This window comes from Elaeis guineensis, chromosome 7, assembly GCF_000442705.2.
Source record: "Elaeis guineensis isolate ETL-2024a chromosome 7, EG11, whole genome shotgun sequence".
Lineage (NCBI taxonomy): Eukaryota > Viridiplantae > Streptophyta > Magnoliopsida > Arecales > Arecaceae > Elaeis > Elaeis guineensis.
In genome coordinates this window covers 28,218,804-28,280,048 of record NC_025999.2, presented here as the reverse complement: position 1 = coordinate 28,280,048, position 61,245 = coordinate 28,218,804, and the positions used below count along the sequence as shown (strand labels likewise).

General features: G+C 35.5%; 1 long non-coding RNA gene and 1 other non-coding gene across 3 annotated transcripts; one reads left to right on the top strand and one right to left on the bottom strand.

The window, feature by feature from the left end:
• Positions 1-22,526: 22,526 nt before the first annotated feature.
• Positions 22,527-33,359, bottom strand: LOC140859159 (uncharacterized). Of its 2 annotated transcripts, none has more exons than XR_012142634.1 (4): positions 33,221-33,359; positions 31,914-32,029; positions 31,636-31,725; positions 22,527-23,155 (listed from the first exon to the last, which is right to left on the bottom strand). It is a non-coding gene; the product is annotated as an uncharacterized lncRNA (long non-coding RNA). The 2 variants fall into 2 exon arrangements; XR_012142633.1 differs by having other exon boundaries at positions 31,914-33,143; positions 33,221-33,337.
• Positions 32,523-52,886, top strand: LOC105036003 (uncharacterized). Its single transcript, XR_012142632.1, has 4 exons — positions 32,523-32,774; positions 32,865-33,076; positions 33,255-33,522; positions 52,413-52,886. It is a non-coding gene; the product is annotated as an uncharacterized protein (transcript).
• The last annotated feature ends 8,359 nt before the right edge of the window (positions 52,887-61,245 follow it).

The following is a 61,245-nucleotide window of genomic DNA, read 5'->3' as shown; positions in this document are numbered from 1 at the left end:
CTCCTTAGACAACCATACTTTGACTGAGGTCAACATGGGAATGTCATTCCCAATTAGGAGGATGTCATCTACGTACAATACGAGGAAGACAACCGCGCTCCCACTGACCTTTTTGAACACACATGGTTCCTCCTCGTTCTTGATGAAATCAAATATTTTGATCACATCATTGAAACGAGTATTCCAACTCCGAGATGCTTGCTTAAGTCCATAAATGGACCTTTGCAGCTTGCAGATCCTGTGATCATCATCACTGGATGTGAAACCAAGTGGCTGTTCCATATAGATATCTTCCTCAAGATGTCCATTTAAGAATATCGTTTTCATATCCATCTGTCATATTTCATAATCAAAATAGGCTGCAACAGCAAGCAATGTGCGGATGGATTTTAGCATGGCTACGGGCGAGAAGGTATCCTGATAGTCAATGCCTTCACGCTGACTATAACCTTTTGCTACAAGCCTAGCTTTGAATATCTCCACATTCCCATTTGCACCTATCTTTCTCTTAAAGATCTATTTACACCCAATAGGTATAATACCTTCAGATGGATCTACCAAGGTCCAGACTTGGTTTGAGTGCATCGAGTCAATTTTTGATCTCATTGCCTCTAACCAATTCTCGGAGTCGATATCTGATATCGCCTCATCATAGGTCTTGGGATCATCACCATGAACCTCATTTCTCATGAGCAACATTTCCTCTACTTCCTCTTGTATGGTACCTAAGTACCTTTCAGGAGGATGAAAAATCCTAGTCGATCTACGAGATGGAAGAAGTTGTGTTGGGACTGGTTCTGATTGATTTGGTTCCTCAGGTTCTTTAGCTCGTTGCTCTTGGGAGACATTCTCCTTGAGCTTAATTATTCTTCCGATGCCACCATCTTGAATAAACTATTTTCAAAAAAAATAGCATTCAACTCACAATCACATTGTAGTCTTTCGGAATATAGAAATAGTATCCTAATGACTCTTTAGGATATCCTATGAACCGAGCTCTAAAAGACCTGAACTCTAACTTGTCCGCCTGCTGTCTCTTGACATGAGCCGGACAACCCCAAATTCTGAGATGATTCGACTTGGCTTCTTACCATGCCATATCTCATATGGTGTGGTAGGAACGGTTTTAGAGGGAACCCTATTCAATACATAAATTGCTGTCATGAGACAATATCCCCAAAAAAATTTAGAGAGGTCCGTGAAGCTCATCATGGAACGGACCATATCTAATAGGGTCTGATTTCTCCATTCTGAAACTCTGTTGAGTTGAGACATTCCAGGTGGAGTCCATTGAGAGACTATGCCATTGTCCTTAAGATGTCTAGAAACTTTCGACTAAGGTATTCACCTCCTCGATCTAATCGAAGAACCTTAATGGGCTTTCCTGTTGGTTTTTCTACCTTATGTCTAAATTCTTTGAACCTTTCAAAAGCTTCAGACTTGTGTTTCATTAGAAATACATACCCGTACCTAGACATATCATCAGTAAAGGTAATGAAGTAGATATAGTTGCCTCTAGCCGGCACATCAAATGGGCCGCACACATCCGTATGTACTAGGGCAAGTAGGTCTGTGGCCCTTTCCCCATGTCCCACAAAAAGAAGCTTGGTCATTTTGCCTTGAAGGCATGATTCATAAACTAGATATGACTCGGAAGTCAACGGACTCAATAGCCCAAATTTCTCTAATTTGTTAACCCTATCTTCTGTTATATGACCTAGCCTTAGGTGCCACAGATATCTATCATTTAGACTATCTCTAGGCCTTTTAATTCCTATGGTATTCACATTTTGATCGATATTAAATACAGATACATCAATATATAGCTGATAGAGACCGTTAATAAGAAAATCATCTGCAACTTTATTATTTTCATAAAAAATATTATAATGGTCCTTATGAAAGCTAATCACATAGCCTTCTTATGCTAAACATGAAACAGAAATCAAATTCCTGCTTGCTGCAGGCACATAATAACAATCTCTAAGAAATAAATCTAATCCTAACGGTAATCGCAGAGGGTAGGTTTCCACGACCACAACAGCAACTCTTGCTCTGTTCTCGATACGTAGGATCATCTCCCCATCCCTCAGCCTCCTGCTCTCCTCAAGACCCTGCATAGAAGTGCACAAATGAGCACTAGAACCAGAGTCAAGCACCCAACTAGATGCAGAAGAAACCATAAGTTTAGATTCTAAAATGAGCATACCTCCTGAAGAATCATCATTCTTGTTCTTCAGGGTGGCCAGGTACTGAGAACAGTTCCACATCCAATGGCCGTCTGATTGGCAGTGAAAATATTTTTCCTTATCAGCAGCCTTCTTCTTCGGTTCTGTCTTCTTCTTCTTGCCATCCACCTTCTGTTTCTTCACAGACTTCTTTTTCTTTCCAAAAAATTTTCTCTTGGAAAAAGTCTGCTCCATAGTAAGAACTGAGCTTTTTGAACCTTTCATTGAAAGCTCAGCCGTAACCAGTATGTTCATTAACTCGGTCAAGGTACACTGCATCTTATGCATATGAAAGTTCATGATGAACTGACCATATGCATCAGACAAGGACTGAAGGATCACATCAATCTAAAAATTCTCATCTAAGATGATACCGAGCTTCTCAAGCTCCTCAAGATCCTTGATCATTGTCAAATAATGATCTTGGACTGACTGTCCATCATGCATCTTGAACTTAAAAGGTCTTTGACAGACTTGATACTTGGCCGCGCGACTCTGTTCACCAAACAACTCTTGCAGATGAGCCAACATTTGGCGGGTAGTCAAAATATTCTCATATTGGCACTGCAAGTCATCAAACATTGCACCCAACATGTAGTATCTTGCTTTGTTATAATCATCCGTCTACTTTTTCAGAGACGCTCTCTATTCAGCAGTCGGACGTGCTGGCATGGCAGGTGGGTCCTGGTCCAAGACATGAGTTAATTTTTTGAAACTCAGAATAATTTTGTAGTTCCTCAACCAGTCCTTGAAATTGGGTCCAGTCAATCTGTGGGTGTCTAGTATTTTGGTCAAGGGGTTTGAGGCAGACATATTTCCTGTAGAGAGTTAAAAATTTCTAGTTAGATTTTGTAATCAGACTTAACCAATTTGTTTAGGAGTTTCATTTTTAAATAAATTAGGCTTTCACTATTTTCTCAAATCCCTACACTCCCTTGGTAGAGATGTGAAAATTTTCATGATCAGTGATTTCTAGTAGGTGGTGCGGTCTCACCGACTGGCTCATCACCTCACCTAACAGTTATTGATGATGGGTCAATCGATGAGTGGACAACTCTTGTCCAATGATTCTCTAATCATGGTGCACCCAAAACTTGATCTCTAATTCATGAAGCTCACCGTGTCCGTGATATTGCTCTAATCCTTAGTTAAGTCAAACCCACCATTTGTACGAACTAGATTTCTGATTGGATCCTTCACCGTATCCAAAATATTGAGCCCAACCCATCCTCTAATCTGTAGCATCCAATGCCTAATGGACATGGTTGCGTCTTCCTGGTGCAACTGAGCCACTGTAATCAGTCGAGAACAATCAACCCCGGGAAGGGCCCGCACATCCACAATGGTGGAAGATCTAGACTTAATATTTTTTTAGGAAGATTTGATTTAGGTCTCATTAAACTTGACTTGACATAGTCATAACAATTGTGACTAACCTAGTGGCATGGGTTAGCTCGAATTATTAGCCACCTCAAATCAGAACTGGGTCGACATATATGGCCAGGTAAGTGAGATCGATAGGAGGGATATGCCATTAACTCGATAAGAACATATTCGAGTCGAGTAGCTTCCAATTAAAAATCAGTCGGTCGCATCTGCCCAACTTATCTTAGACACCAAATTATCAAACCAGAACTAATTGGGTTAGCCTACAATCCAGGCTCTAACCACTGAGCCAAATTAGGTCTTAACTTGATCGGGTCACATCTAAATGTGATTCAACCTTGATCCAGACTTAATCCTATTAGACTGATCAATTATTAGCTTTCATGATCCCACCTAATCAACTCTTGATTCAGTTTAATCAACTGCTAGATCTAATTGAGCTATCCAAGTCCGAACCTAATTTTATGAAAATATCTTAGATCTAAAATTCTCAATTTTAGACCTAACTTAATTTCATAAGCTTAATTCATTAATTAAGTTTGGATTCATAAATAAAGCATGTAAAATAAATCCTAGGATTTCAGGATCTAGGGTTTTGCAGAAAAATAAGTTTTGATTTCTGATTAAGGATGAACGTGCGGTACCCCTACACGTCATATGAACACCCTATTGAATGGGAAGAGAGGGTCTTAAAATTTTACTTTATTCTTATGACCGGACAGTCATAAGGAACACCTTAATTAGAAATATAAATTTAACTACAAAACTAGTTAGATCTAAATTAACATATCATATATACAATTTAAGATCTAACTAATACATACTTTACATACATCTCATATATCAAAAATTAATCTAATTAATATGCTTTTAGATCTGATACATTACAAGTAATATCTGAAAAATAAGATTTAAATTGAATTATTCAAAATTAAATCTATTCTAGACAAGTTACTAGAACAATTCTACAACTAGCCTAGGCATGCAACAGATCAATTTTATGGAATAATTAAAATTTTATTTTTTATTTTTGATCTGATTATAATAATTATAATATCAAAAAAATAGAGAATAAATTAGATTTAATTTATATTTTAATCTCATTAAAATATAAAACTTAAAGACTATTCATGGATTCAACTAATCTTAGTCTAGTTATGCATCTTATGCATGTTAGATTTTCTTAGATTTAATTTTAAATATTTTAATTTTAGATTATATCATATCTGATGTGAAATCTAAAATATTTAATATTATATAAATTAAAATTAAAATCAGATCTAAATTAGATCTGAAATAGAGCCAACAACCTGACTCTGATACCACTTGAAGGAGGAAAACCGCTTTTTCTCGTAGGATCTTCCAGATTTTACCAAATCTGGCGGAATAAATTTAAAATTTTTTTATCCTATATATATTTTAGATCTAAATCTTTAGATCTAATCTTATTATCCGATATTTAAAATCTAAAATTAAATCTAAAACTATGATGAAAGAAGAAATACCTCAAGGGTAATCTGATTACCCTGTAGATGATCTCTGCACAGTCCGAGGTTCTGATGTAGCCACACAAGTGCCTGGCCTCTACCAGTATCCACTCAGGTAGGATGAAGAATGTCTTCTCCTTGTGAATCTATACTCCAAAAATCAGATCTTTATCTGATTTGAAAGTACTTCAGAACTCCTTCTGAAGTTGGAGCAGCAGCCTGTCGAAGATGTCCTGCAGCCTTCTGTTCCAGGCATCACCACGCCTTGGATCTTTGCCAGATGGATGTCCAACTCTTTGGACATGAAGAGGAGAGGAAGGAGAGTACAGAGGATATGGAGAAGAGGAGAGAGGGCAGTAGCTATTGGGTTTTTTGCATAAAATAATTTCTTCCACGAAACCCTAGGTGTAGCAAGATTTATATAGACCCTGTATGCTGCACTGTGCCACATCATTCAACCAATCAGAAAATTCTAATAAATTCTGAAAAAATTATGATTGATGGAGTGATATCATCTAATCACATCAGATAAGAATCCCACTCTCTCTCCTAAGTTGGCACCAACATTGGATAGCTTAATCAAGGTGGCGCCAAAGAGTCCATGTTTATCAGGACTTTTTGGTTCTTATCCATTTGGGACACCCACTTAAATCCAATTGGGCTCATGCCATAATCTGATTATGGCACCCAATTCAATTGGATTTTGGCATGTGGACACTCTATAAAAATTTTTCAATGAGCTCTCTTCAGTTTAAGACCCATATGTCAACATTTGACAGATGTCCTAAAATGAAATTGGCAGGTGATAGGAATTAGCAGGTGTTGTCTTAAATTCATCTCATAAATTAAGACAAATATTTTTTGAGTTGGACAAGCTTCATTTAGACTGAGAGAAACCTTTCTAAGATTCTCTGGATGAGTTAAATCATATTTGGCTCAGTAGAGATAGAAAAGATTACACGAGGAGAAAGTTAGGCTCAATCATGTGCTAGCACGATTTTTTTGAACCTAATTGGATCTTATCCAAATCAATTGGGTTAGTCCAATTGATGATATCCAGATCCTAACCCTTATTTGTGTAATCCAGTTAGGTTCAATTCTGTATGGTAATGAGATATGTCGTGATCTCATCATCGACATCATCGAAACTGCTTTCGATGGATCAGAACTCTTCTGATTCAGACAATTAGAATGATCGATCATCAATATCATTCTAATTGCTCCCAAAATCAACCAGTGACACCTAACAGTATATGGTAGCAATCCATCAGAACTGAAGATGAACCTCTCGGTGCAACTACCTGTGTGATTGAGTTTCTCTATCATGAGTTCCGACTGAATTAGGGTTAAGGTGAACTCGTCAATCCCAACATCAGTCATATGAGTTAATCGATCGATCTGAGTCCGACGTGAAATCCCAATGGAAAACTCTTTTTCCATTATTTCACTCTGTCATGGCCATGGGCTTAAGGACTCGATCTTTCGATTATCATAGGACTACTCCTCTCATCTACCGAGGTTGGTAGATCCCATCTTGGTGCGACCTAGTTCCTACAATGAATATGCTACAGCCAACATACACCTCAGGGTTTCAAATGGCTAGAAGATCGAGTTATGGTGTGTCAAACTATAACACACTCAAGGTGAACTGTCGATGCACCTTAGGTCAAAGAACTAGACACACAACTGCAGCATCGAGCTAGTCATTGATGAGAAGGTAGACTTCCTTATGACTGCTCGAAGTGGTCACACTCAGTACTCTCATTCTCAATGAATATCTGTACCCTCGCTCCGATATCTCCATACCGTAGACTCAAGACACATCTACCCTAAGAAAGCGATCGTACACCAACCTTCTTGATCGATCACCATCTTCGTGATGATCCTATGGTCAGGAGCTGTTTATGAGTTAGTTATGTAAATTTATGTCTTAAATTTTTAACTCTTGAAAATATGAATTTACATTCCTACTAACTCAAAGGATGTATCATAGACACAATATACACAATGTGATAGAAGAATAACCCTTTTATTCATTTATAGTCAAAATTATAAATTTGCCCTTAGATCTGTACAGGAATGTGTCAGCCATTCTGGCATCTAGGACACACATCTAACAGCTCATAGCTGCACACGTGCCCGGTCTCTACGGGAAGTCCACTCGAAGCTCCAATCTGATCAATCTTCTCGGGAGTGCTAGCTTACGTGAAGACCTTCTTCTTGACTGATCTAGATCTTTTTTTCAAATCTCTAGAATCTTTCTAAAAATTGAAGATGAACTTCTGGAGGAGATGAAGAGGTGGAAGAAGGATGAAGAAGAAACTAATTTTTCTCTAATTTATTCTCTCTTCCCAAACCCTTAGGATCAAAAACTTAGAATTCAACTTTTGCGCTAACCCAAAGAGAGAGGACTCTCCTCCTCTTTTTCATGCCATGAACCAATGCCCCAAGCCCCTTTACATGAAGAACTCTTCTTCTAGTATCTTACACACATAAAAAAACCACAAAAATCCTTTTTATAAGCATATAAGGAGGTGGGGTGAAGAGTCCAAGAGATCATAGACTCTTGATGTGTTGTCATCCCTACTCAAACATTTATGCCAAAATATATCAAAAAAATATAGGATGCCCCTTCTCATATTTTTTTATGATAAATCAATTTTCCAACTAATTTTTCATAAAAAATTTTCTCAAAATATTTCACATATAAGGAGAAAAAAATAAGTTGGCGGCAAGGTCTTAGAGATAATGTCAAACATTATCTATATGGTATCCTATTTCACATCAGATTTGAACATACCATTTAAAACCTGATCCAATCCAAATTTGGACATAAAATAGAGAAGGAAAAAACTCTTTAGTGTAAAAAAATCTCATATAAAAACTATTTGTGTGTAAGGATATATGGCATCAAAGTGGGAGGCATATGGGAGAAGAGTCCTATTCCAATAAGGACTCTTAATTTTCTAATTTGAATCTAAACCAAATCACATCTGATTTAGTCCAAATAAAATATATAAAACTCAATCTAATTAGGTTCATAAATTTTTAATCAAATTTTAATCAAATTAAAAATTGATTGAATGAAAGTCTTGATCAAATCAGGGATAATTATCTCTTAGCGATTAGATCATCTCATAATCTAATCAGGTCAAACCTAATTGAATCCAATTCAATTAGATTTTATTTAATCCTCTTTTCTCAATCAAATTAAATTAATTAGTAATCTAATTATTAATTAATCTTTTATTAATTCACTAATATAGTGAATTAATTTATTACAACTTTTGCATAAGATTAACCATCAATCGAATTGATGATTAAGTCCTTGAACGATTCTCAATCATTGATCAGTCTTATGATCAGTTAGAAACTTCTTTTGAGTATGACCCCATAGGTTCGAACCTAAGCTAGTAGCATAGAAATAACTTTCTGAATCAATCGATGTAGCCATCTAGCAATAGTGACCTGACGTCCGGATAAGTCAAATGAAGGCGAAGCAACATTCAAGAACCTATTGGCATATGATAATTATATAATTCATCCCTTTGACCCTAATACTCAAGGATGACCTAGGATTTAACTGTCAATCCTAGATAAGTCATCCATATTATATTTTAATCTTTTTCAAATCTATCGCATGGATTATCCGAGCTCAGATTTTGCTAAATTAAAATATATTGATACAATAACTCCTACTAATTCAGAGGGGTCAATCCCATCTTGACTCACGCACCGACTTAACAAATACTTGACTGCATCTAGAAACTTTTTGTTACTAAATTAAAAATTCAGTTAGTCCGACATCAAAGTACAGTGAGTTGCTTGCAAGTTACCGTGGTGAACTTAGGTCGAAGGGGCACTCATACCCATACCCTTCGCAAGCTATCTGTGACAGCAGAGTGCTCTGCAGTTGGTCACGTTGAGTGACGATGTACTCCTATATCTCACTTGCATACCATACCAGTGTTTTCATACCATTTGGTTACGAGGACAACCAACGCATATGGCACACAATGACCTACACTTGATATCACTATCGTCCTAATAATAGCGTATTGTTTGGTCGCGAACCAATTTAAGGATTACGCAATAAATCTTTCTTTATCGATCAAAATAATCCTAAAGACTTCATCACAATATAGGAGTTCATTAGAAGATGTAACCTTATGATGAATAAGATCAAATAACTTTTATTATTTATCAATTCATATACAATTAGCACAATCATCAAATGATTGGCTTTAGGATATATTTTCCAACAACTCCCACTTAGACTCAAGCCAATCAGTATAGTATCATATAACGATCTTCGATTTATCATCTCAGAATTCTTAGATACTGAGACTTTAGTAAATGGGTTGGTCACATTTTTCTTTCCATCAATCTTCTAAAATTTGACGTCACCTTAATAGACTTTCTGAATAAGCTGATAGCGATATAAAATGCCTGATAAGCTAATGGGACTTCAGCTTCTTGGCATGAGCTATAGCTCCAGTGCTGTACAATACAGTAGGACCATCATCGGAGAGTGCCACTCCTAGCTTGTCAGTGAATCTGTACAATCACATAGCTTCCTTGCAAGAATCGAATGCTGCAGTGTATTCTGTCTCACAATTTGAATTTAGCTATATTGCTCTGCTTGGAATCTTTCCAGTAGATTGCTCCATTATTTAGGGTAAGGATGTATTCTGATATGTTCTTGCTATTATTATATCCAACTAAAAATTAAAGTCATATTCTATAAGTTTTAAGTCAGATTCTCCATAACCGAACCACAGATCTTTAGTATTTCTCAAATACTTAAGGACGACCTTTCAGTGATTCTCATCCGGATCTTACAGGTATCCACTCACTACCCTAGTGAGTATACCATATCTAGTCTCACACATAGTGTATATGATAGAACAAATTCTACTCATAAATATTCTATGTACGTTGGATTGAAAAAACTCAAGCAGTCTCTTAGATCTATCTCTATAGATTTTTATCCCTAAAATGAAAGATGCTTTTTCCAAATCCTTTATAGAGAACTATGATAATAATAAAACTTTTATTCCTTGTAATGTAAGAAATCTAATTCCTGATTAAGAGAATTTCATTCACATACCAAACAAGAAATACACTCACAGAACTATTAACCTATTTATATTTGCAGGATTTTTTTTCGTTCTCAATGAAGCCATGCATTTTGATTACTTATTAAAATACATGTTCCAACTTCAAAATATTTAGCATTGCCACAGGAGAAAATATCTCATTATGATCCATACCATAATATTGATGATATCCTTAGATAACCAAATGAGCTTTGTAGGTCTCCACCTTCTCGTCTGCACTACTCTGATCCTATTGGAGATCTACTTACACTCTATGGATTTTATCCCTTCAAGTAGATAAATAAGTATCTATACACCATTGACCTTCATGGACTTTATTTCAGACTCTATGGCTCCAAGCCGTTAATTAGAGTCGGACCTCTATATGACATTCATGTAGGCAATCAGATCCTTATTGTTCTCATCGAGATCAACAAGATCACGTCCAGAAATTAGAAATCGAAGTATCTATCTGATGGACGTGGTACTCTACCAAATCTCCTTAATGGTACTTTTACAATAGATTCCAGATTTAATCTAATCAAATTCGATTCTATGGGTTTACTAGATTGTATCAGTTCTTCTACTTATCGAACTTTATAAGTTTTACATTAAAGACATCAGTACCTTCATCATGATACTCTTTTTTTGAAAGGAATGCCAAATAATTCTTATTCTTTAGCATGATAGAAGTTATATCCGCTAGATTCTTTTTTGGTTACTCTTCAAAATAATACATATAGGATCAGGATCCAAGCTAATTGGTCTGCAATTGTTTGACATAAATCAAACCTTCTCAAACCCTAAGATAAGAGAATATCGGCTTACGCCTAGTCCATATCTCATATTGAGTCCTTGCTACTGATTAGTTCGGAATCCAGTTTAGAATATGACAAGTAGTCTCAAGAACACAACCTTAAGAGGAGACTGACAAACTTGTAAACCTCATTATAAATCGAACTATGTCTAACAAAGTCAATTCCAATAAGAGAGAATCTTATTCTTTTCTAAATATATCAAAAACTCATCAAAAAAATATTCTCCTCCTTGGTCTGACCAAAAAATTTTAATGCTCTTCTTAGTTTATTTCTCTATCTTATTATGAAATTATTTAAATATTTTAAATAATCTAAATTTATGATAAATATGTTCGTAGATTCAATACATCAGTATGTATTAGATTCAAAACATCATTGGCTTGTTCACCTTTTCTAGCAAAAGATGATTCGATCATCTTACTAGAGAGATAGGATTGATAGGTTGACAATGATTTACAATCATTGACTTCGAAAATTATCTCCTATTGATCCTATTCTTATTTATATGATCGAGTCTAAATTGCCAAAGGTAGGCTTCCATGACATTATCTACTCTAAGGAGTCTGTTTGTTGTGTACAGTACACTAACAGGCTATGTAAATGTCATTTCTTAATTGTCCATATGATTTTGACATCATTTATAATGATATCATAAAATTATTAGATAATAGTGACAATCACTAAAATGACATTGTTAGAATTGAAAATAAGCTCAACGATTCTTAAAATCAGGATTGGAACATGACTTCCATCTCCAACGTTCAGAAACCTCTTATTGTTTCCAATCTTTCGACTAACCTGAAGTCCTTACAATAATTTACGTAGACTTTCAACATCCAATACCAAGATAGTAGTGTCACAAATAGAGAAATCACAAGGTGTTATCATATAAGTACCTTGTCCAGCAATCCTTTGCTGATTTCTCTTTCTTAGCCTATTCGGATCAAGGGATGCTGCCAGACTAGGTTAACATTAGACTCTTTTGTCAATTCGAACTCATCAATCCAAGCATGACTCTCTTACACCTTTTTTTTTATCAAAAAATTGTTGCCCCACTAAAAACACATCTTGAGAGGTGCGAAAGAACTCCTTCAACATTTGAAAATTTTTCTCCCACTGAGCATCATCGAATTTATAACTAAATTCATATTCTTCGCTACTCGCAATAACACCACATGATGATTTGATCATTTGGCCACTTCTGATAAGTGCTTTTGATCACATCATGTGTGTTGGACATGAAAACTTTAGGTGCTGGATCCATAATCATATTTATGATCTATTCGTGCTCTAAAACTATTTACAACTTTCGATACCATCTATCGAAGTTGGATCCTACAAATAAGTCACTATCAAACAATGAATGGAGCAATGAATATATAGCCATAACTGAAAGGAAAAACTCAAAACCTTTATGTTTATGATTTAATTAAGCCTAAAGACTTGAACTTTAGTCTAAAGGTTCTCCCACTATTTTAGTTGAATTAGTGGCTTCTACCTCCAATCCGAAGAATTACTCTAATTTTTTATCGGGTACTAGAATTCATATAGACTGCACACGAGCCCGACTTTGGCTGGCTCACCTATATACATCTATGGGTAGGTTCTTAATCAATTATTTCACCAAATAATTTTTAGTAATTGATTTAGCCCTAGGTAATTTTTTAGTTGACTTTGATCTTCTCTGCAAGTCCTGATTCGGTCCAACCATTAATATGATCATACTTATAAATCTAACTATCAAATAATCATGTCTGACTTTGACCGGCTAACCTAATCACTTAACAGAGAGACTCGACTAAGTCATCATATTATGAATGATAATTTCAATAGCAGATGAATATCAAGCCTTTGGACCGCTAATGATCATCATACTAATGGACCTATTATCACCCAACTTAATGGGAGACTATGATCTAGTTATCCCTATTACTAGCTCATTTTAGAGATCTAATAATTTATAAAATTTAATTTATGAGTTAAGAGAAGAGAAGAGATCAACCAGCAAACCATAATCCTCCCACTGATTTCATCAAGTCATTGAATTAGATTAAGGTTATGCTGATTGAAATAGCATGTAGATCAATCACACTGATCAACCTTAGTGACATGGATCAACTCGAATCACTTAGTAATATAATCAAGACATAATCTATCAAATTGATCAGATAAGTAAGATCAATGGGAGGATCTATCAAGCTTACCTTAGACACCATCAAAATGGCCAGATAAGCCGCATCCAATTAAAAACTATCGATCGGAATGCCGAATATACTTTAGACATCAATTGGTTAATTAATTTCGATTTGACTAACCTAATGATTCGGATTCAACCACTAAGCCATAATCATGGTCCATTTGGTCTAATCAAAGTCATAAACTTGACCATCTACAACTATTGTATTGGTTCTAAAGAAATCCTGATTTAATCTAATTCAACATTTGGTTAGATTTAATCAATTTCTCTAATTAGTCCATTAACTCTTTGATTCTAACCTTAGGTCTAACTCAATTAAGAAGATCTGATTTAAGCTAACCCATGCCCCTATATTTTATGTAATGCATTAGATCTTAAATCACAATTCTAGATCTAATCGATCCTTTACTTAATTCTCAATTAAGTTCAGCATCAACATGGATTTAAGTTATGGTTTGAAATAATTTCAACCTTTTTATTTTATAAATAATTTATAATAAATTTTATACAAAAATTTTTTATTCTGAAATTGGATCGACTCAATCAACATTGAGCTGGCTACACAAGAGGACTGGATCGACTCAATTCAAAACTGGGTCGACTCAGTGATTGTACAAGTATATTTTAGATTTAAAAAATCTTACATAATTCTAAAATAAAATCAATCATAAACATCTTTTAGATCATATCTAAAATTTTTTTATGATTTAAAATTTTATTTTCTCATGATTAAAATAATTTTAATCATATAAATTAGATGTCTTATATTTCATACAACTTTGTATCACATACAACAAATCTAGATTTTCAAAATCTAAAGTTTTGTAGAAAAGTAAGTTCTTCCTTTCGTGTTCTTCTTCATAGAATCTAATCACATGAAACTCCTACATGCCATAAAAGAACCCCATCGAATGGGAAGAAAGGGCCTTTAAACTCTTCCTGCTCCTATGACCGGACGGTCTGATAATCAATCCAATCCAAGTACTTACTAATCAGATCATCTAATCTAATCACATATCATATATGCATGAATTTAAATCTAATCTAAATTATATCAGATCTGATTATTACTTTAGATCATATCTAAATCAGATCATAAACATCACATGCATAACATAAAATTAGATTTTATCAATGATCAGCACAAACTAGGACAACTTTTTCACTGTAAGGGTAAATCCTATAGCAGGACAATCTTATATCCATTTGTGTGATCAACCATTAATTAAATTTAGATCAAAATATCATATATTAGATCTAAAGAAAATTAAAAATCAGATTTAATACACACATAAATTATGTTATAGCAAACTGAGACTCTGATACCAATATTAAAGAATGTAGGTGATTTCATGCATATATTTTAAAATTTTTTTGAATAAATTATAATAAAAAATAATTAAATTAATCAAATTAATCTAATATACATATGATCTAATTATCAAATCAATCTACTCTAGGATCTATGACATGATATATTGCATATAAAATCTAAAAAATACTGAAGATAAAATCAGCATGCATGCATGTGAGCAGTAGATCACATCTACTTCTAATCTGAGTTCAAAACTTGATACCTTTACACGGATCGATGATCACCACTGTTGAGAGATATAGTGAAGGAGATCCTTGCTAGTTGCTTGCAGCCACACACACGTCCGACTTCTATGAAAAGTCTATTCGAAGCCCTGATCTAATCGGTCTTCTCGGGAGTGCTAGCTCATGTGAAGATCTTCTTCTTGGCTGATCTGGATCCTTTCATCAAATCTCTAAAATCTTTATAGAGATTGAAGATGGACTTCTGGAGGAGATGAAGAGGTGAAAGAAAGATAAAGAAGAAACTATTTTTTTTTCTAATTTATTCTCTCTTCCCAAACCCTTAGGATCAAAAACCTAGAATTCAACTTTTGCGCTAACCCAAAGAGAGAGGACTCTCCTCCTCTTTTTCACATCATAAACCAATTCCCCAAGTCCCTTCACATGAAGAACTCTTTTTTTGGAATCTTACATGCACAAAATCTCCTTTTATAGGCGTGTAAGGAGGTGGGGTGAAGGGTTTGACCCGATTAGGTTATGAGATGACCTAATCGCTAAGAGAGAATTGTCCGGGCTCAGATTTTGCAAATTGAAATATATTGATAACTCCTACTAATTCGGAGGGGTCAATTCCATCTTGACTCATGCACTGACTTAACAAGTACTTGACTGCCTAGAAATATTTCGTTACTGAATTAGAAACTCAGTTAATCCAGCACTAAAATACAGTGAGTTGCTTGCAAGTCACCATGATGATCTCAGATCGAAGGGACACTAATACCCATACCCTTCGCGAGCTACTTTTGACAACAAAGTACTCTGTAGTTGATCATATTTAGTGATGATGTACTTCTACATCTCATCTGCATGCCATATCAGTATCTCTACATCATTTGGTTATGAGAACAACCAACGCATATAGCACACAACGACCTACATTTAATATCGCTATCATCATAGTAATAACATATCGTTTGATCACAAATCAATTTAAGGATTACGTAATAAATCCTTCTTTATCGATCAAAGTAATCCTAAGAACTTTATCACAACATAGGAGTTTATTAAAAGATATAACCTTATGATGAATAAGGTCAAATAACTTTTATTATTTATCAATTTATATACAATTAACACTATCGTCAAATGATTGACTTTAGGATATATTTTTCAACACATAAGAAACTGATTTTCCTATCCATACCTTCTTAGGAATATCACCGTCAAAGGCATATGAAGAAGAGAAATTAATCAAATCAACCGCAGTCCTCATAGCTTCACCCTACAAAGAGCTAGGTAACTTCAAATAAGAAAGCATGCACCGAACTTTTTCAATAATGGTATAGTTCATCCTCTCTGCCATCCTATTCTGTTGAGATATCTTTATGATAGTTTTCTTTAATCTAATATCATGTTGTCTACAATATCTCTCAAATTGACCTTGGTATTCACCACCATTGTTTGCTCGGATGCATCTCAATTTTTTTTCTTTCTCCCTTTCAACACTAGTATGAAATTCTTTAAAGATGTTGAACACCCGATGTTTAGATCTCAAAGCAAAAGCCCACAAGATCAAAAATGGTCATCAATAAAAGTATAGTGCACCACCAAGTATTTTTGTGGTCATGGAGCATACATCAGTATGAATTAAATCTAACACATGCGATTTCTTATATGAAGAGAGCTTATGAAATGAAATCTTATGCTACTTGCTATGTAAATGATGAGTGTAAGGTCTCAAATATGTATCTTTTAAAGGAAGCAAATTATGTCTGGATAAAGCATCAAGTCCCTTCTCACTCAGATGGTCAAGTCATCGATGCCACAAGTCTGTGGAGGTCTCCTCAATTGTATTTACCTTCTACTGCACACCTTAGCTTATAATCTGAAAAAGCCAGCTTCTTGTCTTTTGCTACCACCAAAAAATTTTTGATGAGCTTCCATTTTTCTTCACCAAAGTAAATAGAGTAGCCCTCATCATCTAGGACACAGATAGAAATCAAGTACAATCAGATATCAAGAACATGCCCCATATTTCTCAACAGCAGTCTACATCTGGTGTTGGTCTTTAAGCAAACATCTCCCATGCCAACAATCTAAGCTATCACATCATTTTCCATCCTGACCGGCCCAAAATCACCTTTGGAGTAGGACAAGAAGAAGTCTCTCTGAGATGTAATATGGTATAAGGAAGCTGAATCAATTATCCAACTAGGTTCCTGGCATGTGAGACTAATATACTCGTCATCATAGGCAATCATAACCTCATCATCAAATACAACTATAGCTGTACTTTATGTCTCTTCTTTCTTTCTTTCCACCACTCTTATCCTGATCCCTCTTATACTTTTTGCACTCTCTCTAAAAATATCCTAGCTTGTTACAATAGTAGCAAGTGACACCCTTCTTGGACTTTGATTGACCTCTGAATTTTTTCTTATCTTTCCTATCATGAGACTCACTATCCTTTTTACTGTAGGAGGGTCTATTTTTGCTTCTCCCCCTCTGCTCGATAACTAGTGCCTTAGAACCTGTATCTATCAAATCCTACTCTTTTCATCGTTTGCTTCATTCAATATACTATCCTTCACCATAGTCAAGATAAGTTTGTCACTGATAGTGAAATTACTTAGCATCACCACCAATGTCGCTCAACTATCTGATAAGAAACTCAGTAAGATTAATGCCTATACCTCATTATCAAGAAGTAGTTTCATTGTAGCCAACTAATTTAAGATCTCCTAAAAATTATTCAAATGTTTTGAAGTATTTGGCCATCCTTATATTTTAGGTTCACAGTGTTAGAATATCGGTAGGGTTGCATACATAAATTTCAAAATTTTTTTGAAGAGCAGCAAAATTGAACTGAGTTAAATCCTTTAACCCCACATGTAATAGATCTCATCTATTCCTATCCGAGCTCAAAAATAAAGATATTTATATAATCTAAAAATTAAAATAAAGATGAGATCGAATCTCAAAATCTTTGTGCGGGATAAAATACACCGCTACCAATGATCTTAGATCCGAAGTTTCTTGAGCCGTACACATGTCCAGCTTCTACAGATATCCACTGGGATCAATCTTGAATTTTTCTTCTCATGATAGATCATTCTTCTCTAAGTAAGATCTTAGCCTCTTTGAACTTTTGATCACACGTCGATCTCTGACTGCGGTGCCAACACTTGAACTGCAGCACCAACATTTGAACTGTAGCCTTTCTCTCTTTTGCTTGATGTAGAAGAAAAACATTCTTCCCTTTGGGCGTGTGGGAGGATGGGATGCCCAACACTTGGGCATTGGAAAGAGAGAAAGCAAGGGTGGTGTGGAGAAGGAGAGGAGGAAGTTTTGAATCTCAAAATTCAATTCTTTCAAACCCTAGGAGACTATCTCCTTAAATAGACCTTTCTTGATTCCAAATCATTATCTAATCAGGCTAAAAAAGTTAGATCTTATCTCATAAGGTCTCTTACCTTTTAATCTGATATTCTTTCTAAGAAAATCAGACCTAATTGGAAAGGCCCTTACTTCAAAAGTCAAGTGGATGTGGTGCCCTCATCTTATAAAGCAAGATGAGAGGGCACCACATAAATTATTAGGCAGGTAGTTGGGGCGCCAACACTTGGCGCCCCCTTAGGGTTTTCATGCACAAGAAAGGGGGCATGGCCCCTCTCTCTCTCCTTTCATGCCTAAGCAAGAGAGGAAGTGGGCCCCTCTGTCTATCTCACTCTCTATCCAAGGGCAAGCGCCATCTCTTCTTTCCAATAATTTTCACATCACATTAGAAAATAACAAAGAAGAAAATAAGAGATTATTTAGCCAACTCATTGACTTATACAATTTTTTTGGGCCCATAAATAGGTGCCCTACTAAACTCAAATTAAAATAGATTTAGATTAGATTCAAGGCTATGAACTTGATCCAATCGAAGTCCAGAGAAAAATTAGATTTAACCATGTGCTAGAATGATTCTCTTAAATCCAATAAGATTTCATTAAATCCTAACTCAATTAGAACTTCACAAGTCCAATTGGTAAATTCAAGATTAAATCCCTTAATGTGTGACTCCATAGGTTCCATTCTATCTGGTAGTGAGATATATTGTGATCTCCATCATAATATTATCGAAACTCTTTTCGATGAATTGAAACAATTTCAGCTCTACCCTTCGAGGGTCATCGATTATCCAAATGACACTCGATGAGTCCCACAATCCACCAGTGACACCTAGCAGTATATAGTGGCAATCTAGTAGAATAAAAGTGTAAACCCCTAGATGCAGTTATCGTATGATTCAGTCTTATTATGAGTCCCGACTTGATGAAGGTTATAGAGAACTTGTCAGACCCCATCGTTAGTCATATGCTAAATTGGCTTAACTTGAGTTCACTTGTGAATCTCGTAAAAAATTTTTTTCAGTATTCACACTTACTTTAGCCAAAGACTTTCTGAACTCAGTCTCGCAAATTGCTTAGAACTTCTCCTTTTCTACCAAGATTAAAAGATTCCTTCTAGGTGCATCCTACTCTTAATAGTGAACCTAAACCTACTGTAGCCAACATACACAGTAAGGGCCTGAATGGCTAGGGATAAAGAAAATATGCAGTCAAACTTAGTAGTCTCGCTGCGAGTAGCCGATGACACCGTAGGTCAAAAGACCACTCACACCACTGCAGCATCGAGTCAACCACTGATGAGTGAGTAGACATCCAAATAATTTTTCGTGTTGGTCATGCTCAGTGTAAGTTATTCTCTAACAACCACCCACACTCTCACTTCAGTGTCCCTACACTGTAAATCCAAGACTCATCTGCCTACAAGGAAGGTGAACTATACATCGATCTCAAATAGATTAATCACTATTCTCCATGACGATCTTTTGATCGAGAGCATTTAGAAACTAATCACTAAATAATGTATGTCTCAAATTCTCAATACTTTGAGAATATACAAAAATCATCTTTATTAATTTCTAAGATAAATCATGGACACATAAATATAATTAAAATATAAAATTTTTTATTAATAATAAAAATATTACAAGTATAAAATTAAGTCCTAAAATTATAAAATATGTTAGCCAATAATTAGCTTCTAGGGCACATATCTAACACACAGATCTTCTGATCAGGTAGGCTTTATTCTATGTATTCTTTCACTGATACAGATCTTTCAGTTTATTTCAAACTTTTTAAGCATCTATCTCTATAGCAATATCATGGATTACACTCACATCAATCTACTATCTAATCGTAGTCGTAGCTTTTCTGTTCAACTTTTTTCACTCATTAGCTTTTACATCATCCAGTATTTTTTCTGCAATTCAATCGGTTCAAACAAATCTCGACAATACAATAAATCCTTCATCATCATCCTCCACAAGGAATAATTTGATGAAGTTAATTTAACCATATCAGATTTATCCTACATTTTAATTAGTACAAACTACACCGACTGTCTAACCATAGCTCTGAGATCAGTTATTGGGATGAAAGGACCACAAATAGAATTATACCCAGGATAAATTTTTTTTCCTTTATACAAATTAAAACAAGCAATAACTCAACAATATCAAATCCAGTGAATATAAATAAAATCAAACATAAGGACATCAGATTTGTGTTGTGAATTTTTTACTATATAAAATAATAGAATTGCTGTAGATCTTCTCTAAATCAACTAAAGACTATACAAATATATCTTCAAGACCAAATCTTGATTTTCACAACAAAAATATTCACCATCAATAGGATGGATTTCAATAATAAATAAGGATAGATCTCACCAAATGCGTGGATGCTTTAAACAATTTGTGGAGAAGGATTTTCAAAGATTAAAACCATTCAACTTATGGCTCTCGATGTCAAGAATAATATACTAAAATTTTATCAAAATCGGGATAAAATCAACCATCCGATCGTCCAACAAAGTAGTTTCAAAATCTTTTATTTTCTCCCCTTGCCACAGCCTTTATTTTTCGTGCATGCTTTTGATTTTGGCTTTTCCATGCTCCATGGTTTTCATGCGTTGCGGCACAAGCTCTATACTCCTTTGTTGCCCATTAAATAGGACATTAATAGAGTTCTTTTTGGACTCTTCTTCCCACCCCTTTTTTTTATTTTAATAGGATTCTAATCCCACATGAGGGATTTCCAATAGTATCCAGCACTAACCACACCCCTGGTGGCGATCATGATCAGAGACAACCCCTTGCTGGTAACAGCAGTGGTGAGGGCCTCTTGACAATCCAAGCATGGCCACATCTAGCAATGGTGGCTAGATCGACAGAAAAATAGAAGGATAAAGGAACAGGAGAAAGCCATATCCATCATAAAATCCGGCCACCAACAGCACCAATTAGACCGTCAATGGTGGTCTTTGGGGTTAGAAAGGAAAAGAAGAAGAGTTGACGTTAGTATCTCAATTCCAGTGAAAAATTGATGGTGACATGGCAAAGTTTTCTGACTGATTAAAAAAAAAATCAAACACGAGATTGGCGGCAATTAATCAGCATTTCAAGAATGAGAACCACAGAGGAAAGAGGGAAGGGCTTTTATAGATTGATTAAGTCCAATATGCCTCAAACTCTCCTTTCCTCTCCAAAATCGGAGAGGAAGCTTACTTCCATCTAGAGTCCTCCTCTTCTACCTCATGTGCCTAGCATACGAGGTTCCATATTTTTTTTAAACCCTTTTCTACCCTTGCTTTGAGATTTGTGTAGGGCAAAAGTTCTTGGCCAGGTCATTACAAAATTACTGAAATGTTGTCAAGAAAAAGAACTTTAGAGAAAGCTGCTATGCTTTGGCCGAATAATAGGTTCATTGCAATTTTATCATCTGTTTTACAGTCAGCAACCAAATTTATAAGGATTCCAGGTTGTGCCAAAGACCTGTGACTTTATGGTCAATTATCGAATAAGTTAAACTTTTATACACGAAAAGGCATGCCATTCATGTGAAAAGGTACTGTTTGTACCATAATTGATACATGCTCACATGGTTTCCTTCCCTCCTCCCTGGTCCATTTTTTTTCTGGTTTCAGATGCATCATGCATGCTTTGGCATTTTATAGGGGAGAAAAGAGTTGTCTGATTAACCATATAGAATAAAAGTTTTCCTCAAAGAAATCCTTGAGAATTCCTTCTAAGAGAGCCCAATGGTCCCAATAATGTTAAGGTCCTATTTTTCTTTTCTTTTCTTTTCTTTTTTTTGTCATCTGCCTTTGGACTTACCATGACAAGCAATGCAAACAAAAATTCTGACAATTGATGTTATTTGTTCGGCACCGACAGGCAGGAATAAGGCAACAAGGACACTTGAGAGTTGAGACAGTCCAACATCGTTGCGTTTGGGAGTTGGAATTTGATCATTTCGATCTTGAGAACCCATACACAAAGATGAGGATTCAGTTCACTTTGGTATGGTGCCAAGGATATGACAGTGCCAGTGACACAGTCATGCTATATCAGCCAAATCCTTTCACTTGGTTCAACATCACAAGCTTCCAATGCTGTCCATGCCATTTGCAGGCAGCATGAGCAAGCAATGCTATTCTGAAGGTGATTTTTTTCAGAGATCAGGTGACTGATAACCCAAATTAGCTTTCTTATCATTGTTCCTTTTACATCAATTGTGGCCCTTACAGTGAATTACAAATTTTCCTTTAAAATTAACCGGATTTATTGTTCCATTGAACCATGATAACAATCAAATGCACTGCATACTTGATGAGCTTTACAAGGTTAAGTGGAATTTCGGATTGAACATGAAAACATCTTAAGATCAAGCCATATAAATATGAATAATTCATGTGGCAATCTGACATTGCTGCCATGTAATTCAAAATTCGCCTATAAAATACCTACACAGTGATCACAAAATGAATAAAGCTCGACCACACCCACAAAGGTGCTTTACCAACGCCATAATAGCAGCCTCTCAAAGACTAGTACAGTTTATGGACAAACTTTAGGCAACAAAACCGGTCTTGTTCAAGTGACTGAATGGTAGCACTATCTGACATTATGATCTTCATGGCACTAAATTCAACAATTTTGGCAATACTGTAACTTTTGTCTGAAACTAGGCAGACCATGCTGGTCCACAGCCATGAATAATATTCATCAACTGACCATTGAAAGCACTCTGATTAAGACCCATGAACCTACATGGACCTTAAACAAATGTGACCATACACTGTAAAAGACCTGTTAGGATGGTAATGGTGTATGATATGAGCCAAATTGGTCTCATTCGTGTCCCTGTTCATAGCAGCTACAGTAGGAGAATCAATTATTGTGATGCTTACCTCTTCAAGGATGAAGGCGACCAAAAGAGTTCTAGGGTTGTGTGAATCTGGATTGCCCACTCAAATTGACCATTAGGAAGAGGTTTTACAAGAAAACCTATTGTTATAGCCCAAACCAAGCCCACTAAAGCCCATTAAACAAAAAAAAAAAAAAAAAAAAGAAAACAGAGCAGGAAGACTCCCGATCGGAGTCTTCCTCTTCTCCGATCAAGAATCGGAGTCCTAGGGCCATTGAAAGACCCTAGGACGAGCTCTATAAGAACCCTTCCCCTCTCCTCTATGGGTAGACCCTTCCGTCGTCGTCGATTGCCGGAGATTTTTCTCCGATTTTCCCGTTTGAAGCCGTGACTCCTCGACCCGTGTTCGCCGCGATTTCTCGCCGGTGGTGGTCACCGGAGGTTGTGGTAAGGTCTCCCTCCTCTCCCTCTCTTCTCTCCCTTCTTTCCCGTGCCTGTGTGCACAATGGCCGGCGACGGGTGTCGCCGGATTTAGTTGGAGAAAGAAACCCCCCTGTAAGCCGCCTCTTTCCTCGGATTTTCCGGCGCCGACGGTCACGCCGACCGCCGGCCCTGGTCTCTCCGAACCCGGGAGAGTCGGCCGTTGCCGCCGGCCACCTCCGGCCATAAGATGGCCGTGATCGGCCGATCAAGGCACGGGGACCTCTAGGTCCCCTGTTTCGGCCCAATGAAAGCCCGGGAAGAAAAGAAGAAGAAGAAGAAGGAAAAGAAAAAGAAAAAGAAAAGAAAAAAAAAGAAAAGAAAAAAAAGAAAAAAAAAAGAAAAGAAAAAGAAGAAAAAGAAAAGAAAAAGAAAAAGAAAAAGAAAAAAAAAAGAAAGAAGAAAAATAAAATAATAATAATATAATAATAATAAATAGGATTTTCTCTTCTCTCTCTTCCATGAAGAAAAAGAAAAAAAAAAAAGAGAGAGAAAGAAAGAAAAGAAGAAAGAGAAAAATAAAATTAATTAATAAATAATGAGATAAATAATAAAATATGAGAAAGAGAGTTTCTCTCTCTTCCCTCTCTCTCTTCAGCTTGAATTAGTATTTTTCTCTCTCTAGAATTGGATTTTCTCTCTCTACTTTCTCTCTCTAGAATTTTCTCTCTAGATTATCTCTCCTAAGATTTTTAGAATTTTGAGAAGAATGATGATGAATTTAAATGATCCTCGTGATGGATTTTTGATCCGTGATCGTCGGACGGTACACCGACATCCACTTTGATCAGATCAAGTATTTTTAGATTTTATTTCTCATGATCTTATTTAATTATCCACATGATAATTTTAACATGATTTGATATGATCAATCAGAATTTGTTGAATCATATTGTCTGAAGAATTCAAGATGGATTTTCTCTCTCTAGAATTTTCTCTCTCTAGAATTTTCTCTCTCTAAAATATTCTCTCTCTTGATTGATTCTCTCTCTAAAAAAGGTTAGTGAATGAAGAAATTTCTTTTAATAAGTCTGATCTGATTCTAATGAAGAACCTTGATCCATGATTGTCAGACAACGTATTGGCACCCACTCTAATCAGACCATGAATCTTTAGATTTGATCATCCATGATTTCCGATCTAGCCATGACTTGATTTGATCACATTGATTTCACCAATCGAGATATTGGACCCATCGTAATGTTGGATTGTGTCACCTGATCAATTCGAATTGTACCTCATGAATTCTCTCTCCTCTGATTTTCTCTCTCCACTTGATTTTATGAAATCGATGAAGAAACCTTGGTCCTATCACTTCGAATCCGATTTGATCTGATAGTCAAACTTTGGATCATTTAGGTCCTAATTAGATTTTGATTAGATGAAATTAGATGATCGGACCCAATCTAAACTGTTGAAATATAGAATTCGTATTCTTTCTAATTATTCAAATTGATTCTGTATAGGATTGTGGATGTTTGATCATGGGATATCGCGATATGATCTACGAACAGAATTTTTGGAAGAAAATTTATAGAATTTTATGGATTTATTGGAATGCGTTCGAGGTAAGTAATGTTTCACCTTTTCTAGATTCATCGGCAAATTATAGTGTATTCTTCTGATATGATTTGTGAAACGATGCATGAATTGGATGAATGGTATTTTTGTTATGAAAGTATCTTATTTGAAATGTTATGATGAAGCATGATTGAATATATTGATTTCATGATGCATTATATTGATTGATTTCGATACTACATGATTATATGTTTTATTATCGAAATTAGAATATGAAACATGATTTATGAAGAATTATGACATAAGAAACAATAAGAATTGACAACCTGACTATGTTGAGGACCCCGCCAACGGGGGCATATACGTTGGTAATTGACTGTCCTGAGGATTTGTGTCGCCAGTAAGACCAGCGACATGTCGCCAGATAGACCAGCGACAAAACCGCCAGTTAGACCAGCGGTTCCAAAGGACTTGGCTGCCAGATGATTCGCAGCCCACCGCAAGCAGATACGCGGTATTATGACCCTGCCACAGGGATAATGTGGTCATAGCTCATGGTTGACGAAAAGAAATCGAAGAACAAAAGAAATTGAAATCCCGAAAGAAACTTGAAATTTCGAAAAAAAAATGAATTTGACATGAATTATATTGCATAATTGAAATTGATTTCGAATTGATGAACTCTATATGCTTATTTTCTATAAATGATTATTTACTTATATGCCTGATGAAATCTGTTGAGAAGTGATCGTTGCTTACTGGGCTGTCTAGCTCATTTCCTCTTATTTTACTGTTTTTACAGATGTTGAGGAATTAAGATGATACAAGATATGAATAGAAGAGTGATCAGAAGCAGAATCTTCGTACTTTTATTTTAGGTTGGAAGGCTTATTGAATTTGATGCAAAGCCTTTGAATTATTGTTGAATTTATTAAGATATTAAAGAAAAAATTTAGATCGTTATATTTTGGATTTAAATTATTGACTAATTATTCCGCTGTTGTTTTAGGATAGTATGATAAGATGCCTTGCATGCTTATGGGAAGAGTTTTCTATGAGTATGCGGCGGTTGCCATGACCCTCGATTCACAATCTCGGGTCGGGGGCGTGACAATTAATATGGTATCAGAGCATAAGTGGATGAATTATGAAACATAGAATCAGATATAGAATGGGTGTAAGTGGATAGACACCAGGGACATTATAGTGTAGATTTTTGATGATTGTAGTTGGAGAAATATTTATAAATTTTGATTAAATATTGAGATTATGTATGAAAGGATCACAATAGATTATAACATATAGAATTTGAAATATGATGGATGATCTATTGATCATGATATGATTAGTTAGATCTTGATCGAAAGTAATCACAAAAGGATTGATATAAAATTGTATTGTGCATTATGGTTATTAAATTGATCATTGATTATTCAAGTGAATCGTAAGTTCAAATTTGATGTGAGAATAATACTATGATATTACTTCTAGTTGAGAAGTTGACTATTATTAGCAAGATAAAGACTTGACGATAAAATGTTATTCCAGAATGGGCTAAGAAAGTTTTTTTTTATGATGCTTGATTGGAATATTTATCGAAATTGAATTTGATATGTGGATTATATATAAAGTGGCATATTGAGATGAATGTATATTTGAGGATATTGCAAAGAAACCTATTTCTTATTGATGAAATCGATTATGAGGTTGTAGAATATTCATCATACTGGAAGCTTTAATCATCATCCTTAGATCTAAATAATGGATTTTATTATGTCTATTGGAGACTACATGATGTGTATGAAATTTTAATTTAAAGACTTCGTATCTAAGTTGATCAAGAGATTTTCTGATATTATTGTTGAGGTTGTTAATGAAAAATTGATATCTTCAGATTAAGATAAAAGATCTGATTTATATTTATCTCAGATTAAGAGATCCATGTGAATTTACAATTTAAAAAATTGGGATTTAGGAATTGATATGGAGTTCCTTTGCTTTTGTTAATGAGGTCCCTAATTGAATCTACTATTAAATGGAGATTTGATTTTTTTTTAAGCTTGTATGATTGTTATGAAAGGATATTTAATAGATATTGAAGATCCCGATGATAGAAATTTTAGAAAAAAAAATAATGATTTGAAATCCATATATATATTCTGATTATGTCCAAATTTGGTGGAGCATCGAAGGATTTTCTCGTTGATTTGACTTATAAAGATTTTTGGTTTGAAAATTTATCGAATTGAATTGATATGAGAATTAAGATTTGATTCATATTGATTATAGTAAATCTATATGATGGTTTAAATATGATATTGGACTCAAGGGTTAATCAAGATTATTGTACATCAGTAAAGATATGAATGAGAATCGAAAGTTAATCTTTGATTTCAATTGAAATTTAAAATTTTAGGATAAAGAAATAATTTGATCTAACTTTTTTTTGGTGAACCTAAGAAATTTTGATTGTTAGATCAGAGTGCGCAGTGGAAGCATGGTAATCTGAACTACTTTGAGTAAGTCAGGAATGTTGATTCTCTGAGTCAAAGAATTATAATAAATGATATAGTTTGATATAAAAAAAAAAAAAAATTTAGATATCCTAATGTGATTTTTAAAAGTAGTGCTTCCACCTACTATGCTACAAAAATAATTAGCATCCTAATTCTAGGATGAGTGGACCTTTGATTTTTGATTTTAGATTTAGAATATTTAGAGATAAATTTTCTCTATTCTAGAATTAAATTTTATAATTCTTTATTTATTAAGAAGAATTTGAGATTGTTTATCGAATGATGATTTTGATCTTAGATTAGTATACTCAAATAATTATCTCCAGGGTATAATGAAATTTGAAGTTAGAACTCTTTTGATTATTATTATTTCTCAGACTGAATGAAAAAGATTGAGGTTATCTGTTGATATTGACGATTGTTCTACAAAAGATAGAATGGAGTTATTCATAATTTGATAATGAATCGATTAATTAAGAGTTGTTAATGTTTAGATAAAGAAAATTGATATACTTACTTAGAATAGAGACATTGATTTTGATTATAAGAAAAATATAGTTTTGATTTAGATCAATTTTTGAGTTATTGATTCTTATTATGGAATGACTTAATGATAAAATTTGCTTCAAGAATTAGAATATTTAAGAGTTTGAGGGTTTGAGTAAGAGAACTTCAATGACTAGAAAATAGTGATATTGATTTCAATCAACAATGGTGATATTGATCTTTATGAAATGACTTAATGATGAATGAAGTTCTTATGCAAGAATAGAGACATTGATCTTTTTCTATTCACAAGAGATAGATTTGATTTTAATTTGAGTCATGAGATATTGAATATTAATTTTTACAGGAAATGAGATCATAATTTTGAAATCTTGAAATATTGAAAATCTTTGAGATGTTGATCTTGATGAATAAGAAAATGAATAGTTCCGTATCAAATTGATATTAATGTATTGACTTTTTCCTTATGAAATGATTTAAGAATGAATTTGTATTAAGAATTAGAATTTTGAAATATTTGAGGATGAGATTCAAGTAAGAAACTATGAAGACTCAAGCAAAAATATCCCCAGCTCTTCGAGACTACAGGTATGAAAATTTCGAGGACGAAATTTCTTTTTAGGAGTGAAGAATGTTATAGCCCAAACCAAGCCCACTAAAGCCCATTAAACAAAAAAAAAAAAAAAAACAAAACAGAGCAGGAAGACTCCCGATCGGAGTCTTCCTCTTCTCCGATCAAGAATCGGAGTCCTAGGGCCATTGAAAGACCCTAGGACGAGCTCTATAAGAACCCTTCCCCTCTCCTCTATGGGTAGACCCTTCCGTCGTCGTCGATTGCCGGAGATTTTTCTCCGATTTTCCCGTTTGAAGCCGTGACTCCTCGACCCGTGTTCGCCGCGATTTCTCGCCGGTGGTGGTCACCGGAGGTTGTGGTAAGGTCTCCCTCCTCTCCCTCTCTTCTCTCCCTTCTTTCCCGTGCCTGTGTGCACGATGGCCGGCGACGGGTGTCGCCGGATTTAGTTGGAGAAAGAAACCCCCCTGTAAGCCGCCTCTTTCCTCTGATTTTCCGGCGCCGATGGTCACGCCGACCGCCGGCCCTGGTCTCTCCGAACCCGGGAGAGTCGGCCGTTGCCGCCGGCCACCTCCGGCCATAAGATGGCCGTGATCGGCCGATCAAGGCACGGGGACCTCTAGGTCCCCTGTTTCGGCCCAATGAAAGCCCGGGAAGAAAAGAAGAAGAAGAAGAAGGAAAAGAAAAAGAAAAAGAAAAGAAAAAAAAAGAAAAGAAAAAAAGAAAAAAAAAGAAAAGAAAAGAAGAAAAAGAAAAGAAAAAGAAAAGGAAAAAGAAAAAAAAAAGAAAGAAGAAAAATAAAATAATAATAATATAATAATAATAAATAGGATTTTCTCTTCTCTCTCTTCCATGAAGAAAAAGAAAAAAAAAAAAAGAGAGAAAGAAAGAAAAGAAGAAAGAAAAAAATAAAATTAATTAATAAATAATGAGATAAATAATAAAATATGAGAAAGAGAGTTTCTCTCTCTTCCCTCTCTCTCTTCAGCTTGAATTAGTATTTTTCTCTCTCTAAAATTGAATTTTCTCTCTCTACTTTCTCTCTCTAGAATTCTCTCTCTAGATTATCTCTCCTAAGATTTTTAGAATTTTGAGAAGAATGATGATGAATTTAAATGATCCTCGTGATGGATTTTTGATCCGTGATCGTCGGACGGTACACCGACATCCACTTTGATCAGATCAAGTATTTTTAGATTTTATTTCTCATGATCTTATTTAATTATCCACATGATAATTTTAACATGATTTGATATGATCAATCAAAATTTGTTGAATCATATTGTCTGAAGAATTCAAGATGGATTTTCTCTCTCTAGAATTTTCTCTCTCTAGAATTTTCTCTCTCCAAAATATTCTCTCTCTTGATTGATTCTCTCTCTAAAAAAGGTTAGTGAATGAAGAAATTTCTTTTAATAAGTCTGATCTGATTCTAATGAAGAACCTTGATCCATGATTGTCAGACAACGTACTGGCACCCACTCTAATCAGACCATGAATCTTTAGATTTGATCATCCATGATTTCCGATCTAGTCATGACTTGATTTGATCACATTGATTTCACCAATCGAGATATTGGACCCATCGTAATGTTGGATTGTGTCACCTGATCAATTCGAATTGTACCTCATGAATTCTCTCTCCTCTGATTTTCTCTCTCCACTTGATTTTATGAAATCGATGAAGAAACCTTGGTCCTATCACTTCGAATCCGATTTGATCTGATAGTCAAACTTTGGATCGTTTAGGTCCTAATTAGATTTTGATTAGATGAAATTAGATGATCGGACCCAATCTAAACCGTTGAAATATAGAATTCGTATTCTTTCTAATTATTCAAATTGATTCTGTATAGGATTGTGGATGTTTGATCATGGGATATCGCGATATGATCTACGAACAGAATTTTTGGAAGAAAATTTATAGAATTTTATGGATTTATTGGAATGCGTTCGAGGTAAGTAATGTTTCACCTTTTCTAGATTCATCGGCAAATTATAGTGTATTCTTCTGATATGATTTGTGAAACGATGCATGAATTGGATGAATGGTATTTTTGTTATGAAAATATCTTATTTGAAATGTTATGATGAAGCATGATTGAATATATTGATTTCATGATGCATTATATTGATTGATTTCGATACTACATGATTATATGTTTTATTATCGAAATTAGAATATGAAACATGATTTATGAAGAATTATGATATAAGAAACAATAAGAATTGACAACCTGACTATGTTGAGGACCCCGCCAACGGGGGCATATACGTTGGCAATTGACTGTCCTGAGGATTTGTATCGCCAGTAAGACCAGCGACATGTCGCCAGATAGACCAGCGACAAAACCGTCAGTTAGACCAGCGGTTCCAAAGGACTTGGCTGCCAGATGATTCGCAGCCCACCGCAAGCAGATACGCGGTATTATGATCCTGCCACAGGGATAATATGGTCATAGCTCATGGTTGACGAAAAGAAATCGAAGAACAAAAGAAATTGAAATCCCGAAAGAAACTTGAAATTTCGAAAAAGAAATGAATTTGACATGAATTATATTGCATAATTGAAATTGATTTCGAATTGATGAACTCTATATGCTTATTTTTTATAAATGATTATTTACTTATATGCCTGATGAAATCTGTTGAGAAGTGATCGTTGCTTACTGGGCTGTCTAGCTCATTTCCTCTTATTTTACTGTTTTTACAGATGTTGAGGAATTAAGATGATACAAGATATGAATAGAAGAGTGATCAGAAGCAGAATCTTCGTACTTTTATTTTAGGTTGGAAGGCTTATTGAATTTGATGCAAAGCCTTTGAATTATTGTTGAATTTATTAAGATATTAAAGAAAAAATTTAGATCGTTATATTTTGGATTTAAATTATTGACTAATTATTCCGCTGTTGTTTTAGGATAGTATGATAAGATGCCTTGCATGCTTATGGGAAGAGTTTTCTATGAGTATGCGGCGGTTGCCATGACCCTCGATTCACAATCTCGGATCGGAGGCGTGACACCTATGGTACCTGCTGCTTGTATAATTGAAAGCTGCAGGGCTGTCAAACCTTCCCGGGAGCATATCAATAACAATGCACCTACATGATATCCTAACATACAAAATAGATACAAATCAAAGGTTCCTAACAAAATAAATTAAGAAATATAAAAACAAAAAGAAAAAAGCCACAAACAGGCTAAGATCAAGCAGACCCAGGAAGACTATTCCCCAAGTTTCATCCAGGAGTCTCCTAGAGTTTCTTAAATTGAGACGAGAGAACTTGTAGAAATTGGGTACCTTATCTGGTAAAGGACAAGATTCCTCGCGGCCCATTATGCAGCCACAGAATTCCCTTTCTGATTCATTTTAATTCATGATGTTATTTATCCACCGCCTCCACACAATAAAGGATTCTAGCAAAATAAAATTAGTCATAATAATTATTAGTGCATTAGCAATTTTCTTACTTTCATGAAAAATGTTACTGAAGATAACTTGTAGCAGAAGAGTAAATCAAAGAATGAGAATTGACCAATTGTAGAAAATTCTGCCGAGTCTATGATGGACACATCATCAATTCATAAGAGTTGGTAATCCCAGCAAACAGAAAGTATATTCCAGAAGAGGTAGTTTTGTTTCAGTAAGCTCTATCCATCCATCCACTCCACTTTAACCTACCTTTTGGGGAAAACTGATCTAATCCTACCACCGGAGTCGAAGCTCTTTAAAGAGTCCTCACATGAACTCTCTCTACTCCTGTCTCTGGATAGCATAGAAGAAACCCAGGTCTTGAGGCTCTTTCATAGCTTATGTTGTTCTTAGACTAAACTTGCCACTGTCATGTTAACATAGTATGGCCTAGAATGCATGAGCTCTGATGTTTGAATCTTCAGCGCCGTAACAGGGATGCTTACCGCAGCAGCAGCAGTTTTGCTAGTAGTTCTGCTTGGATGGGCTTACCAGGCTATCCAACCTCCCCCTCCAAGAATTTGTGGCACACCAAATGGTCCTCCTGTCACCTCCCCAAGGATTAAGCTCAGAGATGGAAGGTACCTGGCCTACAAAGAAGCAGGAACCCCCAAGGAGAAGGCCAAGTACAAGGTCATCGTTGTCCATGGCTTTAATTCTGCCAAAGACTCCGAGTTTCCAGCATCTCAAGTAAAACAAACACAAAATTATAATAGTAATCTATATTTATATATGATGGATAAGACTAGATTTTATTGGTGTTATGGCTTGTGGTTTCAGGAGCTTGTGGATGAACTAGGAGTCTACTTCCTATCATTTGACCGAGCAGGGTATGGAGAGAGTGATCCAAACCCAAAGCGCACGGTTAAAAGCGAAGCTATGGACATTCAAGAGCTTGCTGATAAGTTAGAGCTCGGATCAAAGTTCTACCTGATAGGACGTTCCATGGGTGGTTATCCTGCCTGGAGTTGCCTCAATTACATACCACACAGGTAACCTATCTATCAACGTTCTACTCTCAGCTCTGTTCCTTCAGTGATGCCATCATGTTTTCCGAAGCTATTTGAGAAGCAAGTATTGTTTATCCAGTTCAGCCTGATAGAATATTTTAAAACTTTGCCTGAAAATGAACTTACTAGTTGTGGCTCCAAATTTGCTGAATTCTAGCAGGTTGGCAGGAGTAGCACTAGTTGCGCCGGCCGTCAACTACTGGTGGCCTTCTTTTCCTGCCAATCTATCAAGAATGGCCTACAAGAAGTTGTTAGTACAGGATCAGAGAACGTTCTGGATTGCACACCATTTTCCTTCCCTTCTGTATGGGTGGATGACCCAGAAGTTGCTCCCAGCTTCAGCAGCTATTCAGGGACATCCTGATTTACTTACCCCACAAGATATGGAAATCTTGCAGAAGATGAAAGCACATGCTGAGTCACTCGAGGTAAGTTCCTTCCTCAGAGGTACCCTTTAGATTATTTTATATCACCTATTTGTCTAGGTTGTTTATGCCCCTTCTCGTTTTCACATCTGTTTAGACAAGTTACTAAAAAAATATAAAGAAAGAAAGAAAGAGAGGGGAAGAAAAAAAAGATTAGCCAATGACATCCCTTAAGGAATTACTGCTAATCAAGCTGCAGCCCTACAAGACATAACACTTAAGACTAGTTATCACTATATCTATATCCAAACTTGTCCTTCATGGTCTGATGTCAAAAAGGATTTGGTAACTAAACAGAACCAGATATCTGAAAGGAAAAAGGTTAAACATGATCAGAATTAGATATACAGGCTGGTTATTTAGCTAGTATTAGGTTGCAGGCAACCCCATTTCTGACTTCTGCAGTTTACCTAATGACATGAGGTGTCAATCTTACCAGCTCGGATACAGTAAAGCATGTTCACATACTTTTCCATGGAAGTGGATATTGATGTTTGGAAAATCAACTAAAACAAGTCAGAAGAATTAAGATGTAGCAGTGGTTCTCAGTAGTGCTCAAGGTGAAACTTCCAAGCATACATGATAGAATCACAATTTTTATGAAACACATCTAAATAGGACCTCATCTACCAAGACTAAACTTAGTATCTAAAGGGTCCAGAAATATGTTGCATGGCTGCTTTGAAGTGCTCAATTATCAACCAGGGCTTCATTAAAAATTTGGAAGAAAGAAGACAGAACAACAACTAAGAAGTTACGGTTTTAATCTACAAAGATGGGGTTAAGAATATAAACTAGCATTGCAGTTTAAACTAGAGGGAAAAGGGGGTCATGACAGGAAGTAAAAAAGTAAATAAGAAATGAAGTTAGTATTTGCTTGTTGACAAGGGAAAAATGGTGGGTACCGTCCATAGTGTGACTGTGGTGCATCACACAGTATAGATTGAAGGAGGTTTTGGGGCAAAAGGGGCTTGAATTTGAATGCAGAGATTCAGAAGAACAGTAAGGCCTAATAAGACTAGATGAAACTAATGGGAAGATATTTGCAGAAGATTTCAATTTCCCATGATAGGAAAGAATGGCAGAGAAGGATATACACATTTCTGGTATATGGAACAGGACATCTCATCAAGGAGTCTAGTTTCAATAATAAACCAACATATATTTGTACAGCTTCCACAAGATCTATCAAACTAAGCAAGATGTAAAATAATGATATGATGATATTTATTAAGTATAGAAACTGAAACGGTAGATAATACGTACTTGAAATGAACATGAGAACAAGATGAGATAAAATTAGGGAATGATGCACAAAGCATGCATCTTGTATTAATTTCAAGTTTTCAACGTTGCTAGCTTCTTTGATGAAGAGATGCCCCCACATAATGGACTCCTTCCATCACCATTATTCACTTATACAATGGAAAAATGACCATTATTTGCTGTTATAACTAGAAATAACAAGCTGTAACAGGAAAATGACAACATTCTTTGCTTAGATCACTATTTACAAGAAATAAAAAAGCATTATTTTCATCAAAGAAAATTATTTTGTTCTGATGAATAGTTATGGTATTAAATTACAGTCATCAAAACAATTAGAACAGAAAGCCTCCAAAACTATTATGTCGGCCATTATTATAAGTATAGCTATTATTACCATGCTTTCAAATACGTGCATCAACACCTTACCTGTACGGTAACATAGCATGGCCACCAATAACATAACTCTTGATGCCAGCATAGCAGAAAATGAAGAGACCAAACGGTGTTGGTACGGTACCAATAGCAGGGTTTAAATGTATCAGTTTGGCTTGTATGGACCTGTTCTATAAGTCCTAGTTTGAAACCTCAAAAAGTCATAACATACTCAAACACTGAATTGGAAAAATTTGTAGTCAAAGCCATTTCTAACCATTAGAAAGATAATACTGAGAAGAAAAAATTGAAACATATAAATGTACAAATGTATGTAAGCATATGTATGTACATTTCTGTGTACTTATGCATGTACTTATAGGATATCTCCTGAGGGGAACTTGTATTATCAAGAGGCGATGATATGTCTGGAGCAAACTGTAATGTAGGACATAATCAAGTTGCAACCATTGGAAAATAATGTTTGGTGGATACGATGTTGAGGCCATAAAGTCAAAAGTCCCTATAAAATAAAGTTCATAGTCTGATTGCAGAGAGAAGAAGCAAATCCTTCCATCTGCTCAACCCAAGCCTCTCACAAAAAAATAATAACAAAATTAAAAACTCAAAGTAATGTTTTGGATTTTTTTTTTCTTTCATTAACTGAATACTAAAATCAATTACAGCCTCCTATTTATATTAGTGAGGTCCGAGTCCGAAATCCTAGTCATAGTCTGCTTCTAGTTAAAAAGAGATTAGAACTTTTGTAAGATAGTAAATAACTAGTGGAGAAATCACATGGATATCAAAATTAACCTAGGGCTAGATCTTGACTTCTCCATCAACCTTGCCTACCATTGCAATGCCTAATTCCTCAGCCATTCAAAGATGTGCTAGTCAAAATCTTAATTGAAAAGGAAAGTTTAGTATTTTACTTTGACCGGCCTCTTTCAAGGCCCAAATGAATGTCATATCCCCATGTTGGTAGAAAGCAGCAAACCTCTTGGAGGTGGTATCACCCTTGTAGGTCTTAAAAAGATATCCAATTTCAAAAATAAGAAAAAGCACAAAAATCAGACGCCAAATCGGGATGTTATGGCCTTTGAAAGTTATCTGCATAGTCAAGTTAGAGATGTGGTGAATCTTGCTCCTATAACCCATCAGACCTATCTGAAGTGGCCAAATCACTCCATGGCAGGTGGAGATCCTCTTGGATTAGTTCAACCCATCTACCAAATTTAAACATTTTCAACAAAAACTGAAACTTTATCTCTAATATTTGAATGAATGATTTCACAAACAGGGGAGTAAAAGGTGATTGAATAATGGAATAAAATCTATGGAAAGCCCACACTAAAGGGTATTAGAATACATGAAAGATAAAGAAATATCCTTTATGTAGCAAACGATGAGTATGTGAAGATCAGCAACAAGATAAATCCTGCTGATTTGACTTTGTCTATGCTAAATAAGTAATAAAGATTCAATCTTGGTGCAAGGATATCACTATGCTAGCAAGTTTAGAATCAGAATAATAATAACCATTATAACAATTATTAGAAATATAGGTGGTTCTAAATTTCTAGCACTTAGAGGTTGATCCTTGCACAATATAGCAGCCAAAACTGATGATCTCATAAACTTATCCGAAGATATTGACCTCCAAGTTCACATATAGAAAGTAAAAAGTCCATTTCTGTACTCGAAGAAGTGACAAGTTGCTACAAATGCAAATATATGCCTACAATAAGATTTTCCTACTATACAACCATCCAAGCAAAGTGATATAGTCTGAAAGGGTTTATGCCTGCATACTTTATGCCTGTGGAAATAGGTGTCATGACAAACCTATGGGCAGCACAAATGAAACATCTACTGTGCAAAGTGATAAAAGTTCTCATGCTGCAATTACCTTAGAAGACATTAATGGAATGTCAATCAAGAAAAAAAGAAGATCAAGAAAGTTCAAACCGAAGGAAATCATAAAATACAAATCCTTGGACCCACATGAGGAGGTAGAAAGAGGTTTTGACTTTAAAGAAAGCTCACAACATGATCCAAGGTTTGGCACAAAAAATTGTATTACGTATCAGGCTCGTCTTCTATACTTTTCTATTAGAAAGTATCCAATTTTATAAGAAATTTAAGAATAAAACACCTTATTTGTGTCAAGTTGATCCAATCAGGGAGAAGAAAAATTTTCTTCAACTAGCTTAACTCGAATCTCACAAAAAAAGATGGAAGAAGATGGAGAATTTTCGAAAGTAAGGCTCAAGTTCCTTTTTTTATCCTCTATCCCATAACCTGAGGTTCATAGTCCCTATTTATAATAGTGAGGTTAATCCTTACACAATTCAGGTTGAATTTCTCTTCTTATCTTCTAGAAAGATATCCATCCTTGAACAATTTGGGTTGTACTCCTCTTCCTAACTTAAATAGAACTAAGTCTCTAAAAAAAATGATAAATATAAAAATCATAAAAAAATATTAGAAATTTATAGAAGATATACAGATCTTGAGTTCTACATTAACTTTGCCTTGTATCGCTTTACCTAATTCTTTATAGATTGGAAAATAACTCTTAGTTAAAGTCAAACTGAAAAGAAAAGTTTCAGTTTGACTAGTCCATTTCAAGGTCCAAATAATGAAATTTTGATCTGATTTAGACCTTTTAAGGATTATCTCAAGTTGTAGATCTCAAAAAGATATCTAATTTTATAACAAAGATCATCTCAGTCAGACATCGTATTTGCAAGTTATGACCTAAAGTTCAGCACATGACTTAGCTTCTTAATGTAGTGAATTTTGCTCTCGAACCGTATCCAGCCCTTACTCATCATAGCCAAAGTGGTCCACACCGAGTCCAAGGATCCTCCTAGATCAAGGCTCCTACTATTTAGGAGATTTAGCGAAATCTCGAACCGTATCCAGCCCTTACTCATCATAGCCAAAGTGGTCCACACCGAGTCCAAGGATCCTCCTAGATCAAGGCTCCTACTATTTAGGAGATTTAGCTTTCGCTAAATCAAGATTAAAGTTGGAAAAATTTTTATTTTCCTGTCTCATGGTTGAACCACCCGGCTTTACCCGAAGATGATTTCTAACCTTGGTCTTCTTTGATCTCAAGCCTCAGCAAACCACTTGGTCTGCTCCCATTTCTGGACTTTATGGTAGGGATGTTTCTCGTCATTCTTTCTCTTCTCGACGATCACTACAGCAACCTCTTCTTTATCTCGATCTCAGTTGATTAATCAGTTGAACTAAAAAACGAGAGCTTGGCCTCTCATTAGTAATATCGGCTTCTCATACCATCATCATGAACTTGCTATAAGCATTAACAAATTGCTTTATTTAGGCAATAATCACAAGGTCTAGTTTCCTTGTGTTTTGGAGGCATTGATCAAAAACTCCTTCCCATCTTTTATAAGATGATACTTCCTCTATGATTTGTAGAAGACATCATCTCGATCCTAAAAATATAAGCTCCTTAGGATAACCTGGCAAACATCCAAAGAAACTCCTTCATAAGTTACCTCATCAATATATCTTTTAGGAATAACAAATTTGAAGGTGCACGATTTGGTGATTTTCAATTCGATATCTTTCTAGATCCAATTAAGAAGGTACGGATGCAAATGAGCTTTGGTTTGTAACCATAGCTTCTCAATCAGATTTTTGGAGATAAGGTTTTTCTAGCTTTTAGGATCTAGAATAGCCTCGATGATGCTCTGTTTCATTTGAATCTTCAAGTGGAAGAGTTTCTCACATGCATTATTCGCCATACCACCCCATACTACTCAGTGTGAGGCGTATCGTACCGTACCGGTACCATGCCGATATGCCATACTATCCCATACCGACACTACTGTATCGTACCATGTACCGACACTACCATATCGTATCATGTACCAATACTATAATGGGATTTTACTGATATAGGGTTGTTGGGTTCCAATGGCGCAGTGGAAGGATTAGGTGTTTAAAATTTTCATTAAAAACATCCGATGCACTGAAAATCCTAATGCCCAGAAACTCTTGACTATATCAATAAAAGTACAATAAAATAAATTTGGATCAGAAGAATACCTGTAACACTAATCCAATTTTCACGAGGCATCCAAGTGTCCGTCCTCCAATGGTGATCCACACGAAAATTGAACCAAAGACAGCGCTCTTTCTTCACCTTACTTTAAGAGTTCTAGCCCCTAGAACTCAACCAGCCATCAATCGATCAGATCTTCCTCCAGACCTGAGTCTGAATCTTTCTAAACCATCCACTGGACTTGACCACCTTTTTCTAGATTTCTTAAATCCTTAGACCTATTAAGATTAGGCTTGCCTTAAAAGAACAAGCGTTGTCCTAAAACCTAAAGTTGTAAGAGAGGAAGAGAGGGAGTGGATAGGGGATGTAAGAATTGAATGATCACCCTATCTGCTGTCTCCTATTTATAGTACCAGATGGGGTGCTAACAGAGAAGGCATCTCTTATCTGGAAAGATATATCAAATCCTCGTATCACTTATCTATGAGTCTTTAAATGGAAGGACTCTTCAGGGGGTGATACGTCAATTCCTGTCTTCTCACGCACGCATGCGCAGAATGAGATGCTTTTTGCATCTCTTCACACATTATATTAGCATGACATTTTGCCACAAACCTTTGTTCAAATAGAAAGGCCATCACCAAATGGCACGTTATTTGGATAAGAGTTCATATGTGAGAAGGATTCTTCACCAAAGAGACGTGCGAGCACCTTCTCCATGTCGCGCACGCGCATGCCCAGAAAAGGGTGTGAAAAGTAACCTTTCTTAATCTAATAATTTTTCAAATTTTTACCATGTGATCAGCACTTAAAACTGATCCTTATCACAAAAATTATCAGGTAAAAAGTCGCTTAAGACTCCCTAAACAGAAAGAGTCTTCACATCCCTTCGCGCACATAGCAATGTTTCAAGCAATTCTTTCATGCACAATCTGGTGCATTTTTCATACTTCAAAAGGTGTGCTAGGTGGCTCATCATCTGATCTACTTGTCATAAAAAATAAAGGCCCAAAATAGAAGGATTCTCAGTCCTTCTCCATGCCACAAATAAAGTGTGCATACATTCTGCATATTAGCACCAAGAGTCTTTCTAAAGTTGGACTCTTAGTTATTTGGCATGTACACCAGATATGATGCCTCTTTTTGGCTGCTTCCAGGTGGCTTGACCTGACCCAAATGCTCACCAAATTAGGCTAGCAAATGACCAAGGCATGAGAATAAATTGATCTCTAAAAGAGCTAGGGATTCCACACGTACTAGCATGCTTACCGGAACCCCGATTGGATCCAAAATTTCAATCAACCTTTTTAAAAAAAGATCCTTGGCCAATTTTCATATGTGTGTGACCTATTGGATTCCACATCTAGCTAGTAGTAGATCCGAATACAAGTTGATCTAATTTGATTAGAATTTAATCTAACCGATTTAAGTCCAATCGAGCTAACCCAATTTTAGTAATTAGAATTCTTTCTAATTAGTGTTCGAATTAAACTTTTTAATTCGATCAAAAACTTACAAGTCAAGATTGATATCTAGCAACATATCATGACTACCCAGAAGATGTGAAAATTTAATAAAAATATCAAATATACCCTTCAATGGCAAATTACCGTGCAATACAATCCTTCGATCATCCCAGCACCCTGAATATGTTCATAAGTATGGAATCATGTCAAACTCAAATACATATTCATATCGATTCTCAATTAATCAATGATGACTCCAATAAAAAAGCATTATAAACTCTTTCTAATTTTCTTCCTACTTTTGGTCAAAAGAATTTTTCTGAGTCATCTACGAATGAGAATACACAGGATGCGATCTCCTCTTACTAAGAGCAATCGATCCCATGTTGACCTACTCACAACCTTCGTACACACTCTTACCATATCCAGAACACCCCGTACATATCTTAAAGCCATGCTTGAGTATGAACCAAAATATGGATTCATGTGCACAAGATTTCACGGTGATCTCAGGTCTAAGGATCACTTGCACAACTCCCACTTAGAGAACCATCTTTGACATGCAAGTAAGGCTTCCATAAGATGTTCCCTTTCATCGAGTCAATTCAGTAGACTCATTTCTCAAATGAGCACCCATATCCTTGTTTTAGTATCTACACAAGTGGCTAGTGAGATCTGCCACCCTCTTCATCGAGCATACATAGGATGTGTCAGTCTATCCGGATCAGTGATTTCTGACTCAATGTTCCTACGATCAGAAATATTTTAGATTAGGATTTTAGGATGTTAGGTCTCACTAGCATGATCCATTCATGTCTCCTAAAATCATTGTCCTAATCTTTGAGTTTCATCATAATCTTAGTCATAATAAGAAGCAGCTAATATGATGAATCAATACCTCATTTTATTATCAAATAATAAATGTCATTACATAAGTTGAAAAATTACAAAGAAAAGTTTCATCGCAACACACTTGCGATTGGCTTATTAGGCACTCTTCTTTCAATCTTCCACCTGCACTAAAGCCAATTGCCTTTGTATCTCAATCCCATACAATCTAGATGGCGATCAAATAGCTGTTGTGGTATGGCCTTAGTGAATGGGTCTGCTATATTGTTCTTTGTATCTACTCGTTCAAGGACAACATCTTGTCTTTCTACAATTTCTCGAATGAGATGGAAGCGTCGAGGATGTGTTTGGATCTTTGATGAGACTTAAGTTCCTTAACTTGAATAACGGTCCAGTGTTATCACAATAGAGTGGCACCGGTTCTTCAATCTCAGCAACTACTCCTAAATTCATGATGAACTTCTTCATCCAGACAGCTTCCTTAGCGGCTTCACTAGCAGCGATGTACTCTACCTCAGTAGTTGAGTCAGCTACTGTCTGCTGCTTGGAACTCTTCCAACTCACTGTCCCACCATTTAGGATAAACACGTACCCTGATATTGACTTACTATCATCTAGATCAGATTGAAAATTAGAATCTGTATATCCTTCAAGTTTTAACTCTGATCCTCTTTCATATATAAAAAAAAAACATCTTTAGTCCTTCTTAGGTACTTCAGAATATTTTTCGCAGCTTTTGAATGATCCTCCCCTGGATCAGTCTGAAATCTGCGAGCTACATCCAAAGCATAAGCTACATCAGGCCTGGTACATAGCATGGCATACATAATTGATCCCGCAGCCGAAGCATAAAGGATTTCACTCATCCTCTTTCTCTCTTCTGGTATCTTAGGACACATTTTCTTAGAGAGACATATACCATGACTTGCAGGCAGGTAATCTCTCTTACTAGCCTTCATATTAAACCTCTTTAATATGAGATCTATGTACTGTGACTGGGATAAGCCTAACATCCTTTTAGATCTATCTCTATAGATCTTTATACCCAGTATATAGGATGCTTCACCCAAATCTTTTATGAAAAACTTATTCGATAGCCAAGTCTTGACCGATTGCATTATTGAAATATCATTCCCAATGAGCAGTATGTCATCGACATATAAAACCAAGAAGAGAACAGCATTTCCACTTGTCTTCTTATACACACATGGTTCATCTTTATTTTTGATAAAGCCAAACTTTTTGACTGTCATATCAAATCGGATGTTCCAGCTCCTCAAAGCCTCCTTTAATCCATAGATGGATTTTTTTAGCTTACATACTTCATTTGCCCTCCCATTTGAGACAAATCTCTCTGGCTGAGTCATATAGACTTCTTCCTCTAGATTACTATTGAGGAATGCAGTCTTGACATCCATCTTCTAAATCTCATAATCGTCGTATGCTGCTATAGTAAGCAAAATCTTGATGGACTTAAGCATAGCCACTGGTGAGAAGGTTTCATCATAGTCAATTTCTTGTTTTTATCTGAAACCCTTCGCCACCAACCTAGCTTTGTAGGTTTCTACTTGGCCATCTACTCCGATCTTCTTTTTGAAGACCCACTTGCACCCTATTGGGGTCACACCCTCAGGTGCATCAACTAAGGTCCACACTTGGTTGGTGTACATCGAGTCCATCTCAGATTTCATGGCTTCCAGCCATCTGTCTGAATCTTTACTCATGACAGCTTCCGAATAGGTCAGTGGATCATCATCTTGAATGATATTGATCGAATTGTCGTTCTCAATGACAAAAGCATATTTCAGAAGTGCTTGACACACTATCTGATCTTCGGAGAGGTGTGTATTGTGGATGTACCTCATCTTTAGGTACTTCTGATTGAGGATCTTCTTGTGGTCCAATCACTGTTATTTCTGGATCAGTTTGTAGATCATGAACTTCAGTAAGTTCAATATTCCTCCCACTGCCTCGGATGAATTCATTCTCCAAGAAAGTGACGTGCGTACTAACAAATACTTTTTGATCAGTAGGATGGTAGAAATAGTATCCATTAGTTTCTTTAGGATATCCTACAAACCTACACTTGTCTGATCTAGCACTAAGCTTATGTCCAAAAATATTTTTGACATAAGCTAGACAGCCCCAAATCTTAAGATGTTTAAGATTAGGCTTCCTTCCCTTCCATATCTCATATGGTGTTCTTGCAACAGACTTTGAAGGTACTCTGTTTAATATGTATGCGGCAGTCTCTAGGACATATCCCCATAAAGATATTGGGAGATCAGTGAAGTACATAGACCGCACCATATCCATTAAAGTGCGATTTCGCCTTTCTGCTACACCATTTAATTGAGGTGTATAAGGAGGGGTCCATTTAGAGAGAATACCTTTACTTTTAAGATGATCAAAAAATTCACTAGATAAGTATTCTCCTCCTTGATTAAATCGAAGAACCTTGATATCTTTTTCAGTTTGTTTCTCAACCATACATTGATACTTCTTGAACTTATCAAAGGCTTCGGATTTATGTTTCATAAGATACACATATCCGAACCTTGATAAATCATCTGTAAAGGTAATAAAATAGGAGTATCCACCTCTAGCCTGAGTTGTCATTGGTCCACATACATCCGTATGTACTAGGGCTAATAACTCACTTGCTCTCTCTCCATGTTCAAAAAATGAAGTCTTGGTCATCTTACTCATGAGACAAGATTCACAAGTTTCAAATGATTCATAATCATACGGATCAAAGAATTCTTCTTTGTGTAACTTGTTTATCCTTGACTCACTAATATAACCAAGACGACAATGTCAGAGATATGTGATATTCACATCTTCTCTCTTTCTTTTCATATTTCTTTCAATATGAAAAATATTTTCATTGAGTACAAGAATTAAAAAATTGTTATCAATATAACCACTGCTATAAAATTTATTAGAAAAGAAAATGGAGCATCCATTTCTCATTAGCCTTATTTCATAATCTTGTTTTAATAACAAAGGTATAGAAATAATATTTCTAATGATCTTTGGCATGTAATAACAATCTTTCAATACTAAAGTTTTGCCTGAAGGTAAATCAAGCATACAGGTTCCCACAGCCTCTGCGCTAATGGACTCTCCACTTGCACCATAAAGCTCGAGGTAACCTTTTTTCAGACCTTTGATATTCTGTAGTCACTGTAATGAATTACAAATATGCGATCCACAGGCGATATCTAATATCCAAGTATCAGAGTCTGAGCTACTTAATGAAAAATAAGTTTGTATCATATACACACCTTTTGGTGCTATACTTGCATCCTGCTTCAAACTTACAAGATTATTCTTGTAATTATACTCTCAATGTCCAAACTTGCCACAAAATAAACAGCTAATATCTATATGGACATCTTTTGCCTTCTCATTATTACTGACAATCCCAAAATCAGAAATATCCAGAACATTGGAGTTCTTCTCTGATATGAACTTAACTTGCAAGTTCCTCAATCCATCCATATAGTTGGGATCGGTCAACATATTTTTATCTATAGTGTTATGCAGTAAAAATAAAGAAGCCATAATGCAGACTTAAATCTGCATAAATAAAGAACAATAGTATAAGCAAACCACTCAAGTTTGACATGCATAACTAGTTGAGGACTTTTAAAACTAGTTATATCTCTCACTATTTTATCGGATACCATAGCCCTCTCCTATGGCAAACGAGAAATCTTAATTTGGTTTCTTAATGGGGTTGAGACCCTAATCCCTCATTGAAGTCTTGTAGATATCACAACAAATCTCAATAAGTTCAAAAGTAAGAAAACCTATCCAATTGCATCTTATGCAACTCTCAACATAAACCTTGCCTCTAAAAACACTCATAGCCTTGTGGATATCACAACAAACTATAGTGTTTTGTAGTTAAGTCAAACCCTTCATTTTCATACAGTCATATCTGAAAAATACTGCCCTTGTGGATATCACAACAAAGCAACATAACTAAAATATACCGTAAAGCATCTAATAGCACCAAGATAAATCCACATCAATCCTCGTAGCAAGCCTTGTGGATATCACAACAAACCTACTATGATTTTTGATAGAATATTGACTAGGTATGAAGGAAGGCATATGTAGTGCTCAAAACACTAAGCTACCATCATTCAAGATTCGAACTAATCCAATTAGCCAAGAAAGTATTAAGATTGGTGGGGGTCCTCCCGTTGCTTTTCTTAGACACCAATAAAATTGGCTAGGCCAGCAACGGAACCAATTAAATAACCACCGTACTTGAAACACTCCTTAGACACCAATTAATTAATTGATTTAAAAAAATAGGTCAGCTACTGGTTCACAACACTATGACTTAATATAATTTTTATGAGGGCTTTAATGGTCTCAAGCACATCTTAAATCAATCAATCACAATAATGCACAAATATAGTTGTATCTTAAAAATCATAACAACTAAACATAGCATCCAGTTATATCTCTAAGATATGAAAAACATAATCATACAATATGACTATAACTAGCATTTTAAGCATATCACATATGCATGAAGTTCTAATAACATGCATGAATACAAAATACTTTTTTCACAGTTTTTCTTCTCGGAATATCACAGTGGCACCCCTACACGCCATAAGAGTATCCTATTGAATAGGAAGAGAGGGTCTCTGAACCCTACTTGTTCTTATGACTGGATGGCCTGGTGATGAACCTCAATTAGAGTACTAAGCTACTAAGAAAATTCTACACATACATCATGCATTTTATATTTAAAACATATCTCTAAGACATACTAGGGTTTGGATGTTCAATCGGGTTCAACCCTTGAGCCGACTTGAACCAAACTAAAAACCCATGCTTGATCACAATCAAGATAATAATTTAACCTTTGATTATATAGATCAAGGTAGGCTCTGATACCATTGTTGGGCTTCAGTGGCACAGTGGAAGGATTAGGTATTTAAAATTTTCATTAAAAATATCCGATGCACCGAAAACCCTAATGCCCAGAAACTCTTGACTATATCAATCAAAGTACAATAAAATAAATTTGGATCAGAAGAATACCTGTAACGCTAATCCAATTTTCACGAGACATCCAAGTGTCCGCCCTTCAATGGTGATCCACACGAAAATTAAACCAAAAACAGCGCTCCTTCACCTTGCTTCAAGAGTTCTAGCCCCTAAAACTCAACCAGTCACCAATCGATCAGATCTTCCTCCAGACCTGAGCCTAAACTTTTCTGAACTATCCATTAGACTTGATCACCTTTTTCTACACCTCTTAAACCCTTAGAGCTATTAGGATTAGGCTTGTCTTAAAAGAACAAGCCTTGTCCTAAAACCTAGAGTTGTAAGAGAGGGAGAGAGGGAGTGGATAGGGAATGTAAGAATTGAATAATCACCCCATCTGCCATCCCCCATTTATAGCACCAGATCGGGCACTAACAGAGAAGGCACATCTCATCTGGAAAGGTATATCAAGTCCTCGTATCACTTATCTGAGAGTCCTTAAACAGAAGGACTCTTCAGGGGGTGATACGTAGATTCCTGCCTTTTCACGCACGCACGCCCAGAATGAGATGCTTTTTGCATCTCTTCACACATCAGATTAGCATGAATTTTTTTCACATAAACCTTTATTCAAATAGGAAGGCCATCACCAAATGACATATTATTTGGATAAGAGTTCATATGTGAGAAGGATTCTTCACCGAAGAGATGCGCGAGCACCTTCTCCCTATCATGCACATGCATGTCCAAAAAAGGGTGTGAAAAGCAACCTTTCTTAGTCTGATAATTTTTTAAATTTTTATCACGTGAACAACACTTAAAACTGATCCTTATCATAAAAATTATCAGATAAAAAGTCACTTAAGACTCCCTAAACAGAAGGAGTCTTTGTGTCCCTTTGTGAGTCCAGAAAAAACTGTCATGCACGCAACAATATTTCGAGAAATTTTTTTATGCACAACCTTGTAGATTTTTTATACTTCAAAAGGTATTCTAGGTGGCTCATCATCTGATCTACTTGCCATAAAAAATAGAGGCCCAAAACAGAAGGATTCTCAGTCCATCTCCACACCACAAATAAAGTGCGCATGCATTCTGCATATTAGCACCAAGAGTCCTTCTTAAGTTGGACTCTTAGTTATTTGGCATGTACACTAGATATGGTGCCTCTTTTTGGCTGCTTCTAGGTGGCTTGATCTGTCCCAAATGCCCACCAAATTAGGCTAGCAAATGAGTAAAGCAAGAGACCAAATTGATCTCTAAAAGAGCTAGGGATTCCACACGTGCTAGCATGCTTACCGGAACTCCGATTGAATCCAAAATTCCAATCAACCTTTTTAAAAAAGGATCCTTGGCCAATTTTCATATGTGTGTGACCCATTAGATTTTACATCTAGCTAGTAGTAGGTCCAGGTACAAGTTGATCTAATTTGATTAGAATTTAATCTAACCAATTTAGATCCAATCGATCTAATCCGATTTCAGTAATTAGAACTCTTTCTAATTGATGTTCGAATTAAACTCTTTAATTCGATCAAAAATCTACAAGTCACGATTGACGTCTAGCAACGTATCATGACTGCCTATAAAATATAAAAATTTGATGAAAATACCAAATATATCCTTCAGTGGTAAGTTACCGTGCAATACAATCCTTCGATCATCCCAGCATCTTGAATATGTTCATGAGTATGGAATCATGTCAAACTCAATTACATATTCATATCGATTCTCAATTAACCAATAATGACTCCAATGAAAAAACATTAGAAACTCTTTCTAATCTCCTTCCTACTTTTGGCCAAAACATTTTTTCTGAATCATCTACGAATGAGAATACACAGGATACGATCTCTTCTTACTAGGAGCGACCGATTCCATGTTGACCTACTCACAACCTTCGTACACACTCCTACCATATCCAGAACACCCCGTACATGTCTTAAAGCTATGCTTGAGTATGAACCAAAATATGGATTCATGTGCATAAGATTTCATGGTAATCTCAGGTCTAAGGATCACTTGTACAACCCCCACTTAGAGAACTATCTTTGACATACAAGTAAGGCTTCCATAAGATGTTCTCTTTCATCGAGTCAATTTGGTGGACTCATTTCTCAAATGAACACCCATATCTTTGTATTAGTGTCCCACACAAGTAGCTAGTGAGATCTGCCACTCTCTCCATCGAGCATACATAGGATGTGCTAGTCTATCTGGAACAGTGATCCCCGACTCAATATTCCTACGACTAGGAATATTTAATATTAGGGTTTTAGGATTTTAGGTCTCACTAGCATGACCCATTCATGTCTCCTAAAATCATTGCCCTAATCTTTGGGGTTCATCATAATCTTAGTCATAATAAGAAGCAGCTAATATGATAAGTCAATGCCTTATTTTATTATCAAATAATAAATGTCATTACATAAGTTGGAAAATTACAAAAAAAAGTTCTATCGCAACACACTTACAATTGGCTTATAGGGCACTCTTCTTTCAGAGGTCCCGTATCAAGACAACGAACCTTGCTCATGCACCTCTATATCTATCTCAATTGTTAGCTTGGATTTTCTCACTATCAAGCTCAATTTGAAGTCTGCTTGCTCAAGTTCCAGCAGCTTCTCAACCTCCATAGTATTGAAGACAGCTTTCTCTTCCTCTTTCTTCTTAGAATCATCATCCTTCGGCTTCAATTCAAGATGAAGCTTCCAACACTTCTCCTTGATATGTCTGTAAAGGTTGTAGTGATCGCAATAATTTTTTTGAGTCATATTGGTGTGCTTCTTACTCTTGTTGGTACTTGTGCTTGTACTAAAGCTATCACCAATCTGAAGATGATTTCAGTGAGTTGGACAGTCTTCTCTTCTAGTTGTGTGAGACGTATCTTCATATTATCATCCATCGAGAAAGAACTAGCAACTATACTTGCCTTTGTCCTTTAGTGTCCTTGAATCATGGAGAGTACATGGTAGACAAGGAAATTCACAACCTTATTCTTTTGAGAACAGCAAAGTTAAAAGAAGTGATTTTCATTCTTTTCTCTGGTAACCAGGATCCATGTTTTTGCTAATATAATTTCTAAATGCTATCAATAGAAAGTTCATTGACATGCTAGTAACTATCTCTAAAACTAAAGAACGGGACATAGATAGAAATATATTATTGTTATTCAGGACCAAGGAGTTGAAATTTATAGATCCATCTCCTTAGTATCACCATTAACTTATTCCTTATTGCCATATCTATAGATATTTGTTGCTTCCAATGCATTGGAGAATAAGTTGCTTTATCAGCATATGGTATCACTAATTAGATCAATAATTTAAACAATCAAGCTAATGGCATTGCAATATAACCAGCCTTTCAAATCATTACTACATTTGTTCACAAAGCACAAGATTATGAAGTTTCTGAAGGATAACCTAGGAAGCATACATAAAGGAACTAGGTGTCAAACTATTAAGGTACAAAATGCAAGCTGACAAATGGGATAGAAAGTTGAAAATAATATAACATTTGATACATTTTAAAAATTGTTGCAAGACCTAAATACGCAATTAATCATGACAGTTTCTGCAAGTAAGTCACAAATAACAAATCCTTCAATATGAAGTTATATGGGCACACCATTGTTCTGTTTTCTGAGTATATCTATTTTGTGCACTTCAATAACTCCAGAGATGATACTCGTATGTGTTCCAACTCCATGTACAAATTTGATATTTCCCATGCATCCTAACTCTCTTAGAACTCCGATATTCACAATCACTGGAGTAAGGGTGTGTGTGGCATCCCATGTTGTGCCATGCTAGCACACATGATGCTCTGTTTTGGAAAAAAAAAACTTAAAGAATAAATATCCTTTTTATGTGAACATATTTTGAAATAATTATTAGTTGCTGGGTACCAGCACTGGCCTGGCACGGTAGGTCCCATCCATCAAAAACCGAAATGGTGCTTGATATCTCACTTTAAACTAATATGATAAATTTTCTCAGATAGAAACCGGACTAAATGTTATCAGTTCAAAGCAAAATCATTTCTCTGAATATTCTGCATATCCTGTACTCTGAAGATAGTACTGTACAACCTTTCTTAGCTTCTTGAGGTCTATGCTTAGTTTGCATAACTTTTAGCATACATTTCTCTTATACATTACTATGCATAACCTCCAATTTGGTAAACTTAATTGACAGAATGTAAAGTTTTCTAAGAGGAAACAAAGAACCACTATCTAAAACATAGTGAAAATAAGAAGAAAACTCTATGCTAATATAATTGCAGCAAGAACTGATAAAGCAGAGAATGTCAAATAGCCATCTTTAGCATGACACTTGCAATGCGAGTATCAATGTAGCAAGGGAAAAGGAGGACAATGGATCACTCCCAACATCTTATATTTCACTGAACACTTAATTAAAGCACAAATTTTGAAAGTGCCTACAATATATGGCTGGTATGTTACATGCTTTTTTTTTGTGTGATAAGACATACAAGTACCAAATATGATTAAAATAACTAAATAATATGCTCCAGTAAATAAACTAGAAAAATTATATCGAGAAGCATGAAGTTAGTCCATATGCTTTTAAAAAACCTATAAAAGGTGATAATGACAAAAATTATTTTCACATGTCTACAAAACAGAGCATCTAAAAGCAGCCATACCTTACAGGTTCTATTCACAAGAATCATTACTATGTTTAAAATAATTGTCAGTCTGCATAGGCTAGCTTTTCCTACTAAACCTAATTGGCTGAATGTAAATTTTTCTAAGGGGATACAAAGAACCATTATCTAAAGCATAGTGAAAAGAAGAACAAAATTCTATGCTGATACAATTGCAGCAATAACTAATAAAGCAGAGAAAGTCAAACAAGGGAAAAGGAGGACCAAGGATAACTGCCGACATCTCATATTTCACTGAACACATAATTAAATCACAAATTTTGAAAATGCTGGTATGTTACAGGCTTTTGATTGTCTGATAAAACATACAGATACCAAAAGTGATTAAAATACCTAAATAGCATGCTCCGGTAAATAGCCTAGAAAAATTATTTCAACACGCATGAAGTTAGTCCACTTTTTCTTAGAAAACCTATACAAGGTGATAACGACCAAAATTATTTTCATATGTCTATAAGATAGAACATCTCAGCCATACCTTACTGGTTCTATTCATGATAAGCATTACCATGTCAAAAATCATTGTCAGTCTGCATAGGCTAGCTTTTCCTACTAAACTTAATTAATTGACTGAAAATAAGAACCATTATCCAAAACATTGTGAAAATAAGAAAACAAATCTATGCTAATATAATTGCAGCAATAACTAATGAAGCAGAGAAAGTCAAATAGCCATCTTTAGCATGAGTATCGATGTAACAGGGGAAAAGGAGAACCAAGGATGATTAAAGCACAAATTTTGACAATGCCTACTATATATAGCTGGTATGTTACATGCTTTTGTTTGTCTCATAAGGCATACAGATACCAAAAATTATTAAACTACCTAAATAATATGCTCCAGTAAATAGCCTAGAAAAATTAAATCAACAAGCATGAAGTTAGTCCGTATTTTTTTAAAAAACCTATAAAAGGTGATAATGACAAAAATTATTTTCACATGTCTATAAAATAGAACATCTTGGCAACACCTTACGGGTCCTATTCGTGAGAATCATTACTATGTTAAAAATCATGGTCAGTTTGCGTAGGCTAGCTTTTCCTACTATCATTTTGAGATTATACTTTCTAGACCGCCTCAAGGAATAATTTTCAACAACCATATTAGTTCGTCATTCTGGCAATCTTGTAACTATTAAGAAAAGTTCTGATAACTAAAATTTCAGTGCTATTGATTCCAGTTACAGAACAAAGCAGCACAGCAGAGTGTCTTTGAGTCTCTTCATCGGGACATTATGGTTTTTTTAGCAATTGGGAGTTTGATCCAATGAAAATAAGCAATCCCTTTCGCAAAAATGAGGGCAATGTCGACATCTGGCAAGGCTGTGAAGATAGGATCGTCCCAGTGGAGTTACAGCGCTATATTGCACAGAAGCTTCCATGGATACGATATCATGAGAATCAAAGAGGTGGACATCTATTTGCATCGATTGATGGTTGGGGTGACAAAATACTTAAGGCACTTCTTCTTGGAGAAGAACCGCCTGCTATTTAGAACTACTTCAACTCTAACGACAGTTTAATATTCAAAATCATCTACTATCACTACAACCAGGAAATGCAGGGAGAGAATCCCACTGTTACTTAGGATTACTTCGACTGCATTGCCCTTCTGACAGTTGACAGTATCTACTAGTGCAATGCCATTTTAATATTCAAAATGACCTGCTTCAACTGCAATGCCATTTTATATTCAAAAACATCTGCTATTACTACAACCAGGAAATACATGGAGAGAATCCTACTGTTACTTAGAATTACTTCAACTGCGTTGCCATTTTGATAGCTAACATTATCTACTGTTAAAACCAGGAAAGTGAGCAATTTATAGGACAAGTTCCAAGTCTTAAGCAAAAACATTGTCAATACCATTGACCATGAAGAATATTTTACTATTGTAGCCTTTAAATTCTGAGTTTTATAGTAGCCCTTCTCTTACAACAAACACAAAAGAGAATATTGATGAATAACCTGAGACATAAGAAAGATACATAGTAGGATTTAAACACTCGTTGTGATTTATTGGCATCATGTTTGCAAATCAAAGTGGCCATTGGTTTATCCATGCAGACTACTTAAACCCACTTCACTTTTATACTAATGCTGGAGGGACCAAATAGGGATGGCCTGCAATGCTTGGAGTGTTAGATATATGCTCTAGAAGTCCGATTGACTGATATATGTATACTTTTTGAGACATAATTTTGTAATTAAATTTTTAAAATTAATAAAATTAGATTATTTTTTCATTCATATTATGTATATTTTTATATCCATGAATCATCTGAGGGGTTGATCTGACAATGATACGTATTCTCAAGAGTTGAGAATTTGAAGCACGAATCATTTTGGGTCAATTTCTAAATGCTTCCGATCGATGGATCATCATGGGAATGGTGAATGATCTGGATAGATTGGCGTACGGATCGCTTCTCTTCTTGGATAGATGAGTCTCGAGTCTATAGTGTAGAGACACTGGAGCGAGAGTGTAGATGTTTGATTGACATCAAGGGTACTGAGTATGACCAGCACGAGAAGCCACCTGGATGGTTACCCACTTGTTAATGACTTACTCGATATTGTAGTTGTGTAGATAATTCTTTGACCTGCGGTGCTTCGATTGTTCATAGTGATGTTACTGTAGTTTGACTGCACAATTACTTAGTTATCTAGCTATTTGAATCCTTGCAGTGTATGTTGGCTACAGTAGGTTCATTGTAGAAATAAGGTGCGCACCAAAATGGGATCTGTCGATCCTGATAGACAGGAAGAGGTCCTATGCAGTTCATGAGACTGAGTCCTAAAATCCATGACCATGGTAAGTAAATGATGGAAAAAAATTTTCATAAGATTTCATATGGACTCGAGTCAATTGAATCTAGCATATGACGGACAAACGGGTTTGACAAGTTATCCTTGACCTATGTCTTGTTGGGACTTACAACAGAAGAACTAAACTACATGATAACTGCACCTAAAGGTTCAATATTCCATACTACTGGGTTGCCACTACATACTATTAGATGTTACTGGTGAATTGTGAGACTCGTCGAGTATCGTTTTGATGATCAATGACTCTTGATGGATAGAGTTAGAATCGTTCCAACCTATCGAAAATAGTTTCGATAATATTGTGATGGAAATCATGGTATATCTCACTATCGGATAAAATAGAACCTATGGGATCATACACAAAAGAGATCTTTGTCCGATCAAATGGTTGATTAGCGATTATGAATCATTATTGAGTCTAATCATCAATGTGATTGATGATTAATCCAGTACAAGAGTTGCAAAAAAGCAATTTGCTAAGAGTTAGTGAGTTGTAAGAGGATTGATTAGCAATTGGATTGCTAAGTGACTCAATTTGATTGAGCAATGAAGCAAAGATCAAGCCTAATTGAATTGGATTCAATTTGACTAGTTGGATTTGATTAGTTCAAGTCTGATTGAGTTATGAGATAACTCAATTGCAAGGGAAACCAATTTCTGATTTGATCAGAACTTGAGTTCAATTAATTTTTAATTGGATTAGAATTTTATTAAGGAGATTGGATTCCTAATTAAATTAGGTTCTCTTCTCTCTTTGGGTCTAACCAAATCAGATTTGGATTGAAACCAAATTGAATCAACCAAGAGACTCAATGTACTGGATCTCTTCCCTTGCGCCACACCCATCTTGACACCTAAAATTCCCTCACACCATTTCTATTTTTGCATAAAAATTTCTCCATGCCAAATGCTTGGTTGCCCTTCTTCTCAATGCCTAGGTTTTGGATGAAGTTAGGTTCGAATTCGAATTCAAATTTGATTTGAATTCAAGCTTGAAACCTGATAAGGATTAATCCTCATCTTCAAAGAGTTTGAACTCATCCAAAACTCCTTGGATGCCAACCATAATAGGGACCCTTCTTTGGGCATTAAATGAGACCTTTTACCATGGAAATTCTGCTTAGGCATGAAAAGAAAGAGAGGCATGAGGTTTAGGCATGGAGGGTCCAAGGGTCTTCATCTAAGTGTTGGGATTTTGAGAAAAAAAGAGAAAGAGATCTCTTCTTCCTCTTCCACCTCTTCTTCCTCCAATTTCTCCTTCTACTCTGAGAGAGTCTAAGAGATCAGAAGGAAGTCTTGAATCAACTATCAGGAGGTGGCTTTTGCAAGGGCACTAGCATCCCGATGAAGCAATAGATCTCTAATCGAATTTGAGGACCTCGTGTGAATACCTATAGAGATCGGACGCATGTGCGGCTCTACAGAAATTTTCTCGGAGTAACCCATGATCATCAGTTGCGAAGATTATCGACCCATGCAAAGATATGAAGATTAGATCTTCTTTCCTTATGTCTTAAATTTTAGATTTTGTTTTTCTTAATACTATCTATCGTATGAAGATCCTGTTGCCTGGTTTAGATTAAATCTGATGTATGTTATAAATTAAAAGAGTTTTAATCTGATTTTTATTTCACTGCGTTTATAATTTTTAAAAGTTAAAAATCTGTATGCATGAAACCATGGCATTTCTAAGATGGTGGACCTAAATAACAAGGAAATCTTAGGGTTATGCTTGCATTCTGGATTTCAAAATTAGGATTTGGAGATTTTGAACAAATAAAGAGGTGAAACAGATCTGTTTGATAAGTAAAGATTTAATAATGGTAATAGAGACCTAGCATGAAATTATTTCGATTATAAAGAAGGCTCCAATGTTGACAAGAACGAATCTCAGATGACAGTAAAGAATTAAGAAGAATTCTAGATATGCATCATGTAAATCTGATGTAATATGAGATAAAAGGGAGGTTACATAGGACAAGGTGATCTTACAGTTACTATTTAACGTAGAGGAGGCAATCAACAAGAAGATGCTAACTGAAGACTGCTATAGATTAGAGTAAAACCACATGAGTAATTTGGCTAACAGAATATGCATTTGAAGATGGAGAAATTATGAGATATGGTTGCTGGAAAAGATCTAAATAACAGTTTGAGCATTTAGAAATCAAAAGAAATCATAGCAAGATTCCGTTCACAGCGAAAGAAAACAAATGAAGAGATTAGATTAGAGTAAAAAAATCAAATTTTATAGGAAAAAACTGGCTGAACCTGGTCGCCTCTTATTCAAATCCACTTTACCTGGTCAGCCACTCGGCTTTCTTTAAAGACTTTTTCGACAAATCCCTCAATATCGCACCAGCCACTCGTGACGGACACTGCTCTAAAATTTCCAAAACAACCCCATTAGCTGACAACCTATTTAACTTACAATTCCTAATAAGCCACATCCACATAACTATAGCACGTAGTGTTTATATGAACTATTGGAACATATTAGGTCAGGCTGTTGACGTGTTCGAATTTCAAGTAAGTGGCAGACATCTGGCTTCATGATACAATAACTTAGGACATGAGATCTGCGTAGCACCAATATCATTAGCTAAAAACCGATCATGAGAGGTCAGCAGTTTGATGAACCCAGTCATCGGTCCCCGATCGATATCATCTTCCTTCTGCCCTAACTCCTTATGCTGTCCTTCAGACCAAGGGCATTTGGCGTATAGATCTTGTTAGGTTGGCACTATTACAAGAAGAGTGCTCTATAAGCCAATCGCAAGTATGTTGCGATGAAACTTTTCTTTGTAATTTTTTAAATCATATAATGATATTTATTATTTGATAATAAAATAAGATATTGATTCATCATTTTAACTGCATCTTATTATGTCTAAAATTATGATGAACCCCAAATATTAGGACAATGATTTTAGGAGACATGAATGGATCACGCTAGTGAAACCTAAAATTTTAATATTAAATATTTTTGATCGTAGGAGTATTGAGTCGGAAATCAATATTTCGGAGAGACTGGCACATCCTATGTATGCTCGTTGAAGAGGATAGCAGATTTCACTAGCCACTTGTGTATAGGACACTAATACAAGGATGTGGGTTCTTATTTGAAAATGAGTTCACTGAATTGACTCGATGAAAGAGAACATCTTATGGAAGCCTTACTTATATATCAAAGATGGTTCTTTAAGTGAGAGTTGTGCAAGTGATCCTTAGACCTGAGATCATCATGGAATCTTATGCACATGAACTCATATTTTGATTCATACCCAGGCATGGCATTAAGACATGTACAGAATGTTCTGGATATGGTAGAGTGTGTATGAAAGTTATGAGTAAGTCAACATGGAATCGATCACTCCTAGTAAGAGAAGATCACATTCTGTGTATTCTCATCCTTAGATGACTCGAAAAAAATTTTTAGACCAAAAGCAGGAAGAAGATTAGAAAGAATTTCTAATGCTTCATCATCGGAGTCATTATTGGTTAATCGAGAATTGATATGAATATGTGTTTGATTTTGACATAATTTCATACTCATGAACATATTCGAATGCAGAGATGATTGAAGGATTAAATTGCACGGTAACTTGCCATTGAAAGGTATATTTGATATTTTTATCAAATTTTATATCTTTTGAGTAGTCATGATATATTACTAGACATCAATCTTGACTTGTAGGTTTGATTGAATTAAAGAGTTTAATTCAATCGTCAATTAGAAAAAAATTTAATTGTTGAACTCTGATTAGCTCGATTGGACCTAAATTGGTTAGATTAAAATCTAATCAAATTAGGTCAACTTGTATCCGAATCTACTGCTGGCTAGATATGAAATCCAATGGATCACACACATATAAAAAATAATCAAAGATCCTTTTAATAAGGTTGATTGAAATTTTAGATTCAATCAAGATTTTTGTTAAACATGCTAACATATGTGGAAATCCTAGCTCCTTGGGAGATCAATTTGGTCCATCCCTTGTAAATTAGCTAGCCCAATTTGGTAAATATTTGGGTTTGATCATGCCACCTAGAAGCAGCCCAAAATGAGGCATCATATCCCAAGTTAACGCCATATATGAAGAGTCCAAATTATGGAGGACTCTTAGCATAAAAATTGTTTGCATGCGTGTGTTGGTGTGAGCAGAAGGAGGAGTCCTTCTGACATAGGATTTGGATGTGCGTGGCAACCCTAATCACCCTCCATTCTCTGATGCACATCTCAAAGAATGAGATGGAATTTTTTTGGATTAAATAGGGTCTAGAAACATTGGAAAGGTAAAGGTCTCTCGTGCGCATGTGTTGAAGCATCGCATTTTCTCTCATTTCAGAGAGTCCTTCTATAGATCAAACTCGATTAAAATAGAACGTCACCTATCAAATAATGTTTCACGTTTAATCAAGTTTTTTATGGATAATTTTTTGAAACTTTTTCAGACTTATCTGGAGGTGTATCGGATGCCAAAAGCACCTATGCATGTTCACGCATGCGGTGATCAGCCTTCGCATGAAGGGATGGGAGAACACTTCTTTTCGAGGCATTTTTTTTTTCCTTATCAAGTGTTCTAGAATCAAAATCTAGTCCTCCTATAACGTGGCAAGTTGTGGATTTTTTTGATTCGAGAAGGGATGTGAAAACATTCCTTCTCTGACTGCATGTGCGGGTGAAGGTGCTGATCAGCGTATTATTGATAAGAGTCCTTCTGCTTGAAGGAACTCTTATCTTTGATATTCAGTTCAGATAGGACTTTTGAGTGAGGCATGTCCCTTCATTTTGGTGCCCCTCTGATGGCTATAAAAAGGCCTGGGCATTAGGTATTGATGTAATTCAGAAAACCTTTCTAATTTCTCTCTGTTGCTCTTCCTTCTTTCTTACAACCCATCTTAGTTTTAGGATAAGGCTTTGGAATTTAAGACAAAGCCTTATCTGGTCCAAAAAAAGATTAAAAAAATCTTAAAAAAAAAATTAGAAGTCCAGAAGAAGATCTAAGAGAGTCGAGTCAGATTCTTGAAGAAGCCTGACCGATACAGGGCTAGTCGAGTTTTAGAGGTTAGAACTCTTAAAGCAAGGTGAAGGAGGAGTGCTGTCTTTGATCCGATTTTCATGTGGATCATTGTTGGAGGGCGGACACTTGGATACCTCATGAAAATTGAATTAGCGCTATAGATATTCTTTTTATCCAAGATTAATTTAATTGTACTTTGATTATTATAGTCAAGGATTTTTGGACATTAGGATTTTCGATGCATCAGATATTTTGAATGAAAAGTTTAAATACCTAATCCTTCTACTGCACTACTGAAATCCAATAATAGTATCAGAGCTTTGCTTAATTTATATAATCAAATATTAGAATATTATCTTGATTATGATCAAGCATGAGTTTTTGGTTTGGTTCAAGTTGGGTTAATGGTTAAACCCAATTGAACATCCAAACCCTAGCATGTCTTAGAGATATGTTTTAGTTAAATGCACGATGTATGTAAAGAATTTTTTTTTAGTAGCCTAGTACTCAAATTGGGGTTCATCACCAGGCTGTCCAATCATAAGAGCAAGTAGGGTTCAAAGATCCTCTCTTCTCATTCCATAGGGTACTCTTATGGTATGTAGGGATACCATTATGATGTCCTAATAAGAAAAATCATGAAAAAAGTATTTTATATTCATGCATATGATATGCTTAAGTTGCTATGTTATAATCATATTATATGATTATATTTTTAAATCTTAGAGATATAATTATATGCCCTGATTAGTTGATTATGTTACAACTATAATAGTGCATCATTATGATTGATTGAATTAGGATGTGCATGAGACCAATAAAGTGTTGGAAAATATGTCTCAAAAGCCAATCATCAAGCTGTTGACGGTTGAACAACCAAGTATTGTAATTGATTTGTTAATAAATAAAATATATTTGGCATCTTCATCATAAGCTTTCATCTTCTAATGAACTCCATTGTTATGATGAAGTCCTTAGGACTATTTAAGTTTGATAAAGAGAGGATTTATCATTAGTCCTTAAAACAGTTCACAACCAAATGATAGGCCATTAATAAGGATGACAGCTTCTATCGAGCATAGGTCGCTGTAGGCCATATGGGTTGGTTGTCCTCTTAACCAAAGAGTGTGGAGACACTGGTATGGCATACAGGTGAGATGTACTGGTACATCATCATTGAACGTGACCAACTCCAGAGTATTCTGCTGTCGAAATGTCTCTGATGGGATATAGGTATAAGTGTCCCTTAGACTTGAGATCGCCTCAGTGACTTGCAAGCAACTCACTGTGCTTTGGTACTGGACTAACTGAATTTCTAATTCAGGGATGGAAGGCTTCTGAGCACAGTCAAGTACTTATGAAGTCAGAGTATGATCGAGATGGGATTGACCACTCCAAGAGTTGGAGAAGAATGAGTCGCTGTATTTCAATTTAGCAAAACCTTGGCCAGGATAATCCATCAGATGGATTTGATATTTTGAAATACAATGTGGACAACCTGATTAGAGTTGACAGTGAAACTCTGGGGTGTCCTATGATCATTTTGGTCAAGAGAATAAATTATATGAAAACTATATCCGCATGGGTTCTAAGGATGTTGTTCTACACATTCGACCTATCCGGTCGTCGGGTACCATTACTAGATGGTCACTTCGATTGGTACAGAAATTTATTTCTGTACTACCAGCTTAGGTTCGACCTATGAGGTCACACACATTAGAGTTCATGATCCGATCGGATGGTTGATCAACGATTAAGAATCGTTCTAGGGTTAAATGATCAATACGATTGACATTTAACCCAGTGCAAGTGTTGCAGGAGGATCGATTAGCAATTCGATTGCTAATTAGCTTAATTTGATTAATACAATGGGCTGAGATTAAGTCTAATTAAATATGATTTAATTAGATTTAGTTTGGGCTTGATTGGATCAAGTCTAATTGGTTTATTGGATAAGCCAAGTGCAAGAAAAAACTAGTCCTAGTTCAACTAGGACTTGGGTCAATCTAATTTCTAATTTGATTAAAAAATTAAATCAAATTTAAATCTAATTTAATCTGATTAAATTAAGTTTTTAATTGGGTTAAGATCTATTTTAATTGGGTTAATCTAATTTTGGTTTGATTTGGTTTGGGAAACCAAATTAAAACAAGTCATAAGATAG